Consider the following 72,089-nt stretch of genomic DNA (forward strand, 5'->3'; position numbering starts at 1 on the left):
ACACCTGATATTTATGAAGGGCATATCTTCCAGACTCTTGGACTCTCCAAATCTGTGTTTCAAGGAGCCCTGGGGTTCTGCAGAGGTGTCCCAAAGTCCGCCTCAAAGATAAAGAAAAATGTTCCCCCAACCCTGCCTTAAACAGAGCAACAACTTTAATCTAATTTATATGTTAGATTCCATATAAGAATTCTCAAAGATTCCACTGAAAGTATAAAAATTTGAACACCACTATACTGTAGTATATGATTTCTTCGTAAAATGCAATGGAATGTTACTTCTCAAAAACGACTGGAGAAGTGGAGAACAATAGTCAGCGTTACATTCCCAAACACTAGGCTCACAGTAGTAATTCAAATTCCTGCTTCAGGAAATGTGTAAATCACTCTATAATTACTTTGCAAATAGTCAAAAGCTCGAATGTAAAATCTGAGATTATCGAGGGCCTGCTGCAATAAGGAATAAAAGATTTGTGTTCTGGGATGGTCGACAGTGTTCCTTAGTACATCAGTCTGTCATAACAGGAACCAATTTCCACTCAGATGTTTCAACTAAAGAGCTTTTACTGAAGGGACTATTTATAGAAGTTAGAGCTAGGTTAAGGGTTAGGGTTGGAGGAAGGAAACAACAAAGGACATGGGCGGAGGAAATCATGTTAGCAGAGCCCAGTGAAAGCTGGAGCAGTGGAGGGAGGGCTGCCTTTGCAGGAGCATTAGAGGGACAAAGCCACTGTCCCACTGTTGGAACCCAGCTAGAAGTAGGAAAAGAGGTGGGAAGAAATTCCCCAATGTTTCTCCTTTTCCAACCTCTAATCTACTGCTGGTGTTACCCATTGGTTGAAGCCATCTGGCAAGAGAGCCCTGGGAGAATAGTTTATGAAAAGTCCACCTTCGGAGGCACAGAGGCTAGCAGAGAGGAGCAGAAGATGGATCTGCAGAGAGCAAGCGGAGACTAATGAGCATACTCATAACAGCAAAATATTGGGAACTCAGATGTCCAAGAATAGAGGAAAGTTTAACTAAATGATGTTTTTAACCATTCTACAATTAAGTAAATAATGGTGTTCTAATCAGGGAGCACAAAAGAGAGAGTTACCAATTCCATCTGGAGGAGTGGATTTAGGGAAGATTTTCTCAGATTGACAACTGAGGTGTTTTGTTGTCCCCCAAGCAGTCTCTTGTATTTTTGCTTATTATAAAACCAGTACACATTCACTATAGGAAACACCCACACATACACCAAAAAACCAAATATCTATAATCCCATCCTGCACCCCTCCCCAGACCACTATGAACATAGTGTGCTTATATTTTTCCAGATCTTTTTCCATGAATATACACACATATCATTTTGTTATACTGGGGATCATACCATAGATATTCCTTTGTAAACTGTAATTTCCACTCAATAAATCATATGTAGTATTTCATGCAATAGAAAACATTCTGCAACAATTCAAAATTTTAAAACCTTTTTAAAAATTTGTCTTCTTGTATCTGGCTGTCACTATCTATTCTCAGACATTTAGTTTGGTTTCTCCTTTGGCCATTAGCAAACATTACCAAATACACTGTGATGAACATTTTTTTTTTTTTGGCTGCTAGCCAGTATAGGGATATCGACCCTGGTGACCTTGGGGTTATAAGGCTGTACTCTAACCAACTGAGGTAACCGGCCAGCCCCTGGTGAACTTTCTCTTAATCTACTGTTTCTACACATTACTACCCTCAGGTCAATTTCAGGACATTGCCTGTTTTTCTATAGCCCTCAAGCTAACAGTTTTTACATTTTTTAGATTTTTTTTTTCTTTTAAAGAGCACTTGCAGACACACACATGGAAGAAAAGCAATAGAAACAATGTGGCCATCAAAGCCTAAAGTAGTTACAATCGGGTCTTTTATAAAAATATTTATCAACCGCTGTTACAGAGCATTTCTGTATTATAAATTCCTGGAAATGTAATTTCTCAGTCAAAGGGTGTGAATATTTTTGAGGCTTTTACTACATTCTGCCAAACTGCTCTCCAGAATCTTTGAGCCAATTTACACTCTTCTCAGTAATGTATGACCTTGGTCATTGACACACATTCTGCCCCAAGGGTCACTGGCCCAAATCACTAGTATTATCAATCAATTTGATGGTGAGTTATCATTTTAAGTTTTCACTTCTCTTAAAAATGTTTGGCCGTTTACATTTTTCTTTCATGACTTTAACATATTTTTGCCCTTTTTCTTTAAACAGAATATTTTTATTCTCTTTGTAAGACCTCTTTAATTAATAACGATGTTGCTTTCTTATCTTTCACATAAATTGCAAAATTTTAATAATTTTTACCTGTCTTTGAATTTTTTCCTATGAGTTCTTTTTTAGAGGGAAGAAGTTACAAGTTCAACAGTGAAATCTGTCGCTTTTCCTTTGTAATTTTGCTCTTTGTTCCATGCTTGCTTCAAGATTAAAATCAATTCACTTGTATTTTCTCCTTGCCCTTTTAAGGCTTTAAAAAAATTAAATCTTTAAGACTTTAAAAAAAATTAAATCTTTTAATCCTGCTCAAATTCAGTCTCTGAGAAAGGTTTTAAAAGGATACAGAGGTAATATAATGAGAGTCCTGGAATCAAATTACTGGGTTCAAATTTAGCTTCACCACATACTCCATATTTGAGTAAATTACTTAACCTCTCTAAGTCTCAGTTTTGTTTATAAAATACGGATAACAGTGATACCTACCATAGGGTTGATGTAAGAATTAACACCTATAAAACATATAAAGTACTCAGCACCGTGCCATTAGCTATTATTACAGCAGCAAGAGAATGCCCCAGGCAAAAGCAATGACATGTATAAAGGTGTAAAGGTATGAAGCCAGTCTGTGCATTTAAGAAACTAAATGAGGTGTGGTAAAATGGGGTGTAAAGTCTAAGGGGCAGGATTGCATGGGAGGGGGCGATGGGCCTTGAATGCCATGTCCAGGAACTTGCTCTTGATATTACCAAAGATTGGAGCCAGTGAAGGCTTTTAAGCAAGCCGGAAAACCATTGAGATGTGTAATGTAGGATGATCTTGGTGGCAGCAAAGTGGAAAATGAACTAGATTCTTACTGTAGCACAAACTCCGCCCTCCCCTCCCCAGAGTCCTGCTCTCTAGAGGCAAATTCTTTTACCTTCTAACTATTTCTTCTGGTATTTATCTCTCTACTTCTACATACAGTATCTTGTTTAAATTATTTCCTGATTTTGCCATCATAGACACGATTATGAGACTAACTAAACAGAAGCAATCGGGATGGATCTAAGGAGCTCTAAGAGGACGGATCTAAAAGAAACCTGAGAGAGAAGGTAGAATCAACCGACTTGCTAGTGAGTGAAAGCCGAGGAAGGGGCTGGGGGTGGGGGAGAAGTTGCTTCAAGTTAGAGACCACAGGAGCACATTGCGAACAGAAAGATGTGTTCAGTTTGAGAGATGTCAAGTTTTAAGATGTAAAGTCGAGTGTTGCCCCAGGCTCCTGTCTTGGTGGTTCCTCACTGCTCTGAGGACCAAGTTTTGACAACTCAGTGAGGCAGTCTTGGGTGGTTTGAGGAAATGTAGATAAGAAAATCTGCCAGCTAGAACTTTGTAGCAGACCATCCAAATTCCATGCCACGGGATGAGTTATAGAAATGCAGATAGTGGACTTCTCAGCCCTCCAGGTGGAAAGCCCAGTCACCCCCCCCCCCCCCCCCCCCCCACGGTAGCAGCCTCTTCTGTTTACCTGACTCTGGGCCTTGCAATACTTGTCCTTTCCTAGTTGTGCCCTGAAGTAAAAGGGTGCGCGAAGCTCTGCTGTAGAAGTCCCAACGCAGTCACAAACATGGGTGTGCTGGGCAGGCTGCTGGGACGCTTCTAAACTCAAAAGCTTTCTGTTGCCCTCTTTTGATTTCTGCGCCACCCATTCCTATTCCACCTGCCATTCAAAACCAGGTGCACTGAATACCGCAGCTCCCTACCCCTGATGCGCTCCCTGTCTAGGTGGCCCTGGCCCACACCTTCTAAGGCAAGCGCCCAGACGGCCCTGCAGCCCACCTGACATTCCCACGGCAACAGCAGCCCCCGAGGACGGCCGGCAGGAAGTCCATGCTCACAGCTGCCAACCCATCTGTCAAACCTGTCATCCCCAGAAAGAGGAGGGACGAATGCAGGAGGAAGATGTAGACAGTGAACTTGTGGGCGGCTGCAAGGAAACGACAAAAACTGTGGGTGAGGTGACCCTGGAGCCCTCCCCTCCCGGCCCTCCCCTCCGAATCGTCGCGCTCTGCTTGTGACGTCGCGGACGCCCGGCCCCGGCAGGCGCGGGTGCCCTCGCCCGCCCCGCGAGCCTCGACGCGTCACCGCGCGTCTCCACGCCGCTGTCCCCGGGGATCCCGGGGGGCGGAGGCCTGGCGGATGCTGAGCTCGGCGGCCCGGGAGCGAGCGAGGCCGCGCGTGGCCGCGGCCGCCCTCCCCTCGCGTGCCCTCCCCGTCCCCCCGCCCCTCGGCCTCGGGCTGAGGCTGCGGCCACACGCCCGGCGCCCTGGTCCCGGCCGCCGCCGCCGCCGCCCTCCCTCCTCCCCCGCCTCTTCCGTTTCTCGAGGGAAAGGCTGCAGCCTCCTGCTCGGCCCGCATCCCCGGTAGTTGGTTTTCCTCCTTACGCCACCCGCCCTGTCCCCCGCCACCACCCTCGTCCTCCTCGGATCTGAGTCCCCGGCCGGGTGAGCGGCGCGCACCCATCGCTTCTCCGGAGCGGAGGTGAGTACATCGCGGCCCGAGGCGCCTCGCTTCTGCGCCCCGGCCTGTGGCCTGGGAGGTCCTGTGTCCCCGCGGCGCGGCTGCCCCCCCGCCAGGCCCTGTCCGCCCCGGCACCGCCGCTGCCACCGGCAGGGCGGACAAGCTCGCGGGTCGCTCGGCCCCCTCGGCTCTGCAGAAACGACCCGAAAAAAAAAAAAAAAAAACGGGGTGGGAAGAAAGTAGCAAACAACTTAAATAATTATTAGCACTTGTAGGTCGAAGAAGTTGACCTGACGGTTGTCGAGAGCAGTGGCCCGGGTACAACGGGTAGAGGGCGTAGCTGTCAGGTGTCCCCTGGTGACAGCGTTTGCTTTGAGAGATGCTTGTAAGTGTCGATCGCCGCTGGCTGCCTTTAGCGACCTACTTGATGAACATAAACTAAGCAGGGTTGGACTATAGTTAGAAAAATCTTTACCTCCTTGCTTTTAGTTTTCTCTGCATTTTGAAAGGCGGTTTTGTGAGACGTGCATAGGTAGTTGTTGTGACCAGAGTAGTAGGTGGGAAAAAAAAATAGTTAACCTGGTTTGGCCGAATCATGTAGAGAGTTAAAGACAGACAGTATGGAAGAAAATCCTTAAATTATTTAGTACATCCATGAAAAACGCTTATAAACAATCACAGTACGTATTTTGGAGGTTTCCGGGTTTAAAGCTAATTTTAAGTATTGAATAAGCAGAACTTTAACCACTATGTAAATGATGCTCACTTCAAAAGAACAGTGGATTAAGGCTGTATGGATAGACCACTTGAGTGCATCCCATGTGTAGAATAAACTATTTTTTGGCTCTTTTCCTGTGATCTCTAGCTTTGAAGCCAAAGAAGTTGATAAGGATCAGCCCAGCTCAGCCTGATAATAGTCTAATGATGAATATAATCCATGAGCTACTATTGACTGATGAATTAGCTAAGAGATCTCATCCTTACCTTTTAAAATAGAAAATATAAGTAAAAAATAAAGGCAATGGAAAAGTTTTTTTTTTTTTTCAGTGCAGTAAGAAGGTAGAACCTTCTTTACTTTTTAAAATTTTTGTGGATTTTTATACTATTTTTGAAGTTAGTTTTTAGTCATGAAGAGGGTTATATAAAGTTGCACTACACTTTTTGCATATGTTGGGTCTCAGAGGCTTTCACTCTAAAATATGGTGCTTTGGCATGCTGGAATAAAGAAGCAGACTCAAAGTCTCTCTGGCTTCCTCAACCCCTGTCTCTCAATCCTCTTTCTCCAAAGCACAAGATGAAGCTGTTCTCTGGTCTGAGTTAAGTTCAAACTGGCTAAAGAAGACAACAATTACCTCTGATCCTTTCCCCGAGTTTTCAATAACTTAACTCATATCACAAGAAGGAAGCCTTAAGTCTGTCAACACACCTGGACAGACTTTTGTCACAGATCATTGTCTTCTATTTCAATCACATGCAGTATTTTGCAGACAATCATCTACCAGTCATTGTCTGCTCTGCGGGCCAAACAGACTTTGTCCCAGGCCATTGTATGTTCTTTGGGCCCCCTAAAAGCCATTTGCTCCCATACCCCCCATCTTCCCTTTCCCTATGAAGAGGGGTATATAAGCATCTGTTCCTCATTGGGTTTGGGCAGTTATTCTGTGGTTCCCCTGGGCTATGCATGTTCAAATAAAGTTTGTTATGCCTTTTCTTTCTATTAATCTGAATTTGTCAGTAATTTTTAGTGAACCTTCAGGGGTAAAGAGGAAGTTTTTCTTTGGCCTCTACACATAGAATAGCTACCATTTCTTTTCATGCTTTTGGACTAAATCACTGCTTGCTTGGAACTTGCAGCTTAGACTCATGCCCTTTTATGTGAAATGTCTTATTACAGCTTTAAATTATATTTATACTTGTAGTAGTCCTGAAAAAAACTGAAAAAATAATTTCCTATTTGATACAGAAGGCCCATGAAACAAAAATTATAAAGGTAATTCATTATACTTATTTCCCCTTTTATTTCTTTTAACCATTAGAAAATATCTTACACTATTTCATGTTAAAACAGAAATTGCTTAAAATATAATTGTCACATAAAGTGATTAATGAAAACAAATGTCTTCATTTTAAATGTGAGAATGGTATGTATGAGAACTTTTTCCAGATGTGAGTCCTTATAAATGTCCTTATAAATATAGTACTTTTGAGTCTTGCAATGACACTAATAAAATTCTTTACCTTGATGTTTTTGTTTGGCTTAGAGTTTAGAAGTAAAAGCTTTGCCTCCCATTTCCCATTATTAGGGTTGAGTAGTGTTTCCCAAACTTGCCTGATTTTTAAAATTACCTAGGGTGGTGGGCTAGTGGGGGGGATACCAGTGGTTTAAAAAGATTCCCAGGTTGCAACTTAGAATGTCTTGAATCAGAATTTCTCAGGGAAAAGAGATACTTAAAATAGGCAAAAATGATAGAATTTTAAAAGGGTTAAAAAAACAAAAAAAAATAGGCAAGTTTGGGAAACATAGGTGGGAAATGACTGTTGGAATGAACAGCTGACATAACCTATCAGGATTACTTTACATTGTTCTTAAATGGAAGCTATGATTTTATTAATATGATGATGTCACTCATTTAGGACATCTGAAACTTTTACATCTTTTTGTAGTCAAGCTTCTGTTGGTTGAATTTATCAAAAATATTATTGCACATTTAGTCTCTGTCATGTAGTATGCAATGTTAATCTAGTTCTTTATTGTTGTATGAACATTTTATTAATAGATGTTTAATGCAGATTACTGTAATTAGTAATCCACAGCAAAATATTGTGCCTGATAATTTCTCTCTCATGCAACAGATCTATTTGTTACCTCTTCTGTGTTCCTGATGAAATATAGGGAAGACAAGTATGTAAATTTGAATAAATTATTTGTAGCTTTAATTAAAATGACTCCCCAACCCCATCCAAAAAAGAAAAAGAAACTCTACCTGGCCATGAAACACTGTCAATTATATATAAAAACAAATTAACAAAATAGGGTATTACATATCTATAAAATAATTTGTCAAGATAAATGATCACAATAGAAAGTATCAGAATTTATTTTCCTTTTATTTCCTTCTCTTTACATTATTTTTCTTTCTTGGTTTTTTTTAGGGGTGAGGGAGTATTTGCTTGCTTGTTTTTATTCTTAATTCACCAAATATTTAGAATCTCCTAAATTAATTATCCAAGTTTAAGTTAATTTAAATGTTTGCTAACTTTACCAATAGATATTTAAATGTTCACTTTACATAGTGACAATGGTAGGTTTCCCTCAATGCAAATGAGTTATGATTAATATCAAAGGAGTTAAGTTCAAATGACCAAAGAAAATTGTTCTTTTAGTATTGTTTAAGGAAAACATAACTTAGTCAAAGTGATGCCTTAGTTTTTCATTGTCAGCAGCATTTTAGATGAGGATTTGATCTTCCAAGCTCTACAAAATCCTTCTAGTTAATTCCTGGGAATTTGAAAGAATCACATATAATCAAGTATAATCCCACTTTGATCTGAGCATAACGAAAGGTCTGTTTTTAAAATATGGCTGATTATAAGCCTCATGAATAGCAAAGAAGAGAAGAAGTAAAAATAAAGAATCAGATCAAGAAGACAAGTATTAACCAGCTTAGACGCTTGTCTATGGTTGCAGAATCAGCGAGAATGCAGGAGTATTTTAGTACATTTATATATTAGTGTGACTTTAATGAGCCATTTATAGCTTTTTAGTACTTTGAACTTTTCAAGTAAAAGATACTACTGTATAAATATTCTTTTATCAGTTTATGTTCCTTTAAAGATAAATGTTAGATTCAGTATTGCTTTGTTCATCGTTTTGTAAATATCTTTTAAAAATAAACATTTGCGGGCAGGCCCCGTGGCTCACTCAGGAGAGTGCAGCGCTGGTAGCGCCGAGACTGCGGGTTCCGATCCTATATAGGGATGGCCGGTGCGCTCACTGGCTGAGCGTGGTGTGGACCACACGGTGCCGGGGGTTGCGATCCCCTAACCGGTCAGAAAATAAATGAATAAATAAAATAAACATTTGCTTCTACAAAGTGGAAGAGTAAATAGAATGCAAAGGGTTATGCTGCTAAACCCAGTCTGCCAAAATGATGCACAGCATGATCTTCGACCTCTGCTTTCTTACTATGAAATTCAGGGAATGTGTTTTAGATGAAATAATTTATTTATCATTGCCAAAATAATTAATAATAACCATCTTCTAAAAAGTTCTGTAAAGAACTCCTTTGAATGATGTTTTCCCATAGCTGTAATACTAAAATCTGCATAATGAGTAATCCTTTACAGATTAATTTTGGTGCAAAAAAATCCTTTTAAACATGTTTATCTCTAATGGAATGATAATCAGTCAACTTATAGAACTCCCACTGTGCGTCATGGGGAGATGGAATGTGCATCCTGCTCTCAAGGCATTTACAGCCTCCAGAGAACCGTGGTACCCTAAGGGGTGACTAGGTGGGGAGCTTTAGGACTCATAATGTTCATTTAACTCCTTCATCCACACCCAAACCACTCTATATAAAAATAAAATCTAAGTATTGAAAACCAGTATGAGGGCCAGCCCGTGGCTCACTTGGGACAGTGTGGTGCTAACACCAAGGCCACGGTTCAGATCCCTATATAGCTATGGCCAGTTAGCTCACCTGGGAGAGCGTGGTGCTGACAACACCAAGTCAAGGGTTAAGATCCCCTTACCAGTCATCTTTAAAAAAAAAAAAAAGAAAGAAAACCAGTGTGGGGGGGAAAAAAAAAACCAGTGTGATTGCTGTGCAAAATCAACTTCAAGACAAATATCCTAGTGCCCTTCTTTAAACCTAATTTTTATACCCCTACCTCAACCTTTCTTTTTTTTCCCTTCAATCAACAAATATTTATTATGCCCTTATTAGGTAGGTGATAAGTATCAAAAGCTTTTGAAATGTGCATTTCTTTGAACCTGTATTTTTTTTCTGTGTTTTTCTTAATTTAAAAACAATGTGGCCAAAAATAGATATAAAACATCAAATTTACCATTTCAACCATTTTCAAGTACACAGTGCAGTGGCATTAAGAACATTCACGCTGTCATGCAACCATCACCACTATTCATCTACAGAACTTTTTCATCATGCCAATCTAAAACTCCGTGCCCATTGAACAGCAACTCCCCATACCCCTCTCGCCCCAGCCCCTGGTAACCACCATTCTACTTTCTGTCTCTGTGAATTTGACTATTCTAGATACCTCATGTAAGTGGGATCATACAATATTTGTCCTTTTGAGTCTGACTTATTTTACTTAGCATAACGTCCTCAAGGTTCATCCATATTGTAGCATATGTCAGAATTTCATTCCTTTTTAAGGCTGAATACCATTCCCCAACCTCTTTTATATGGAAAACAGGGAAGTTTTGAACTGGAACAGACCATAGAAATCATCCCATCCAATCTCTCTGCCCCTTCTTTTCCTTTCCTTTTTTACGCTTACAAAAATAAAGAAAACAAGTCACTGAGAGCTTGAGTTAGGCAGCCAAGATTATGCACCTGGTTGGTTAATGGCAAAGCAGAGCCTAAGAACCAGCCTTTCTGTAGCCTAAACAAGGGTTCATTGTACCACACACCCTCAATGCCCATATAGGCAATAAAAGGCAGTTGGTACCTCCAGTAAGTGTTGCAAGAGTTCAGAAGGAAATAACCTAGGGATCTTCCTTAATGACTGAAAAATGTTACATTCAAAAGGAAATGTTCAAAACCTGAGGATAAAGAACACTCTAGATTCTGATTAACAGTTATGAGAACTATAAATAACATTCTAGTGGAAAAGATTATTTCTACAAGCCACAACATTTTGTCTTTTTTTTCCTGCCCTGAATTGTGCTTTACATTTATATTTTTTTAAAAATTAATTCTTTCCTGTAGTTAAGATAATTACACCGAATGTGCTTCTATTTTTTATGTCCTATCTGATTTCAGATTTTATTTGTGACACTATGGTTGTTCTAAAAATATCTCTTAGCATACAAAAGTTTAGGCATATAATTGGAACACAGCAGATAGAAAAATATCTAAATGAATAAAGTTTTTATTTAATGAAAATGTTTCCAGCTATGGGAAAGAGAGTAAAAAAAAAAAGGCCACTATCAAATTTTAAAGTATTTCTAATGGAATTTTGGTTTCTGTTGGTTATAACAATATCTGAAAGTAGGTAATTTATCAGGAAACAAAATTTATTTCTTACAGTTTGGAGGCTGGTAAGCCCAAGGTAAGTCCAGGGGACACATTTGGTGAGGGCCTTCTTCTTGGTGGGAACTCTGCAGAGTCCCCTGGTATTCAGGGTGTCACATGGTGAGAATGGGCTGAACAAGAGAGCTCACCTGCTCACTCACTCTCCTTGGAAAGCCATCAGAACCACGTCCATGACCACCCATTCAACCATCAACCCATACTCCATGAATGGGTCAATCCATTCACAAGGGCAGTGTCCTCACAATCTAATCACCTTAAAGATCCCACCTTTCAGAAACTATAATAGGACTCCCCACCCTTTTTACACTGTTAATGGAAATCAAGTTTCCAAGACATGAATTTTTGGGGGGACACACTTAACCCACAGCAACTACTTTTTTGTAATTTTCAAATGAGTTCTGGGAAGTCTTTGAAGTGCATCTTTACCCAAGTGCTGTGCTAACATAGTACACTTATTATGTAGATCACCTTGCGTGTGTTTTTTTTTCTTCCCAGCATTTAATCTTTGTTACAAAAAGGCAATGTAAGTTGGCACAATGTAAGACTGTCCTTTGTTGCAGTAGCCGTGAGACTCACTGCTGTGCTCCTAGGTGACCAGTAAAGGACAGAACTAATTGTTGCACTTGGTGTTTCCTTAAGTTGCAGGACAGAAATCAGCTAAGGGTCCCTCCCTTTTCTCACCCCAGATCTACTGAATCAGTATCTACAGGGGAAAAGTCCAAAAATCTATAAAATATAAGTGTCCCAATTAATTCTTGATCTTACTAATTTGGAAAATGCTGCTTTAGCACAAGCTCCTATTTACAAGCCACCAGAACAATATCTGAGAACAGGGGACAACTTTGTAGCCTATTGCTTTGAGCAGCATCAGTGAGCAAAAACGTAGGCTAGAGTTCATTAGCAGCCTCCACAGAGCTAGTACAGGGAGCTGAGATAGACTGACCAGTTTAGAAATAGTGTGAACGTCAACATTATCTGAAGATTAGGGAGGACGGAGAGGGAAATGTTAGGGTTAAACAGGTGGGTTTACATATCCCGTATTTAATATCTTTTCTCACAAAACCAAATTAAACTTGCTATTTTGGGTGATTCAATCAATTAAATTAATCTTGTCAAAGATAGGTCACCTCTAGATTAGAGAGTATGATTTTAGATTCTGATTTGGAGCTCAGAAAACGTGGTTCAGTTGCTAGTCATTCGGCTACAGCTTTGGTTTGTTTTTGTAAATGAATACAAAACATATGTAGACTTTTATATAAATAAATATGGGCCCATGTGCCTAATGGCACCTGGATAATGCTGATAACATCCAAGTACAGTAAACAGTATGTCAAGGATTTATTCTGTATTTACAAAACTAAGAGGAAATTCATCAGCCAACATTTATTGAACACCTCTAAAGTATGTGCTAAGAGCCATAAGAAACCGCAGGCATCTAAATATCTTGCCAGACAGAGCATAGACGAGTAAACCGATGTACAGTGTGTTGGAGGGCTGGGATAGAGCTGTGGCCCGTCTGCCTTCTCCCATGGCCCCCGTGCCTGAGATGAAGGAGGGGTCGGGAATGGCTCCTGGAGGAGCCAAGAGTTGAAGTGATTCTCCTTCTACAGATACATTTAAAAACAAAACAAAACAAAACAAAACTTTATTGACATACATACGTTAAAGTATGGAATTTCTCAGCTTAATGAGTTTCCATGAAGTCAACACACATTTGTAACTATCACTCAGTAACTATCACATTGCCAGTACCTAAAAGCCCCCTTCACATTCCCCATCAATAATCCCTCCTCTTCCCCAAAGATAACGACCATTGTGACTTTTAACACTATAAGCTGTTTTTGCCTGGTTTTGAACTTCAGATAAATTAAATTGCACAACATTTGTCTTTTGTGTCTGACTCCATTCACTTGACAGTATGTTTTTGTGAGATGTATCCATGTTGTTGTCTATTGCGATAGTTCATTCATTTTCACTGCTGTATAGTATTTTGTTATGTGAATATGCCACAGTTTATTCTCTTTTATCATTGATGGTTATTTGGGTTATTACCAGTGTGATATTATTACAAATAATGCTGCTCACGAATAATCTTGTATATGTCTTTTAAAACATATATGCATGAATTTCTGTTAGGTATATGTCTACAAAAGAAATTGCTGGGTTTTATGTTATGCTTATATTCAACAAATTATAAATTGTTTTCCGAAATGGTTGTACTAATTTCATTCATGCCAGCAGACTATAAGTGTTCCCATTGCTCCATATCCTCACCAAAACTTGAAATTTTCAGTCTTTTGAATTTTAGCTATTCCACTGATATATAGAGGTATCTTGTTGAAATTTTTAAAATTTTATTTATTTATTTATTTTGTGGAGCAGCTGGCGAATAAGGGAAATCAAATCCTTGACCTTGGTGTTACAAGGCCACGCTGTAACCAACTGAGCTAACCAGACAGCCATTGTTGAAATTTTAAGTTGCATTTTCTTGATTACTGATAAGTTAGACTGTCCTTCCATATGTTTATTGGCCATTTAGATATCCTCTTTTGTGAAGTGCCCTTTCAAGTTTCTTGCTATTGAACTGATTCTGAGAGTGTGAGTGGGGCATTAGGTAGAGAAAGCAGGAAGAAAGGCACGTCAGCCAGAGGGAGCAGCATGTGCAAATTTATCGTCTTCCCAGAACATGAGAGTAAAAGGATAGAAAGTGGAATATCTATCACCTATTAAAAGGCTAAACCTTATCAGAACTTATGAAGTCATGAGAGCAATATCACACAGATCAAAGTAAAATAACACCAAAAACGTACCAGCAGTCCCATATTGGAACATTTGACAGTCAAATAGCTTCAAATTGCTATTCCTCAGAGGAGGAGTGAAGGACTGAATTCAGGATATGTGTGACGGGGCTGGGGTGGAGTCAGTGTGTATAGCAGGTGAAAATGTGTGGGCTCTGTAGAAGTACTGGATTATCTGCAGGAAGAAAGGAATGTCTACGGACATATTTTGTATCACTTGCCTCTTCATTAGAGAGCAGCTCTGTTTTGTTGGGAGCCCTTATCTATGTCATCACACTTCTGTCATGGTACACAACAAAAGCCCTGGTACAACCAGGCTCTTCACACAAGAACGAACTCCCTTGGCCCTAGAATCCTGACAAAATATCCCCTTTGACAGAAAGATGGCTCTCTCAAGCAATTCACGGAAGGTCTGCCATGGTACCAGAGTAGTCTCACAGCCTTTACGAGCCAAAGTTTCCACCTGGCTGCCCAGAAACGGAAGCAATCAGATTTGGCCTACATAAAGGAACTTTATTCTGGGTTGTTCAGAGAATTACAAGTAGTTCCCAGGCTTTTGGATTTAATAGACTAGTAAATTTTCAGGAAACGTTCCAGTGACCCATGTAAACTTGCCAACCACTTATTTTCTCAAGTGAGGACATGTAACCATGGTTTCTATGAGGTTGTATTTAATAGCCATAACAGTTACTTATTATCTATTATATGCAAGGCTCTGTACTGGGTACTTTTGCAGAAATATCTCATTTGATCTTCATGACATCACTGCAAGGTAAGTATTATCTTCATATTACAGATGAGGAGAAAGGCTCAGAGAGGGTAAGTAAATTACCTGATGCCACACAGTTAGTGGCAGAGCTAGGTTTTGAACCCAGGTGATTCCAAAGCCTGGCTCTTTCCCACTGTACTGTTCATCACATCTGAAATATGTATAAATTATTTAGATATGATTTTTAAACCTCTAGTGTTCTGATGAGATGATAGAATGGCTAGAAATTAGAATTTTGTCTTTGTAGAGAGGTTTGGGTTTCCAAGAAAAGTCTTAAGAACCTTTTCCTTTTCTGATCTACTTCAATTTTTTCAATATTTCTCCAACTGGACTTGGAAATCCCACAAAAGCTAAAGAGACTCTAACTCTATCTGACATTGTGACACAACTTTATGTTAACATATAGATATACATTTGCTTTGAGATGGTGAGAAATGAAACCTCTTTAAGCCCATTTTGCTGAAATGTTACTTGTAATGGGTTGTTACAAAACGAGGCTTAGGAGGGGTTATTTCAGTGCTCACTGCATCATTAATGATTTGGTTGTTAACGAGAGCAGCCCCTAGTGGGAAACATTGCTGTATAGTATTCAACTTATTGGGAAAGAAATATGGAAGAAAACCCTATCCTATTTTTACTGTTTGGCCAGAAAACAAAAGACAAAGGAATAAATTGTGTTGGTGTTTGCTAAGATTACCAAGATCTCTCTCTTTTAGGAGAGGTGTTATGGGCTGAGCTGTGTTCCCACAAAATTCATGTGTTCAAGCTGCAGCCCCCAATACTTCAGAATGTGACTGTATTTGGAAATAAAACCTTTAAAGGTTACATGAAGTCATATGGGTGGGTCTTAATCCGATGTGACTGGTGTCTCTATAAGAAGAGGGAGAGACACCAGAGGTTCATGCCCACAGAGGAAAGGCCAGGTAAGGACACAGTTAGGAAGGGCCGTATGCAAGCCACAGAGCAAAACCTCAGGAGAAACCAAACTTGCTGACACCCTGATCTTGGACTTCCAGCCTTCAGAACTGTGAGAAAGTAAATTTCCCAGTTTAAGCTAACCAGTCTTAAACAACAAACTAATATGAAAATAATTAGATGTTAGGCCTGAGTGGAGCCCCTGTAGCCCTGCACCACCGATGCCATGACAACCAATTAAGAGTGACATCAATGGAATGTGATGGATAAGCTTTTACTACCCACGGGATACTTTACAGTGAGGCTGAGGATCAGCTGAGGAAAAGGTTTTTCTGAGAGAAAAAGGGAAGTCAAGTGTCAACTAAATAATGATTTATAATGATCAAACTAGTGATAGATATTAGCTAGGTATGTGTTTACTTTTTGCTGTACCGTACTCCCCGCTTATCCTCAGGGGGTACATTCCAAGACCCCGGGTAGATGCCTGAGACCTTGAATAAACCAAACCCTATACTATGTTTTCTCCTATACATACATACCTATGATAAAGTTTAAGTTATAACTTAGGCATAAGAGATTAACGATAATAAAATAGAGCAATTATAACAATATCTGTAATAAAATTTATGTCAATGTGGTGGTCCCTTTCTCTCTCTCAAAATATCTTATTGTAGTGTTCTCACCCTCCTTTCTCTTGTGATGAAGAAGGGATGAAGGGGGAAAGTGGGACGGTGTGAGATTTCATCACACTACTGAGAACAGCATGCAATTTAAAACTTATGAATTGTTTATTTCTGGAATTTTCCATTTAATATTTTTGGACCTCAGTTGGCCATGGGTAACTGAAACCACAGAAAGTGAAACTGCAGAAAAGGGGGGGATTACTGTATGATAATAGTTTTCTTTATGATTATTACCCAATAATTACTAATTTCCCTTATTTTAACAGCTAACAATGTATGAAAAAAATTTTATTAGCTAGAGTACTGGTTAACAGTGTGGTCTTTTGCCAGCTCGCCTAGGCTTGAATCTTGCCCTGCCACGTCCTAGCTGTGTGATTTTAGGCACATTACTTAACCGCCTTATGCAGCAATTTCTTCATCTGTAAAATGGAGATAATAGTACCTACTTCCTAGAGTTGCGCAAGAATTAAATGAGTTAATATATGTAATGTGCTTAGAAGGATGCCTGCCATATAGTGTCTAGTAAATTTAGCTGTTATTATTTCAACTTTGGCCTATCTCTGCATATGAATAACTGATAGCAGAACCATTGTACCTACGTAGTTCCACAAAAATACCTGCCACCAAGTGCCAGCTACCCCTAAAATGGCCAGCATAGTGGTAAAGAAGAATAAACAGCCTGGAGAAGAGGAGCTATTAAATCTCAGTGTTTAGAGTCATCCAGGATGCTGACAAAAAGGCAGATTCTTAAGCCCTTCCTGTCCCTAGAGATTCCGATTCACTAACTTTTGGGGGTAGAGCCAGGAATCTGTCTTTTTAGCAGGTATGTTGTATAATTCTGATACAGGAAGATCTCAGAACACCCATTGAGAAATACTAATCAAAAGTAATTTCTTCTATAGTGAAGGCTATTAAATTATGGTAAATGTCACAACTTACTAGTCATAAGTCTATAATAATTTTTATTTAAAGCATAATGTTTAAATAAAACTAACTTAGGTGAGTAATGGGTATGTAAATTTACTTTTAAAAATCACCTGAAAGATCATTTCCATGAGTGTTAATAAGAGGTACTGATCAAACTGAAGAAATTCTGTATTGGATGTATTCTGTCAATTTTTCTATAGACAGATGATCTCAAGTTGAGCCATTCAAGGTTAGCATGAATTGTCTGTTGCTCCCCTCAGGGTTGTGGCCTGTCAACGTGAACTGGGTTAAGGATAGATGAAGAGATATATAAGGAAGCAACTTAGTGAGTAGCACAGAGAATGGCGATTTGACTTGTTTGGAGGAAATGGTCTGTTCAGCCAGAGAGTAGTAGGTTAGCTGTGCAAATTAACTAGAAAGTCTTGCATGTAGGCTGTGGGAGATTCATTTTTAGAGAGCTAGGGCCCTGGAGAAAGGGAAATAGCTGAAGAAGTGCTGGATTCATTAGGATGGCTGGAGAAAGTGTAGTCTCAACCTGAAACTGGGAGACTTAACCTGGAGCTCGACAAATTACAACAGTGATGCCTAGTGTAAAGCTACATGACTACACCAGTTATCCAGTAAGGCAAACCGTAACCAAAGCCAAAATGTTTCATTAGTTTAGTTATACTAAGTTTCTGTTTATATTTTCAGGGCTAAGGCTCAGACCCTCAAACCCATTGTACAGACTGGGTCACCAGACCCCTCACACGCAGGTCCATGCTAGGTAATTGGGAAAGATCCTGGGAGCCGTTGGCAGACGACAGAAGCTCAGTCTTCAGCAGTAGCAGTAGCAGCAGCAACAGCAGCAGCAATAGCCTCCAGCAGCAGTAATGGCCTCCTCGTGGCCCCCCCCCAGGCATCCCTGGGGGGGCCGGGGCATGGATCAGAGCCACTCATCCTTTATACTTAAGTCATAAGCCAGGACACCTGGGTGCACATGTACAATTACATTAGACAATAACCAAGGAACTCCTGGGCACATGATGGAGTTTGGATGTGTTGTCCGCTCCAAAACTCATGTGGAAATCCGATCCCCAATGTGGTAGTGTTGGAAACTGATTGAGTCATGGGGGCAGATCCCTCATGAATGGATTAATGCTCTCCCCAGGGTATGGGGGATTAATGAGTGAGTTCTCCCTCTATTAGTTCCTGCAAGAGCTGGTTGTTTAAAAAGACCCTGGCACCTCCTCTCATCATGTGATCTGCTTGTACCTGCCACTTTCCGCCATGAGTAGAAGCAGCCTGAGGCCCATGCCGGAAGCAACTGTCCCAGAATCATAAGCCAAATAAACCTCTTTTCCTTATAAATTACCCAGTCTCAGGTAGTTCTGTTATAGCAACACAAAACAGACTAAAACAGTGCATGTGCTTATTTACATCAAATGCTCGGCAAGATTCTGAACATCTGAGGGGCCCTGACCGTTTTTCTATATTTTCCTAACACCTAGGATCAGAACAAAGAGTGATTAAAGTGGAACTCTGGGATAACTTTGGAACTGAAAATCCTGATTATTGTGTTAGAAAGAATACCTAAAATCTGCATACCTTTTAATTACAAGGCTGTAGTTTATAGCTGATAGTTTTTTTCCCATTGGTCAAGTTGCTGTGTTCACTAAGCAGCAACTGCTCAGGTGAGGTGAGAATGATCATTACTGAAGAAATAAAGATCAGGTCCAAAGAGGAGAAACTTCACATACCTGGAGCAGCTGTGCAGAAGCACATTGGTGTAAGGTGACAAGCTTCTTGTATAAGGGGAGGGAGTGGTGGTGGTTCCTGGAACTTGTAGACTATGTGAGTATTTCCTTTGAGTGTTCTTAGGGCATTATAAAGAAATTGTCTTGGTTCTCAAATAGTGTAGTGGGTAATTTCAGAAAAAGAAATTAATTGGTTTTTAAAAAGTTGAGTAAAATAGACAATACTGACATTCTTTATCTTGAGAGCTTTCAAATTGGACTTAAAATCTTCATGCTACTTTTAAGATAAAAAGCTTAGATTCCGTTGGTTCATTGATTCTTTTCCCTTCATTTATAATAAGTGCAGAACATTTACTAAGAATTCAAAATTATGGTTACTGAATTTATACTCTTGGGGCTTGTGTATCATACTGATATATGTATGTATCTCTGTGTGTGTATATTTTATTTATGGAATATATGCCATAAATTATTTCTAAGTCAAAGTGTCTCAGCTTTATTAATGCAACTGTTTTTCTTAATGTTTAAGTTCAAGTCAACTAAAGTAAATCTTCCAACATATCATTCACCCCTGAAAGAAAAGGCATTTGAGTAGGCAGGTGTTTTGTTTAAATTTTAACTACATCCTCTCTACCACCTGGAAGCTTTTTGTGTTATTACCATAGTCCTGTTTCATTTGGACAATTGTCTTGAGGAGTTGAAGAATTCTTGTAACTTCATGTTTAATTGCCCAAAGGTATTTTAAAATGTCATTTCTTATTATAGAAACACCATATATTTACTATAGAATATTTGAAAATTATAGGGAAGCATAATGAAATAAAGTCATCCACAATTCTACTATCCAGCAATAACTATACCATGAAAACATCACCTATTAGCCTCCCCCGGCCACTACACAAATCGGTAACATATTGTCACACTATACATGGTCATAGGTTGTTTTCTTCCATTTAACAGTGTAGTGTTAATATATTTCCATATTATTAAATATTATTTGAAAACATGTTAATGATCACATAGTATTTTCTTACGTTTTACTAATGTTTAAGATTACTTTAAACTTTTTGCTACTGTAAATAATATTAATCCTCCTTGTGCAGAAATATTTAACTCAACTTTGATTTTCTTAATGCAAATTAAGGAGATTGGAGTTACTAACTAAAAAGGCAGTGACATCTATAGGTATCTTGATACATTTTTGTCGAATTGCCCTCTGGAAACCTACTTGTTTGCACACACCTTAGCAAAGTATCAGCTCCTGTTTCACCATACCTCCTCCACTGTTAACTTTAAAACATGTATGATGTGTTAAATAATAGTGAAAGAGAATGTCTCATTTTTATTCCCGTTTTTTTTATTACATTTGAGGTTGGACATACATTATCATGGTGGTTGATCCATAATCTTGAGAACTTTTTTTTTTTGCAGCTGGCCAGTACAGGGATCGAACCCTGGACCTTGGCATTATCAGCACCATGCTCTAACCAACTGAACTAACCAGCCAGCCCCAAGAATAAATATATATTTTTTTGTTGAAACATAATTGATTGTACCTATTTGTGGAGTACCAAATTGAATATCAATACCTGTGTGCAGTGTGATGCTCAAATCAGAATAATTAGTATATTCATCATTACACAATTTAATCAATTTTGTGACCCTTTACCAATTTCTTGCTACTCCCTCTACCCCTTTCCCACCTCTGTTGACCTCAGAAGAACATATTTTTTTTTAGCAAACTTGCTTAAGACAAACTACCCTGTGACAGTTCACATGGACTCCATTGCATTGGCATCTTTATAGTTGTATTAATTCTCAGCCTCCTAGAATTCACTAAGGGAGCTTCTTATAATGAAGGAAACTGTTTATTATGATAATAAAGAGCCCAGGCTTCTTCATAAGACCAATTCCAAGCCCTGCCGTTTAGTCTTATGTAACCCTAAAGAGGTTACTTAACCTAAGTTTCAGTTTCCTTGACTGTAAAACAGAGCTGATACTCCTTGCAATAATTCTCACAATAATGAGAAGGGAATTATTCAAGCTTTCAATAGAAAGTAGCCACTATTAATAAGCGAAAAATGTTTCTCTCCTAATTGCAAGATAGACCCAATAGATATATTAAGGTACAACACTCAGAAGCCAGAACTTTGCAAGTCCCAACAAGTTGCATGTTTCACTTTGTTTTATTATTTAAACTTTTACCCAGTAGAGGAGCAGCAGCACAGATAGAGACACTTTTTTTTTTTTTTTTTTTTTTAATGAGGTGGTGGGAGGAGGAGGGCGGTGGGTGGGAGATGGCCTGGGCTCCTAGCCCAAGAATTGCCTCAGAGTATTGCAGGACACAACAGTGCTTGCTGGTCTGGTATTTAGTACTTTAGAAAGTTGCCTCAAAACCAAAAGCATAAATCCTCTCCCATTTCTCCCTTCTTCCCATAGGGTGAAAGGAAAAGCACTGTTTCAGTACTGTCACTAAGCCTATGTGATCATTCTAAGGTCATTACAAGAATTTGGCTTTCCTTTAACATGTGCTTGTATCTCCACCTAACTACCTAACGATTTATAAATATAATGTAGATTCTTTTTCAAAGAGTAGTCTTTCACTGAGAACTCAATTCTTTGTATAATGGATTTTTGAGAGTGAACATTTTTTCAAGATTTTTTTAAAGTTTCACATTTTAGCTTGTATCTATAGTCTTCCACAGTGAGAATGTGAATATGATCTATACTAGCTGTTCAGCCAAGATGACCAATTTGACTGCCAGATGGGTTGTTAGTAATGCCAGAGGCACCCTGACATCACTCTCTGAACTGCTTTCTCTTTCACATTCTTGTGCTTTCCCAGCTGACAGCCCACAGGGTGGGTGCCGATTCCACCAGCAGCTGCAACTGAAAAGCAAGGTTCAGAAATGTCAGATATCCTCCGGGAGCTGCTCCGTGTCTCTGAGAAAGCTGCCAACATTGCCCGGGCATGCAGGCAGCAGGAAACCCTCTTCCAGCTGCTGATCGAAGAAAAGAAAGAGGGAGAAAAGAATAAGAAGTTTGCAGTTGATTTCAAGACCCTGGCTGATGTTCTGGTACAGGAAGTTATAAAACAGAATATGGAAAACAAGGTAATTGCAAAATATTTGCCCCTGTGGCTTTTTACTCCTCATAGAATAACATGTCTTTTACTACTCCACCCCTCTGCCCCAGAATACTAGCACCTTTGATTCAAATAAACATCTTGGGGGGGGTTCCCCCCTTGTTTTGATTACAATATTAATAAAATGTTTATTGCAGAAGATTTTTAAAATACATAAAAGCAATTAAGAAAAAAGTTACAGTTCTAACACCTACAGATAAATATTTTGGTATATAACTTTTCATTTATTAATGAGTTTCTTTTTAATAAATAATACATGTTCTCTGAAAAATAAGCAAAAATAAGAATCTATTTAACCCCTCCAGTAGAGGAAAACCATAGGAATTGTTTGCTAAATATTGTTAGAACATTTTCCTTCTGTGTGTATGTGTGTGCATGACATAATTTATTTCAACAGAAATGAGAGCATACTGTTTCGTAATCTGGTTTTTTCTCAACTTGATCACAATATTAAGTTTAACCTTGACTTAATCATTTATCTAATGGTTGCCTTGGTTATGGGCTTGTAACTGGAGATTTAGTTTTACTTTATTCTAGTAGAAAAACCATATTTATAACAATGATTGTGATTCTAAGCATCATGAGCTGACTGGGGAAAAAACTGTATTCCTAAGTGGTAATGATAATACTAGCAAACATTTATTGATACTTACTCTGTGCCAGGCACTGTTCTAGAGGCTTTAAATATATTAATTTATTATACTCTTATTATAATTTTATGGGGTAAGAATTATTATTACAATGTAGTGGTTGGAAAAAGGGAGACACAGAGAGGTTAAGTAACTTGCCTAAGGCTACACAGCCAGTGAATGGCAGGGCCAGCTTCTGAACACAGGCAAACTGACACCAGAGTCTGTGTTCTTTGCAATACTATGTTGCCTTTTACATGATAATCTAATAATATATATTTTTTAGGTTTGGGAGCAAGAATTATAAAATATTGGAATAGTTTCTATGAAATTCTCAGAATATTGGGAATCATTCAGAATCATTTAAGTGAAATCTTGAGTACAGGCAGAAGAGAATAAATGACTTCATGAAATCTCTACAAACTATACTGTTTCATGCCCTATAATATCTGGTTGTAATAAACTAAATGAAGCAAGATTATTTTTTTGTTACTGATCAAGATGGTTGGGTGCAAGGGATGGCTGAGCAACTGGGTTAGAAATGTATCAACATTTATTTTTACAGGCTAATATTTGCCTGAAAGCATTATAACAAGTTCAGGCAATTGTTCATTCATGAAGTAAATGCCAGAACTTATGAGCAAATAAATGATACTCCATTTTGGCTATATTAAGTGTCTTTATTTCATGACTTTTTTGTCCTGTAACCTCAGAAACTGGTCTTTAAGCAAGCTTAGGAGACTGAGCTTCAGTCCCTGATGAATGGGCAGGTTGCCAGCCTTTGTTGATTTGTACTGTTCTGCAAAAGAGGGGAAAAAATAACAAGTGGTGTGGGCATTATTAAAGCTAATGGCCATCTGCAAATGACTGAGTGCATGTATTTGAAGCATTTCCTTGCTTTTGTTCCTTAAGAACATCATGCATATCATAATTCAGCACATGTTTTGAGAAGAATTACTTTTGCTACAGAAAGGATCAGAGGCAAAATATATCTGAAAGCTTCCTGATTACACAGAGATGAGAGAAGTTTCTTGACTCCATTTATTCACTCTATATTGATGTGTAAATTATTGGACAATAAGATATTTCCCTTTTCTCTATATCACCTTCCTAGCCTGAACTTATCGTTGACTGGTATAGGAAGCACACCTGGAAATGAAAACCAACTCTAATGTTATCGTCTAATCCCTTCTTTCCAGTATCAAGTAATAATTTTATGTACTGGATCAACAATACTAATTCATATAAGCGACTAGGGTGCTGTTTAAGAGTAACAGTTAAAATACCCCCTTTGCAAACATTCTAGTTCTATGGTCCTTAACTAGAAGATTGAAGTTTCTAGAGGCACTTCTGCAAACTGAACAGGACATGAGGAAAGCAGACCTCTACCATAATTTGGACTTTTTAGAGGGGCAAAAGAACAGGAAAATATTAGAAAACTAAGCACTGAACCAAACTGACTTCATTTTTTATACTTGGATTGGTTTCTACAATTGGAAACCAATTGTAGATCTGAATTTTGGATCTAATTGTGCCCTTTAATTTGAAATATAAGATAGAAATCTGTTCAGAATTGAACATGTGTGTGAGTTTTTGTTTTTGTTTTTGTCACACTCTGAATCATTCAGTTTCCAGGCTTGGGAAAAAAAATTTTCGGAGAAGAATCCAATGAGTTTACCAATGATTTGGGTAAGTGTAAGAATCTTAATGTGCTTTTGTAACTTAATTACCATATGGTATTCCAATCTCCAGTTTACACCATGAAATAAATGGATGTTCGGAAGCCTTTCAGTGTAAACAACATAATATATTTTAATGTTAAGCTTCATTCAATCTCTGCCTCAGAATATCATGCCATTTAAGTTACAGAGATAGAGAGATGTGATATCTTAGAATAATTTAGCAAGTTTATGTACCATTTTAGATATAAATCTATAGCATTTAAATGATTCTGACTTAACCTTTGGGAAAACTGCATGGCCCTTTGGGAATCTAATGGAAGTTATAGATGTTCCCAGAAAGGTGCACATCTACACAGTTGTGCAGACAATTTCAGGTCTTAGGTTTAAACCCATTCATGAACCCCTGGGGAGTCCATGGACCCTTGGCCGAGAGAGTAGAGGAGGCCTTGTCCCTGAAATACCATGTGACGTTGAGCAAATCACCTCATCATTTCTCCGGGTTTCAGAACCAAAGGGAGTTGGTTAACTAAGGGTTCCTTTCAGTACCAAGTTTTAAGTCTCACTTAGTTTCTCTACTTAGTTTCCTGTGGGCCAAATTCTCCTTTGGTGGACTTCCATGTCCCTTTGTGGTATAGAGGGAAATATCACAATCTCTGATTCTTTTCAGAGAAACAATTTTTTTTTTTAGTTTGTTTGGATTTTTTTGGTTGTTCGTTGAATGGCAGAAAACTAAAATAGTGAACTTAAAACACTGATCATGTGACAAATAGTTACGTATCTGGAAGCACATTTACAAAGGAGAAAAATGAGTTTCTGGATTAACTCTGGAATTTTTAGTCTCCTTCATTAACTGTGTATTAAGATAAAGTTAGTTCTAGGACACTCAGTAAGAAGAGAGAAATCTCATTTAAACTACTGAAGATTAAAAATAACTTGTGATTAACTCATAAGAAATCCTACATTCAAAATCCTACATTTGATTACTTCATAAACACTTATTTTCATACTTTATTATCCTAAAATTATAGGGACAAAAAGGCATTCCACTTCCATTTTCCTGTTTGTTGGAAGGACAGAGAAATGTGGAGAGGGGCAGAGGATGACGTGAGCGCAGGCAGGACCAGATCCCAGGAAGGAGTCTGGGTTTCCTTCTAAGTGTGGTGGGAATTCACTGGCAAATTGTAAGTGAAGGAGTGATAGGATTTGTTTTGTTTCCTTGAGCAAGTCCATGACTTTTACTGAGCCCAAAGTAGGTGCTCAGTAAGTGGCAGTATTTAGCATTATTATTTCCCAGCTTTAACCATCGAATTTAATTTGAATTCAACTTAACTAAATTTAATTAAATATCTCTTGATTCAGAGTCATTATTGTGATAGATTCATACTGTGCTTCCCAAACTTTACTGATCATGTAATCACCTCAGGATTTTGTTAAAATTCAGTAAAATTCAATGTGTTTTGGCTGGGATGGGGCCTGAGGTTCTGAATTTCTAACTCTACGGTGATACAGGTGCTGCTGGTCCTTGGAAAAGATTGGGTAGCTAGGAGTACTTGTCTACGCACCTAAAAAGCCCCAAAGTGCCATGCTTTCTTAATTTTTATTTATTTATTTATTTTTGTTGTTGTTGTTTGTTTTTTATTTTTATTTTTATTTTATTTTATTTTTTTAAATTTTATTTTGTCGATATACATTGTGGCTGATTACTGCTCCCCATTAATTTTTTTTTTTAAAACAGTTTTTTGTTTTCTCCATTGCCGTCACTTCTTTTTGCTACTGATTTGCCTATTTTTACCAGCCTCTTCCCTCAGTTCTATTGGGGGCTGGAAACCACATTAACCAAGGGCCTAAGAAGCATATTTAAAGTGGTGGTAAAGCACCTGAACTTGGTATCTTCTGGTTGAATTTGGAGAAGCAGCTTTGCTTATAATCCTGATTCTCAGTGGGTTTCACAGAGGAGAGCTGTATGTATGTCACTTAGAGTCATCCAATTTTACTACATTTAAAGATTAGTATACTTCATCTTATATTATTTAGCATAAGCAATTTTTAGTTAACAGTCGTATTACAGAAGGAGATAGAAGCACATCAGTGTAGAACTTCCATTCTTTTCAATAACATCTTCAGACATGAACAGAATGACCTGTGTGTGTTAAAAGGCAAAAAACAAAAATAAGATTAATTATCAAGGATTCAAAGATTTTTTTATTTTTTCCAGATTTATTGAGGTATAATTGACAAATACAATTGTATATACATACAATATGATATTTTGATATATGTATACATTGTGAAATGATTTCCACAATAAAGCTAATAAACATATCCATCACCTCACATAGTTTTTTGGGGTTTTTTTTCTTTTTTTTTGGTTTTTTTGTTTTGTTTTTTTAGTGATACTCACATCAGGATAATTACTATATTATTACACAATGTAATCATTTTTGAGGCCCTTTACCAAGGATTCAAAGACTATTAACCAGTCTATAAGCCCCCTTAAATTGGACACAAAATTGTGCCCGGGTGGACATTTTTCTGAGAAGTTCTTTTGATTCCTGGAGCCCACCTCTCACTATTCAGACTAACGGCATGAGTGGCCACTGGGCATCTGTGATTCGATGAAGCCCCCAGGTGACTCTGGCAGTCAGCCAGGTTTAGGGACCACTGGTGTATCCATACTGCCCCCGCCCCATCTAAATGCACAGCTTTTGCTGCCCCTGTCGCCCCCTCACTCTTTCTTCACTGAAACTCTTGAAGTATAATGGCTTTTAGTTTGTCTTTACTCTAGGAGAAAAGATTACTTTGAGACTGTGTTCAACAGAGGAAGAAACAGTAGAGCTTCTTAGCAAAGTCCTTAATGGTAACAAGTTGGCATCTGAAGCATTAGCCAAGGTCGTTCATCAGGATGTTGCCTTTACTGACCCAACTCTGGATTCAATAGAGATCAACATTCCACAGGACATTCTGGGAATTTGGGTGGATCCCATAGGTAAGTGTAGGGACATTATTTTTGCTTTCGTTTATTTGTTCTTGTTTGCAATCCTTTTTTTTGTTTGTTTTTGTTTTTTGGTTTGAAAAAATAAAAATTATTGAGTGTAATTTAACTCTCCTAGAAGTTTTTAAAAGTTTTAAAATGATAAAGAGTTGAGGTGTATGTGTTATGTGTTGTGTTATAGATATGTGTATATATACATATAAACATACACACATAGCTATAACATTTATATAAACATGTATACACATACCTATAACAGGTGTGTGTGTATACACACACCTATGTACATACAGGCACATATACAGAGATGAATTAGCTCACCTTTAAAAGGCTTCAGAGCCAGACTGGTAAATAAGTGAGAGAATGAAGTGATAGCAGTTATGACCAATTGAGCACACATGCCATTCAAAGAGCACCCAGCTCCAGCAGATTGTTGGCATATGGGAGTATAAGCCAAATCCTCAGATTTTTAAAGAGAAACCAAAATGAAGGGTCTTTGGGGATTTTTTGGCTGGCCAGTAAGAGGATCCATACCCTTGACCCTAGTGTTACTAAAATGAAGATCGTTAAGTGAGATCTCCCAGTTTTCAACCACTGGCTACTAATTTAATTAAACAATCAAACAATCAAAAACACCAAAACAGGTTGAGCAAAGCCAGGATGAATGTGACTCCTGAGCAGTCAGTTTGTGAGACCTGTGTAAACTTCACCATTATTATTTTTTTTTTTGTCATTATCGTGGTAGAAACATAATCTATAACTCATTGTTTTAAAAATGTAGCCCATATCTTCAATGATGCTATTAATACAAAGTCCTAGGTATTAATTCGAAGAATTCCTTGCCCCCCCCCCCTTTTTTCCTTCCCACTTTTCTGGCATATTCTTACCCAGCACAACTGGGACCGTTTATTATGCTGAGCAGGAGGATCCCGCCATCCATCTCATCCTGCACGTGCATTAACACAGCATTATAGAAATGGGTTTAATCATCAGAGAATTACACAACATTCAGCCAGTGGATTACATATAGAAACCAAGGGTCTTTCCCCAAATCTTTATCACTTAATAAATTGGCATCAGTTGTGGTTTCTGAGGGACAGGGATCTCCTGTTTCTCGGCTCTATCCTGAACTGATTCTGTTATCCAGCTCTCTGGATCTTTTGCCAGGAACATCCTTAACTGTGTGTTAACTCGCTAGATGTTGGCAGTCAGCCGCTGGTATATACATGTAAGAGGAAACTTCGTTCCTTGGCTTCTTTTTCTCAGGAGCACCATTAATTCCTTCCTTTTGTGCCACCATCATTGTCTCTTCCTTCTAACGTAAGGGACCAAATAAAGAAGTAATAATAATAATCTGACAGATTCATGGAGGGAGGCTTTTCCATCTCACATTGTACTAGTCCACTGATTAGTTACAGTTCTAAAAAAAAAAAATATCCCACCAGTTATCCTGAGTTACTAGCTTTTAAATGCTTTTGACATGTGACAAATATTTGAGTGCTTATTATACACAAGGTGCTATGCTTGATGCCATGATAACTATAGACATGTCCTCTCCTTTCAAGAGTTCTCATACAGTCAGGAAAATGAAACAGGAGCAGCTTGAAAGTGAAATACGATAGGTCAAATAACAATTCAATACAAGTGACATCCAAAGGTGAAACCTGATTGGTTGCCAAATTAGAAGAGAGACATGATATAGGACAAATTTTATAGATGTATTTTTTATCTTCTACATAATCTTTACCTGAATCCAAACACATGTGCTTCATTTTCTAGATTCAACTTACCAGTATATAAAAGGTTCTGCTGACATTAAATCCATCCAAGGAATTTTCCCTTGTGGACTTCAGTGTGTCACCATTTTAATTGGTGTCTATGACATGCAGACAGGGGTGCCTCTGATGGGAGTCATCAATCAGCCTTTTGTGTCACAAGACCTAAACACCCTCAGGTAAAAGGTGAACACTTACGGTGTGTTACGGTTTTTAGACCTTCTGACCTCAGCCTCGCTTACTGTCAGGATTATCACGCTGCATGACATTCCCATGACAGGATGAGGTATTCCCACTAAAGGCTGCATGTTTGAATTAAAGTTCCTTCTATTCTCAATCCTGGATTTGGCGTAACTGTATTTGGGGCCAAGTGCATCCTGCTAGAAACTTCAAAATAAATACTATTTTGGAGAAATTATAGTTTTACATTTAGAGCATAGCAACCCTGTTCCCTGTGTCATGAACCCTCTCAAAACTGGATTAATACAGGTGATTAACACGATCTTCCAATACATTTGGTACAAGATAGATGTCATCACTGTCTAGCCAGTTGAATTTTTGTGAAATTGTAGAAGAAACTCAAAACAAAATGTAAAAATTATCCAATGAAAAGATTGGTAAGTGTGGCCAGGAATAGAAAGTAGCCGTGGGGTCTCCCTGCTTGTAAATGCCGTCAGCATCACCTCCCTTTCTGCCTCCTCCCTCCCTGCCCTTCCCGTGGACTCTTGAACAGAGCATGGAGGACAGCCAGGACACCATCTGCCTCTGATCCATGACCTGTGCTTTGAGCGTTGACTCCCGGGCATGGCAGAGTCCAAGCGGAAGTAGCAGCTTCAGCTTTTTGCTTTGTTTTTTGGTTTTTTTGGTGGCTGGCCAGTTTGGGGATCTGAACTCTTGATGTTATAACACTACACTCTAACCAACTGAGCTAACCAGCTAACCTCTAGTTTTTTACTGAAGTAGGTCATATTTTTACAGAGGACTACATATTTTTATTAAACTTTGAGTTGCTTCAGGTAAGTATTGTTTGCTCTTTAATAGTCACAAGTTTACACCTCTGGAATTTTGAAGTTTTTCCTCTACCCCTACCTTTTTCTAAACCAAAACTATATTTGTCATCTTTAAAAGGTCATTAAGAAGTTAAAAAGAATTGGCACAGCATGCAGACAAAATCATGGCCTCGAGGTGGAGGTGGCCAAAGTCATTAGTGGCACAGATTCTGGAAACCTAGGTTTGAATGCAGTGGCCTAGGTTTGAATGCAGATTCAACTCCCTGGGTGGGCCTTAGTGATTTATTTACTTTCTCTAGGCCTCTGTTTTCTCCTTTGTAAACAGAGGACATTACCAACATCGATAGTAAGTTAAGCGTTGATAAATGAAATGTTCTATTGCCAAAAATAACATTTTAAGTCCGTCTTTCTTGGTGTTAGAAGACAAAGTGGAACTAGTGAATAAGAATGAAAAGGAGTTGCCAAATGAGGAATGTTATAAGGATTGTAAAAGAGCTGCAGATTAAAAAGAGAGATTATTTATCTGTTCCTCTTTTTCCCCATTAAACTTTAAATACCAAAAGTGACAATGAAACTTTGCAGTGTTTCTAGAAGCTGGAAATCACACAAGTATATTAGCGTTTTCCTAGATTGATGTGGTGATGTGGTAGAATTGAAAGGATTGCTAACTCTGCAACAACACAGGCAGCTGCATGCATATGAATAACTTTTAAGAATGAATTAGCTGCTTGATTTCCATTTCTAAGCTTCCAGGCATTAAGACTACGTCATGGATTGTGTATTTTTCACATCATGAAGTTTGAAAGCAATATGAATAATGAAGAACAAATATGATAGTCACCTCCACCAATGGAATTTTCCTTCTACAGGTGGAAAGGACAGTGCTACTGGGGCCTTTCCTACATGGGGACCAACATCCATTCACGTCAGCTCACCATCTCCAAAAGAACCGTCAAAGAAACACAGACTGAAAACGCCAGCTCTGAGGCGGAATTCTCTCACCCTTTGTCAGCCGTCATTAGTACAAGTGAAAAGGAGTCTATCAAAGCCGCGTTGTCACGTGTATGTGGAGACCGCATATTCGGGGCAGCTGGGGCTGGTTACAAGAGCCTCTGTGTTGTCCAAGGCCTTGTGGACATTTACATCTTTTCAGAAGACACCACATTCAAGTGGGACTCTTGTGCTGCTCATGCCATCCTGAGGGCCATGGGTGGGGGAATAGCAGACTTGAAAGAATGCTTAGAAAGAAATCCAGAAACAGGGCTTGATTTGCCACAGTTGGTGTACCACGTGGAAAACGAAGGTGCTACTGGGGTCGATCGGTGGGCCAACAAGGGAGGGCTCATTGCCTACAGATCCAGGAAGCAGCTGGAGACATTCCTGAGCCTTCTCCTCCAGAACCTTGCACCTGTGCAGACACAGTCATAGATGGACTGACCTCTGTGTACACAGAAACCAAATCGTGAAACTGTTCTCATTATCTCTATCTTTTGAAGATAGCTTTGTCCTATTGATGGTTATCATTTACCTTCCTCTTCTGAGGAGCATTTTCCCATTAGGTGTTCATAATTATGTTAATGTCAATAAATTAATGAGATTCATGCAGCAATTAATTGGGGTATGAAATCCTTTCAGCAAATACTGTGCTGTTAGTGTTTATTGGAACACTTCAATAAAATATTGAAGAAAAGGGAAAAGAATCCTGCTCAATTAGTAAAACTAAACATCTAAATAAGAGAAATGTCACTGAACTATTAGGGAGATTACAGCAGGTGTTTGCTTGGGTTTTGTTTCCTTTCTTGAAAGGAAAATCTGCAGTGTTAGCCAATGGCAGAACATTTAGAACTGTGAATGGAATATTTTAGCCAAGTTCATGTACTTTCAAAAGTGTTATAAGAAGTAAAGCCTGGAGCACTGTGGGCTCTCTGTGAAGGGAGACAGGACACACAAACACAGATTGAGAGAGACACACACAGAGGGAGACACACTCCATTTCTCTACGTGAGGCAGGAGGGGACGGGGTAAAGAGGTTTCTGCAATTTTTGCATATTTACTACACTTCACTGAAAACCAGAGGTAATCTTCAGATATATACAACCCCATGTCGACTAGCATCCCATATTGAACGTTCTCTGAGGCGGACACAGACCACTTTTTCCACTCTTTAGCAGCCCTGGTAACCAGGTGCCAACTGGAGGGATCAACTCCTCAGCTCTGATTTCTTTCCGCCCTGCGCCCTCTGGGGGCCAAAGGATGTTTCTACAGCAGCCTCTGTTTTCCTGAAATGAACAAAATGAAAATAACACCTTTTTCTTTGAATGTCCTTACACTCAAAAAGAATTTTCTTTAATTGACAAATAAGAATTGTATATATTTATGTTGCGCCACATGTTTTGAAATATGTATACATTGTGGAATGGCTAAGTCAAGCTGATTAACATATTACCTCATTTTTTTGTGGTGAGAACACTTAAAATGTACTGTTAGGAATTTTCAGGTATACGAGGGTACATCAAAGGTTTGTGGAAAATAGCATTAAATGATAATCTGAATCTTTTCATGAACTTTTTGAAGTATCCTTGTACAATACATTAACTGTAGTCACCATGTTGTACAGTAGATCACTTGAACTTACTCCTAAGTGAAATTTAGTATCCTTTGATTAGCATCTCCCCAACCACACCACCACTCGGCCCTAGTAACCACCCTTCTACTTCCTACTTCCATGAGTTTGACTTTTTTAGATTCTACTTATAAGTGAGATCATGCCGTATTTATCTTTCTATGCCTGGCTTATTTCAGTTAATGTCCTCCAGGTTCATCCATGTTGTGGCAAATGACAGGATTTCCTTCTTTAAGGCTGAATAGTATTCCATCCTAGAGAGAGAGAGAGACCACATTTTCCTTATTCATTCAATTATGGACACTTAGGTTGATTCCATATCTTGGCTATTGTGAGTAATGCTGCAGTGAACATGGGAGCGCAGATATCTATTCAATATGCTGATTTCATTTCCTTAGTCAAAATCTTTTTAATAGTATTTTGTTGCATATAGCAGATTCAGTGATTTATTTAGTGATAGATTTATAGATTTTAAAAGTCTATATTGTGTTTTTTGATTGATTGTGGGCTCTCAAGCTGTATATTCCTATCACAGTCTAATTTTAAACATTGATTTTAAGTCAAAGTGAGTTCATTCTTCACAAAACACATTAGAAATGAAAACCCAGGACCCCTGCTCCCATATGCACCAGAATGGAGAAATAGAAGATGGTTCAAGAAAAAGCATCTGTTGTCAGTATGAACTTTTTCAGAGTACGTAAATGATCAATATCATTCAATGAAAACAATCATCTGCCATGTGATGTGAACAGATAGTTTCTCAGTTAACTGGAGGGGGGAAAAGATGGATAGAAGGGGGAATCAAATATATTTTATGAACATCTATTATATGCATTCACTGTCAATCTTTACAGGAAAGTCAAGGCCCTTCCTTTAAACATGTTATCTACTGATAGATCTGCATTGCCTTCCTTGCATAAGCCACGTGCAGGTGAGTATGATTTCTAGTTTTAGCTTCTTTAGAGGAAGAACTTAAAATCATTTGTAAAACAATCTGAGGACAAAATCATTCTGGATTTTTATCATTTTCCCTCTGTTTTTACAGTTGTCTCATACTCAACAGTAATTTTTAAAGATTCACTTTTATCAACCCTTACCAAAGCCTTTAATTCTTTGTTTTTAAGATCATGTTCCATTATTTTACATTATATTTAATTAACCAATTGAATTATTAAAAGTAAAATTTCCAAATATTTGGAAAAAAGTTAACAAGTCTTGACAACTCATGGGAACAACAGTTGGGGGTGTTGATGGAGGGGTGTCCTAGAGAGGATCCTCTAGGCCAGGAAGGTCAGCTGTCTTATGCTTCAGTCAGTGTGTTTCACAGGAGAGTAGACAGGAGATTAATCTGCCATGTCACTTAGATGGAGAGGGGTAAAAAGAGAGCTTCAACTGCAGATCAGTAAGAAAAGTCTCTAGAAATCCAAGTCAAAACCAATTCCTTTCTTATTCTCACAACCCACATTCAATTGCTCAGGAAACCCTCTTGGCTCCACTTTCAAAACATATCCAGCATTCAACTGTATTAGTCTGTTTCTGTTGCTTATAAAAAAAATCTGAAACCAGGTACTTTGTAAAGAAACAATATTTATTGCTTACAGTTTCCGAGGCTGGGAAGTCCAAAGTCCCAGAAACACATCTGCTGAGGAGACTCTATTGCAATGCAGGGTGTCACATGGCAGACGGTGGAGCAAGAGAGAGGGCTAACTGCCCACTCCTTCTTTTAAAGCCCTTAGAACCACATCTCTGACCGCCATTACTAATCCATTCACTTCAGCATGGTCCTCAATCTAATTGCCCCTTCAAGGCCCCATCTTTCAATCGCCATAATAGGATTTCCCACTCTGTTAACACTGTCACAGTGGGGGTAGGTTTCTAATACATAGACTTAGGGCGACACAATTCAGTCCAAGGCACCAACCATTTGTCATCACTCTCCTACTCCTCACTCTGCTCTAGGTCTTCTTTATGCCTCACCTGGATTATTGCAATAAACTCCTAACTTTCCTTCATACTGTTTATTCTCAACGCAGAAGTCAAAGTGATCCTTTTCAAACATACTTGAAAATCAGATCATGTCTCTGATCGGTTCAAAACCTTTGAAATGGTTCCTCAGCTCTCTCAGGGTAAAAGCCAAAGCCCTTACATAGCCTACTGGGCCCACCGTTCACTCTTCCTGCTCCTCCGTAGAGCAGGAAGTCATCTGCTCTTACTCTCCACTATGGTAAAATGTTTCTAAAAGCAGGAAGCTTGTTGTCAGGGTGGTTTACCAACCTCATCCTTTCAAACAAGTCCAGTTATGCCAATGGTGATGTAAAACATTAGGACAACTAATGATGGGAACAAACTCATCATAGGGTTCAATGGTCGTATCAAAGTAGACAGATAATGAAAATGCAGAGAGTTAATGTATTCTTGTCCTCAGAATATAGGAGGGAGTTACAATAAACTGGGAAATTTGTAGCTTTGATATTCCTTTTCCACCAGGACAGATTTTTTATGAATTTATCATGCCAATATACCATATGCTAGGTCATGCATGTGGCAGGTTAGTTCTATGTTGTCCTCTTTTTTTAAAAAATAAATTCTAAGGATTTTGATCTGATTATCCAGATTATTCTGAGAATCATGATCCAATGTATAGGCAGTCTAGACTTGCACTGTCCAAATGGTAGCCACTGGCCTCATGTGGCCATTGTACTCGTGAAATGTGGCTAGTGTTAATTGAGATGTGCTGTAAGTAGAAATGCACACTGGGTTTTATGAAAAAAAATGAAATATTCATAGTTCTTTATATTGATAACAAAGTGAAATGATAATATAGTGGATTTGTAGGGTTAAATAATGTATATTGCTACAGTTAACTTTACCTATTTCTTTGTACTTTTGTTAACGTAGCTACTAGAAAATTTTAAATTACACATGCAGTCCAATTCTAATTGGACAGCACTGATTTAGACCCTTCAGTTTTGTCTGTTAATGCCCGACAAATGTCCATTTCACTTCTCTTTGGTACCTCCAATAAGCTACATAGCAAAAGAAAAGTGTAAAATGTGAATAGTTAATATTTGCTCATTTTTAAGCATCTTAAGTAATTTTTTTTACTTTAAAAAAATTGTGGTAACATATACATAACTTAAATTTTACCATTTTAACCATTTATAAGTGTACTGTTCAGTGGCATTAAGTATATTCATATTATTGTACAACCATCACCATCTTCAAAACTTTTTCTTCTTCTCAAACTTAAACTCCATACCAATTAAATAATAACTTTCCATTTCCCCTTCCCCCAGACTCCGGAAACCACCATTCTCCTTTTTTTTTCAATGAATTTGGCTACCCTAGGTACCTCTTATAACTGGAATCATACATTTGTCCTTTTTGTGACTGGCTTATTTCATTTAGTATAATATCTTCAAGGTTTATCCACATTGTAGCATGTCAGAATCTCCTTCCTTTTTAAGGCTGAGTACAATTCTGTTGCATGGATTCCCACATTTTGTTTATCTATTCATCTGTCAATGACACTTGGGTTGCTTCCACCTTTTGGCTACTGTGAATAATGCTTCTATGAACAATGAAGGTACAAAGCCATAGACTAGAAGATACGTCTCAGACCGGGCAACAAGTAATAGAAACAGGGATGAAAGAAGCTATTTCCTAGCAACAGGTCAAGGTAGTTAGTCTCAAGCTACTTAGCTATTTCATTTAAACATTGTTTGTCCAGTATCGTATCCAATGTTAGATATAACTGTAATTCAATTTTTGTAATGAAAATAATAGTTTTAAATTTTGGAATAAAATAGCTTAACTGACTTCCAGTCAAGATGGCGGAATAGATGGTCTCCAGCATCACTCTCTCCCACAAATCAACCAATTTACACCTGTAAAAGAGCAACAACAGCCAAGCTGGTGATGCTAGAGCTCAGGGGAAGAGGAGGAGAGACCTATGGAGTGCATGAAGGCAGGAGAAGCCATGATGAGAGAAAGAAAAAACTGCTCTGACCATTTTGAGCCCCAGCTGCTTCCAGGCTGGAGCTGCTGAGCACACGGAGCAGGAGCCAGCAAAAGCTGCAGCTGTGCACTTCGGATGGAGTTGCTTGGAGGCAGCAGCGGAGAAGAGGGCCTTGGTAGCCCCCAGGCCAGAAAGACCACTAGTAGGGTTCCCCTGGACCCACATAGGAGCAAGGAGCCACAACAGCTGAAAAAAAGGAGCCACTCAGAGGCTGGTGACTCATCACAAAGGACCAGTGCATGGCCTGTCCCATGGGAAGTGTTTGCAGCATGGGTGGTGAAGGAGATGGGCCCACTGGCAGAACACTGGGGCACAGCAAGGATAGCTGATCTGTACCCCAATTAGCACAGGACCACTCAGAGGAGACCAGTCAGGAATATAGAATTGCATGGGGGGCAGTTTGATGAGAACATCTGGGCCTAGAACAGAGTTTCTACACAACCTAGGTGGACTGGATCTCACAAGAGCCAGGAGTACCTATAAAGTCAACCATTAAAACATGTGCTGCACAAAAATCAGGGAATCAGCAGCAAAACAGCAATTTAGCTCAACCACAGGGCTCAAGTGCTGGTCTCCACAGGAAGTTCCCCCATTTTAGAAGTAAGCAAAGGACAACAAATTAGTTCCAGCACAGAGTTTAAGTGGTGGGAACAGCAAATAATCCAACACAGAACTGAAAGAAAAAACAAAGTACCCACAACCAGAGACAAAGTTTGATATTAACTAGTAAAGGTCTCACATCACCAAAGAACACCTATAACACCTAGAAGGACAGGAAGTTCCCTGGGCTACCAAGCCAGAAAGAGGGGAGAGCTGGGGGCCTCAACAATGCCCCCTTGATACCCACAACCAGTTCCAAGGGTGGGGGATGAGGGCCAGGGCAGTGGGAGGCCTCAGGCCTCAGCCACACACCCCCGACACCACAGCCAGCCCAGCAGCGACCACTGAGCCACCACAGGAAGCGCCCCAGTGTCCCCTCTGGGAATGAGGGGGCTGCCACAGGCCTCAATCCCACCCCCCTCCTTCATCCTTCTTCCATCCCATTCCCTTCCCCTTTCCCCTCTCCTCCGCCCTCCCAACTGCTCTGCAACAACATCCTAGAATGTAAGAAATATTAATAAAGTTACATTTTTAAAAAAGTTTAACTTACAACTTGATGAAGATTATAACAACAAAGCAATTGTTCATGAAGGTACTAAATTCACTAATAATGCAATTAGCAAATATTTAATAACAGTTGTTTTCTTTTTTAGTTCCTATCCATAAGTAAGTTATTCATTAACATTTTGCTGTTTTGTTTCTCAAATTTCTCATAACTGTATTTCTTCTTTCATGAAATCATTTACTGCTTATATTCATTACCTGACTTAAAACCTACTAAAATGCAGGACTATGGGATAATTCTTGTCCACCATTTTGCTTCAGTAGGCCAAAGTGAACCACAAATGAAATGTGATATACACCTTACTACCAAGGGAAGAGTGAGAACTGGTATAAGGGAAAGAACATGGGCTTTGGAGTTAAACAGACCTGGATTCACCACCACCTACTATGTGACTTTGCTAGATATTAAGCCATGTAACCTCTTTGAATCCCAGTTTCCTCATCTGGTAAAATGATTTATTCCATCTCTCAGGAATATTGTAAGAAGCAAATGAAATAATGTGTTAAACATCTTTAACATAGTAGATGCTCAATAAAACACAGCTACTAATACTTTTGCTATTAATGCAGTCAACCTAAAAATTATCAGAAAACAAAAACATCATGAAATAAGTAAAAGAAAGCTCTCACCCGATTTAGTCAGTAATTAATAAGACTAATTCCATAAGATAACAATATTATATTAACATTAACACATATTGAGCACTGTATTCCAAGTGCTGTGTTAGACATTTACTCACATTATATTATTTAAAATAATGAGCAAAATTTGTGTATTCCCAGCTGTCATGGCATAACACTGTCTTTTTCACCTAGATGTTTTACCTGCATTTTAAAAAATCTAAATTAATTAATTAATCAAAAATTCTTTAAGATCTTCTTTTTAAAACATTTTCTACCCATTCCTTTCACCTGTCACTCAGTACACCAGCCACTTGTTTCCACTTATATCACCCCTCCCTCAGCCCGACTGTTCTTAAGGATTGGTTCCTACATTGAGTAGGGGTCTGAAGATCATTGCCTTTTAATGCACTTTGTATGTTGCCAATCTTTTGCCCTGGCTTCTTCTAACCCCTTTGTTACAGGCTCCCTGCATGAGATTTTGAAGTGCCAAGGGATGAATATTCTGTAACGGGCTTTCTGCTGTGTTATAAAGAAGGGAGTATAAAAAACAGACCATTGTACCTATGTGTAAAGTCCATTAGACAGCCCTTCTGTCTGGAGGAAGTCCAGCCAGAATAAGTTGCAGTAATACTCTATATCAGTGAGCATTAGGTTTAACTATGAGTGGCAGAAATGCCAAAATAACAATTGCTTAAGTAAGATAGAAGCGGTTTCTCTCTCAGTTAAGAAAAGTGGAGTGGTTAGTGGTCCAGAGCTGAGAGGGGGCTCTACCCTAAAGTCCTCAGGGCCTCACTTTCTTTCCATCTCATTGCTCCCCTATCCCCACATCACATCCCTTTTTCTCATGGTTCAGGACAACAGGATCTGTATTTCAGGTAGCCAGATAGAGGAAAAGACAAAAAAGAAGAATAGCCTGGAAGATTTTTCACCCCAGGAGCCAGAACCTAGTCATATGACAACACCTTGTTATAAGGGAAGCTGGAAAATGTAGTCTCCAGTCTGGGCAGCCACGTACCCAGACAAAAATCAGGAGTTTTATCACCCTGGAAGATAGGAAAGAGGTATTGGAGGACGACTAGCCATCTTTGTCACTCATTGCAACTGAGCTGTCCCGGCTTTGGCCTTGGCCTGACCTCTGATCACACATCCCCTAGTGTTATCACTGAGGTCTCATGACATTCACAGGCCGATTACTCCAACCCGTAGCCATACTCACTTTTCTACTCATGAGTCATTTATCTGCTTCACCCCCTAAGGAATGGAAATAAATATATGAATTCATCAAGATGACGAAAAAGGGAACTTCCTGGCAACAAAAGCATAATGGCAATATAGGACAAATGCAAGTACAGTTACTCCTCTCCTGAGACCTGTGAGAAAGCTCTGAGATTCCTGACCCTGGCAATTCCCCTACTGCCAGGCTTACTGCCCCCTCTTACCAAACCACACCTTCTGTCTCTACCTGTTGAGTGCTCAGAATGCAGACAAACTTGTGTCAAGTCTCTGTTTTGTACCTTGCTTAGCCATTCCACTTAGGGAGTCTGTTCACTCAGCCCAGTCCACAGCAGCTGGTCATAACTCCTTGTCATGCATCCACAGCCCAGAGCATGTTACTGTAACCAACCTAAACAAAGCTACCGCACCACAAACAGCATCTCCCATCCCATGGTAGAAAAGGTAAAATACAGGTGTGCACATTTGCTGTTTTCCTAAAAGGGGAAAAAAGCAAACAAAAGTTTCCTATAGTTTTCTTCTTGTCCTCTAGTTCTGCTAATTCTTTTCTTTAAGTGCTAAATGTAAAAAGAAAGTAGAAACAGTAAGGTGTAACCTTTCCCATCCATAGATAATAGCTCTAATTGTATCTGGTGGTAGTTAGGTTGAAAAACATGCTCATAAGGCTAACCTAAGTAACTACAAATGTCCCCTTAGAATAGCAGGGAACTCAAAACTTGGTATGCACACAAACAGATCTTTGAAACTGGTCTAGCGCAGATATTTTAATCATTGACATCTTTCTTAAAAAGTTTTATTTGCTTATTATTTCTATCTGATACTCAGGCTACCCAAAATTCTGGCTCTAATAAAATGCCTATAATTCTTTTTGTTATTGTTGTTGTTTTGTTTTGCTTATTCTTTTAAAATGCCTATAATTCTAAATATGATTTTAATATTCTAGGCTGTATTTTCAATGTTTCTAATCCTAAAGGAGCCATCATCATGCAGGATTAAGAGTGTATTCCCTTTACTCATTTAAAAAAAAAAAAAAGAAATGCACCCCAGTCCGGGGCTGACTTCATGGGTTCGTGACCCATGCAATTGCAGAAGACCTCTGAGTGTGCCAACTCAGAAGGGCACAGTGCTTGTTTTAATGTTCTGAGATAGCCATGCTGGAATTCTTAAAAATTTTATCTTCGAACTTGTGTTTTGTAAGTTAAATCTAAGGGACAATGAAACGTGCACGAATGGAGGTGTTGTGTAGCTTTGAAATGATTCCAAACACTCACTACATGAACAACATATGTTGTGCTGTGATAAGAACATGGACTGTAATCCCCCTCTCTGCCAGAATGTTATGTCACACCTTATAGACCACATATGTGAGTTATTGGGCTCAACTACTGGACTCCAAACACATATAAACGCAAGATTTTGACAGACATCTTGAGAGCTTACTTAGGCTGTGGCAGGGCTACTGTCTGCCAGCACTGAAGCTATTCTCTGAAGCCTCCCCTGCCCACACAGCACCGCTGGCTAGCATCCGGGGACTTTGTGTGTTGTCGCAGATCTCCACTGTGTCGGTGACACCATTTCTCCTGAGAATCTCTTCTAGAAAGGTAGCTTCAAACTTTAATTAGACTTTACATCTATGGAGGCCGGCTTAGATCCTGATTGAGCAAATAGACTTTAATATGAGGAGTCTTCAAAAAGTTTATGGAAAGATTTGTATTATCATTTAATTTCATTTTTTCCATGAACTTTTTGAAGTACCTTGTAGGACTCTAAATGAAATCGGAAGTGACTCTTTATGTGGATAATGTACCTTGTCTATCCAGCGTATTTCCTGTGAGATTGGTTCCTGTTATTCTTTTGCTCTTTGAGCACTAAAAAAAAAAAAAAAAAAAAAAAAAAAAAAAAAATCTTTGTTTTTTTTTTTTTTTTTTTTAATTTTTTTTTAAATTTTATTTTGTCGATATACATTGTAGCTGATTAATGCTCCCCATCACCAAAACCTCCCTCCCTTCTCCCTCCCCCCTCCCCCCCAACCATGTCCTTTCTGTTTGTTTGTTGTATCAACTTCAAATAATTGTGGTTGTTATATCTTCTTCCCCCCCCCCCCGGGTTGTGTGTGTATGTGTGTATGTGTGTGTGAATTTATATATTAATTTTTAGCTCCCACCAATAAGTGAGAACATGTGGTATTTCTCTTTCTGTGCCTGACTTGTTTCACTTAATATAATTCTCTCGAGGTCCATCCATGTTGTTGCAAATGGCAGTATTTCATTCGTTTTTATAGCTGAGTAGTATTCCATTGTGTAGATGTACCACATTTTCCGTATCCACTCATCCGATGATGGGCATTTGGGCTGGTTCCAACTCTTGGCTATTGTAAAGAGTGCTGCGATGAACACTGGGGAACAGGTATACCTTCGACTTGATGATTTCCATTCCTCTGGGTATATTCCCAACAGTGGGATGGCTGGGTCGTATGGTAGATCTATTTGCAATTGTTTAAGGAACCTCCATACCATTTTCCATAGAGGCTGCACCATTTTGCAGTCCCACCAACAATGTATGAGAGTTCCTTTTTCTCCGCAGCCTCGCCAGCATTTATCGTTCATAGTCTTTTGGATTTTAGCCATCCTAACTGGGGTTAGATGGTATCTCAATGTGGTTTTGATTTGCATTTCCCGGATGCTGAGTGATGTTGAGCATTTTTTCATATGTCTGTTGGCCATTTGGATATCTTCCTTAGAGAAATGCCTACTTAGCTCTTTTGCCCATTTTTTAATTGGGTTGCTTGTTTTCTTCTTGTAAAGTTGTTTGAGTTCCTTATATATTCTGGATATTAATCCTTTGTCAGATGTATATTTTGCAAATATTTTCTCCCACTCTGTTGGTTGTCTTTTAACTCTTTTAATTGTTTCTTTTGCTGTGCAGAAGCTTTTTAGTTTGATATAATCCCATTTGTTTATTTTTCCTTTGGTTGCCCGTGCTTTTGGGGTCGTATTCATGAAGTCTGTGCCCAGTCCTATTTCCTGAAGTGTTTCCCCTATGTTTTCTTTAAGAAGTTTTATTGTCTCAGGGTGTATATTTAAATCCTTAACCCATTTTGAGTTGATTTTAGTATACGGTGAGAGGTATGGATCTAGTTTCATTCTCCTGCATATCGATATCCAGTTATCCCAGCACCACTTGCTGAAGAGGCAGTCCCTTCCCCAGTGAATAGGCTTGGTGCCTTTGTCAAAGATCAGATGGCAGTAAGTGTGTGGGTTGATTTCTGGATTCTCTATTCTATTCCATTGGTCAGTGTGTCTGTTTTTATGCCAGTACCATACTGTTTTGGTTATTATAGCTTTGTAGTATAGCTTAAAGTCAGGTAGTGTTATGCCTCCAGCTTTATTTTTTTTGCTGAGCATTGCTTTGGCTATCCGTGGTCTTTTATTGTTCCATATAAATGTCTGAATAGTTTTTTCCATTTCTGAGAAAAATGTCTTTGGAATTTTGATGGGGATTGCATTGAATTTGTATATCACTTTGGGTAGTATGGACATTTTCACTATGTTGATTCTTCCAATCCAAAAGCATGGAATATCTTTCCATCTTCTTGTATCCTCTCTAATTTCTCTCAGCAGTGGTTTGTAGTTCTCATTATAGAGATTTTTCACCTCCTTGGTTAACTCAATTCCTAAGTATTTTATTTTTTTGGTGGCTATTGTAAATGGGCAGGCTTTCTTGATTTCTCCTTCTGCATGTTCACTATTGGTGAAAAGAAATGCTACTGATTTTTGTGTGTTGATTTTGTATCCTGCTACTGTGCTGAAATCATTTATCAATTCCAACAGTTTTTTTGTAGAGGTTTCAGGCTGTTCGATATATAGGATCATGTCATCTGCAAACAGGGACAGTTTGACTTCATCTTTTCCAATCTGGATGCCCTTTATTTCCTTCTCTTCTCTGATTGCTCTGGCTAGTACTTCCAACACTATGTTGAATAGGAGTGGTGAGAGTGGGCATCCTTGTCTAGTGCCTGTTCTTAAAGGAAAAGCTTTCAGCTTTTCCCCATTCAGGATGATATTGGCAGTGGGTTTGGCATATATGGCTTTAATTATGTTGAGATACTTTCCCTCTATACCTAACTTATAGAGGGTCTTTGTCATGAACGAGTGCTGAACTTTATCAAATGCTTTTTCAGCATCTATAGAGATGATCATATGGTCCTTGTGTTTGAGTTTATTAATATGGTGTATCACATTTATTGATTTGCGTATGTTGAACCAACCTTGCATCCCTGGGATGAATCCCACTTGATCGTGATGAATAATTTTTCGTATGTGTTGCTGTATTCTGTTTGCTAGTATTTTAGTGAGGATTTTTGCATCTATATTCATCAAGGATATCGGCCTGTAGTTTTCTTTTTTGGTTATATCTTTACCTGGTTTTGGTATCAGGATGATGTTTGCTTCATAGAATGAGTTTGGGAGATTTGCGTCCGTTTCAATCTTTTGGAATAGTTTGTAAAGAATCGGTGTCAATTCCTGTTTGAATGTTTGGTAAAATTCTGCTGTGAATCCATCTGGTCCTGGGCTTTTCTTTGTTGGGAGCCTTCTGATAACAGCTTCAATCTCCTTTATTGTTATTGGTCTGTTCAAATTTTCTACGTCTTCACGGTTCAGTTTTGGGAGCTTGTGTGTGTCCAGAAATTTATCCATTTCCTCCAGATTTTCAAATTTGTTGGCGTATAGTTGTTTATAGTAGTCTCGAATTATTCCTTGTATTTCAGATGAATCAGTTGTAATATCGCCTTTTTCATTTCTAATTTTTGTTATTTGAGTCTTCTCTCTTCTTTTTTTTGTTAGCCATGCTAATGGTTTGTCAATTTTATTTATCTTTTCAAAAAACCAACTTTTTGATTCGTTGATCTTTTGAATTGTTTTTTGGTTTTCAATTTCATTCAGTTCTGCTCTGATCTTAATGATTTCTTTCCGTCTGCTAACTTTAGGATTGGATTGTTCTTGTTTTTCTAGTTCTTTAAGGTGAAGTGTTAGGTTGTTCACTTGCCATCTTTCCATTCTTCTGAAGTGAGCATTTAATGCAATAAATTTTCCCCTCAATACTGCTTTTGCAGTATCCCACAGGTTTTGGTATGATGTATCATTGTTTTCATTAATTTCAATAAACTTTTTGATTTCCTGCTTGATTTCTTCTTGGACCCATATGTCATTAAGTAGAATGCTGTTTAATTTCCATGTGTTTGTATAGTTTCCAGAGTTTTGTTTGTTATTAATTTCTAGTTTTAATCCATTGTGGTCTGAGAAGATACATGGGATAATTCCAATTTTTTTGAATTTATTGAGACTTGATTTGTGACCTAATATGTGATCTATCCTGGAGAATGATCCATGTGCTGATGAGAAGAATGAATATTCTGAGGTTGTTGGGTGGAATGTTCTGTAGATATCTGCCAATTCCAATTGGTCTAGAGTCTTGTTTAGATCTTGTGTTTCTCTACTGATTCTTTGCCTAGATGATCTGTCTAATATTGACAGTGGAGTGTTCAGGTCCCCTGCTATTATGGTATTAGTGTCTATTTCCTTCTTTAGGTCTAATAGAGTTTGTTTTATAAATCTGGCTGCTCCAACATTGGGTGCGTACATATTTATGATTGTTATGTCTTCTTGATGGATCAGTCCTTTTATCATTAAGTAGTGTCCCTCATTGTCTCTTTTTATGGTTTTAGTTTAAAGTCTATTTTGTCAGATATAAGAATAGCCACTCCAGCTCGTTTTTCTTTTCTGTTTGCATGGTAAATCTTTTTCCATCCTTTCACTCTTAGTCTGTGTGAATCTTTATGGGTGAGGTGGGTCTCTTGTAGGCAGCATATAGTTGGGTCCTGCTTTTTGATCCAGTCAGCCAGTCTGTGTCTTTTAATTGGGGAATTTAAGCCTTTAACATTAAGAGTTGTTATTGAAAGGTGTTGATTTATTCCTAGCATTTTATTGGTTGTTTGGTTGTCTTAGGTGTCTTTTGTTCCTTGCTTTCTGATTTACTGTTTGGTTTCTTTGTTTGTTGGTTCCTTAGGTTGTAGATAGTGTTTTTGTTAGCTTGTTTTCTCTTCATGAATGCCATTTTTATTGTACTAGCGGGTTTAGATTTTTCTTAGGTTTTTATGGCAGTGGTAGTTATTTTTCAGGAACCAAACCCAGTACTCCCTTGAGGATTTCTTGTAAGGGTGGTCTTGTGGTAGTGAACTCCCGCAGTTTTTGTTTGTCTGAGAAATATACTATTTGCCCCTCATTTCGGAAGGATAGCCTTGCAGGGTAGAGTATTCTTGGCTGGCAATCTTTGTCTTTTAGTATTTTGAAAATATCATCCCATTCCTTTCTAGCTTTTAGGGTTTGTGATGAAAAGTCTGATGTTAACCTGATTGGGGCTCCCTTATAGGTGATTTGACGCTTCTCTCTTGCAGCTTTTAAGATTCTCTCTTTGTCTCTGAGTTTTGCCAATTTGACTATGACATGTCTTGGAGAAGGCCTTTTTGGGTTGAATACGTTTGGAGATCGTTGAGCTTCCTGGATCTGAAGATCTGTGATTTTTCCTATACCTGGGAAGTTTTCTGCCACTATTTTGTTGAATATGTTTTCAATGGAATCTCCATTTTCCTCCCCTTCTGGAATACCCATGACTCGGATATTTGAGCGCTTGAGGTTGTCTGATATCTCTCTCAGATTTTCTTCCATGTCCTTGATTCTTTTTTCTTTCTTTTTGTCTGCTTGTGTTATTTCAAACAGCCCATCTTCAAGTTCAGAGGTTCTCTCTTCAACTTCGACAAGCCTGCTGGTTAAACTCTCCGTTGTGTTTTTTATTTCGCTGAATAACTTCTTCAGTTCAGCAAGTTCTGCTACATTTTTTTTCAGGACATTGATTTCCTTGTATATTTCCTCTTTCAGATCCTGTATACTTTTCCTCATTTCATCATGATGTCTAGCTGAGTTTTCTTGTATCTCATTCAGTTTCCTTAGAATTATCACTCGAAATTCCTTGTCAGTTATTTCAAGGGCTTCTTGTTCTATAGGATCTAGAGTATGAGATTTATTAACTTTTGGTGGTGTACTTTCTTGACTTTTTGTATTTCTGGTGTCTTTTTTTTGGTGTTTATTCATTGTGGCAGGGGGTTTCACAGTCCACCGGTTTAAGACTAATGACTAACTAGGGATGTTGCTGTGGTTGCCAATTTGGTATGGCTCCCGCCGTGACTGCTCAGTTGGCCTCTAGTGTCTTGTGTGTGTGGTTGCCTCGGGTCTTGGGCTTCTCCGGGGATCCACCTTTCTAGTCAGCTTGTACTCTGCTGGGCTGGTGGATCACGTACCACAGGGTGTGTGATCTCTGTTGAGCTTTCACTTTCTGTACAGGACTTCTCCCCGTTCCGTGTGCTCTGGCCCAGGCTGTTAGATCGTGCAGTGGCGACCTCACCGGGTGTGTGGTTTCTGTCGAGTCTCCGCCTCCCTGGCCGCCCGTCTCCCCCCTCTGTGCACACTGTGCTGGGCTGGGGCGTGTCTTCTGCACCCCTCGTCTATCAGCTGGGCCTTCAAGACCTTGCTCAGCACCGCCTCGCCCAGGAAGTCTACCAGGTTTCTGCTAGGCACAGACGACCGTTCTCTCTGGGTGCCTTTGTAGCACTGTGTAGATCTTTCTCAGGTCTTGTTCACCTTTGTATTCCCCCGGTATAAACCGCGTCTAGTGCCCGCCTGCAGCCTGCTCTCCGGCAGGTTCAAGTGGACCTGGGAACTCTCCTACCACACTATTCCCAACCAGAAATTCGTTAGGCTTTTTTCCAAACTGGTGGTCGCAGAGATGGTATCTGCCTCCCAGTAACAGGAAGTTTACCGGGGCCGGAGTCCAGGGTGTGGTGGAGTGACAGTCGGCCTGCCCGTACTTCCTAGCCCTCCCAAAACTGGTCGGGACGCCCCACACCCCCAGCCCTGCCAGAGAACCGCAGAGGGAGTGGGAGAGGAGGCTGGCCCGCAGGGTCCGGAAAGCCCCGCGCCAGGCCAAGCAAATGGGCTCAGTGATGGCCGCGCAGGGCGGAGCTGCCCGCACCTGGGAAAATGGAGGCAGCACCGTGGCAGTGAGTGGCCTGGTGGTGCAGGCGGGAGCCGCGTGGGCATCCACCCCCCGAACAGAGCTGTGCCAGGGATCACTCACAGTGCTGTGCCAGGTCGGGCGCTCGCTCTGTCTCTGGTTTGTTGCCTTCCGTGTTCTCGGTGCTGCCGCCTCGGGCTGTTCAGTCGCGGCGCCGCTCGGGCGCTCCCAGGAATCTTCTTTAATGCCGGCCTGAAACCTCGAATCCTGAATAGGGCAGCTGGCCGCCTTCAGTGCGGCCCCAGCCTCCGGGATCCTGGCTGCATCCACAGCAGCCCTGGCGCCGTGTTCCCTGTTTCAAGACTCGCTTTTGCAGCTAAGAATCAGTTCTTTTCCTGCTCCACACTTCAAAGCTGTTGCCTGTAAATGAGGCAGCCTCTCCTGCCGGGGGCAAAGTGGCGTTGAGCCCCCACGACCGGCCAGCAGCAGCAGTCCTCCCTTAAGAGATGGCCAGAGGAAGGTCCACAAGTTTCCCGGCTGCCTGAGGCCCAGTGGCCACCTTTTCCACCTCAGCTACTCCGCGCCAGCCGCCGCAGCCGCCGCCATCTTGAAACTCCCAAAAAAATCTCTTTGTATGGTAATAAAGCATGTGATTTGTGAAATCATACTTTGATCATCTCCTTATTGTGACCACACAAAACAGGAGGCGAGATGCACAATATGTGTGTGCCTCCTCTCCTTGCAGATCTGCTCACATACAAGTAGTGATCACAGCACCCTGTGAGCACAGAAACCCTTTGGACCTGTGGTGTATATGAGTTCAATGAGACTCAAAGCAAGTACATGGTAAGTGTATTACACTTATGACTAAGTAGGGGTGCTGACAGCTCTGAAGAACCAGAATTTGCTTCAAATGTAAAGAGAAGGCAATGGTTCTAAGAAACATGAATGACCAAGGAAACCTATCATATCCTTTATTCATGTTATCTTCCTGTATTAGCAAATCACATAGGCTGAAAATGATGACATGGAAGGAAAGGGAAAGACAAGGCCACCCATAGTTCCTTTTCTTTTCAGTCTTTCCTTGCCAGTAAGCCCCAGGTAGAGAGGGTTGGTGGAATGTGGGGGAACGAGAAGTGATATACTCATAAAGACAATTGAATTAGTTTCCTGCAGCATTTCCACTGTTCTGGTAAGAACAAAATACATATCCATGTACGTGCTATGAAAAATGAATAGTGTAATTTGGTAATTCCATATATGAGTTAAGTACTCTTATGCCCGCATTTTAAATTGGCATTGCAACAACCAGGCAAGCAACGGAGCATGCCAAACCCATAGTGCTTAGGAAAGTTCTTGAGGAGTTAGATCAATGCAGCAAAATACTTACCACCAAGCTCCACTCCCTGGAAGAGAAACCTCAAAGTAATTAATTTGAGACACAACAGAGAACATATGCCAAATCCCTTCAGAGAAGAAAAGTCATTATGCATCAGTCCTGAAAAATGAGCAAATCTAAGAAAAATGTCTGTCCTGTTGTCTTTCTGTTACGTTTTCTTTCTCAACAATCAACAGAAGTATCTCCCCACTCATCTGGAAGATGTCACAAATATGATGTCTCATTTAATTACCCGGTAGAAATATGTTGTCAATTCTTTGTATTCAATAAACCTTATTCCTTAAAATTTAAAAAAACCCCTAAAATAAATAAATAAAATTGGCATTGCATAATATAAAGTTGAATGGCAAAATTCATCCTAATAACTTAAATTTTTAGTTTTGTTTTTTTTACCTAGAATGACGTTAAATACTGAACAGACTAACTAAATGAAACCATGACCAGTTGAGAGGGAAAGACCACAGAAGAAAGGAAAAATTGGGCTGGCCCCATGGCTCGCTTGGGCGACTGCGGCACTCACTGGCTGAGCCTGGTGCAGACCACACCATGCCGAGGGTTGCGATCCCCTTACCAGTCAAAAAAAAAAAAAAAAAAGAAAGGAAAAATCTTTCTACTTTTTAGTACCTTCAATGGCACCTTTCCCCTTTCTTTTTGAAAAGGGGGCCCTACATTTAAATTTTGCACTAAGTCCCACAAATTATGTAGCCAGCACTGAATCAGTTCCATTTTTACTTCTAACCTCACTGTCTTTTGGTCTATCTAAAGTTTTGTTATATGTGCTATTCAGGCCCAAACCCAGCCTACTGGTGAGCTAGGCTTAGTCCAACAGAAGGTTCTTTTTAGTTATTTAAAAACTGAGATGATAAGAAAACCAGGGTGAGTTTTAGTACATTTTCATGTGGCAAGATGGCAGGTTCAGCACATTCTAACATTTGCTGCAAACTTACCAGCTCTCTCCACCAGATGTCTCTAGCAGATTTGGACAGGCAAGTATGGAATGTTAAAGGTAAATTGTGTAGTGACGTTCTTCTTTTGACTAACATCTTGCAATAGGTCATTTTCTAACTGCATCATCATGTTTTAAATAAACCATCTTCCTTAAACAACTCATTCCTTTTATTGTTTTAAATGTTCATTACATGATCCTCAAAAAACTGCAAAAATGAAGAAGTAAAAAGGAGGAAAATCTAATATCCAGACACAACTACGGTTTATATTTTAGTCAATTTTCCTGGAGTTTTTCTTCTACGCATAAAAGAATAAAGCCACAAAGAGGGAGAAGATATTTGTAATACATATCTGACAAAGGACTTGTATCTAGAAGAAATAAAGAATTCCTACAAAGCAACAAGAACAAGACAGAAAACTCAAATAAAAAATGGCTACAAGGCCCTTTCCAAAAGAGATTATTCAAATGGCCAATAAGCATATGGAAAAGTGCTCAACATCACTAATTATCAGAAAAATGCACTCAATATCACTAGTCATCAGAAAAAAACTACATAGAGATGCCACTACCCCCATCAGAATGGCTAACACTTAACAGTCATTATCAAGTATTGCTGAGAATTTGGAACAACTGAAATTCTTTTACATTACTGGTAGGAGTGTAAATTTGTACAACTTCTTTAGAAAAATGTTTGGCCGTATTTAATGAAGCTGAACATATGCTTATTCTATTACACTTTTCTCAGTATATACCCAACAGAAATGCATGTAAATATACATCAAAAGACATGTACAATAATATTCACAGCAGCACTATTCATACTAGCTGATACCTGAAACCTAAGCAAATGCTTAACTACAGTAGAATGAATGAATACAAGGATACTTCAAAAGGTTCATGGAAAGATTCATGTCATCTTTTAACTCTATTTTTCCACAAACTTTTTGAAGTAAATGTGTATATTATGGCATACTAAAATGGAATGAAACAATATAGATTAATCTCAAATACATAATAATGAATAAAAGAAGAAACACACAAAAGTATATACTATATGATACCATTTATACAATGTTTAAAACCAAGCAGAAATAATAGAATGCATCATCGAGATCCCCCTTCAGGAATGAAGGTCTTCTTGGGAAGTGCCTCAGCTGAAAAGAGCTGACAGGGCCAAGATTACATCCCTAATCCTAGGTCTGAATATAAAGACCCTCGCCCCAATTTAGACTAACTCTGAAGAGCCATTCCAGCTTCAGAGTTCCCTGAACAGTTAGTTGAAGACCTTGTTGAGATTGCAACTTAGTCCAACGTACACTTCTGCTTAATCATGCTTTTTGCCCTCTTCTCCCTTGTCCTACCTTCCCTTCTCTCCTCTCCCTTCCTCTTCTCTTCCCTCCCACAAGTATTACTTCCAGATGCATAGTATTCTCAGAGTTGGCTTCCCTGAGAACCCTATCTGCAAAGTCAGCGTAGTTGTTACCTTTGGGAAGGTAATGACTGGGAAAGAGCAGGAGAGGTTTCTGAGGTACCAGTGACATTCTGTACCTTGATGGCAGATATATAGGAGTGTTCATTTTATAAAACTTGATTGCAGGACACACTTAAAATTGGTATATTTTATACAAATTTGTATGTATATTTCAATTAAAAAGTTTACAATAAAAAATGAGCCAATGAATATACTTGAAACGTGCACATTTGCACTTCTTTAATTATTTTACCAAGATAAATTATTATAAGTGGAATTGCTAAATCAAAAACATACATTTTAAATTTGGGTGCCTACTTGTTACCAGACAACAGTTCTAAGATCCCGGTCTAACTGTGAAGAAAAATCTTTCACAGGACCAACAGGGATCTGCATTGCAGCAAGCACCCATACAATGAAAGGAAAGAAAGAGGGATGGTCAAAACATTCCAACAATAGGGCTTTATTGTGAAGTGAAAGTACACGCGGGAGAGTGCATGGACATCTTCATGAGAGAGGAACACACTGTGGATTCTTAAGGGGAGGGTTTATATGTTTTTCTGGGATGGAGGTGTTCCCCTATCCGAACTAAGGGGAAGAATATTCAGCTGTGGAGGAGGATTAAGGGTAGTTAAGTCCTAACGGGCTGATTCAAGGTTGCATCAGCTACCTGTCATATGTTCCTGAGTTTCTGAAGTTTTTGGTCATGTGCAGTGAGGTCACTTTTCTCTTAACTTTGCCCTTCTCGGTCTAGTCTGCACTTTGTTTTCCTCCTAGTGTGCAGATTCTGTGGTTTTTATGGTTTTAAGTTTCTGTTCAAAAACTGTAAGTTCCAGGTGTAGCGCACTGATTGGTAGGGTGGTTAAGCTGTCATCAGCTTCTTTTTTACGGGTTCATTAACCACAAAGCAAGGAGGCAGCTACTGTCGATCCCATCTGAATATTTATGAGCAGCCTCCCTGGGGCGTGTCACTATTTTGCCCTGCCTCATATAGACAAAGGGTCTTCCAGAAAATATGTACCAATTGACACGTCATGAACAGAGGATAAGAATGGTCATTCCCTACATCCTTGCCAATGCTAGACAGCATCAATCTTTCAAATTTAGTTTGAACTCAGTACAAGAAGCTTTTGAATGATTTGAAATGTCCAGCCATGGCATGAATGGCATTCTAACTGCCATTAGTTCTACAGCCAAGTAAAATCCAGATGATCCTTTTTTCTGGGATTACAGTCATGGCATCTAGTCTTCATGATGAATCAGATTACCTATGAGGGTGCTTCAAAAAATTTGTGGACAAATAGAATTAAAACATAATATGAATCTTTCCATGAACTTTTTGAAGAACCTTTGTATTTTTTTAATTGTAAAATTCTAATATACCATACTTCTTTAAAATTATTTTCCTTATTCATTTTCTACCTAAAAATCCCATCTATTTCTGTAGCTTCAACTATGACTGTATATTTAATTACCACAGTTACAAAATGAAGGAATAAAGGGAGGCATGAACTGGAATATGGAATAGCACTAATCTCTCTTTTAAACCTTAGGCCCACATTTCCAACTGCCTGTTGGTCACTTCCACCTCCATGTCTTGCCAATCCATGAAACTCAACAGGTCCCAAAGTAATTATCTTTCCTATCCTCCTCTCCACCTCCCCTTTAGAATCCTCTAGCATTCATAATTTTCTAGTTCTAGGTCTCCTATCCCATATCCTTCCCTGAGGGAAAATTCTGGGGTCCTGTTCTCATCCTTGAGCTCTTTCTCTCTGTTCTCTCACCATTTCCTGGCTTCCAACATCTTTTCTTTCTTCCAAATCCAAGTCACCACTTTTGGCCAAACCTCTCCTTGCCTCTGACCCACACTTGCACGTGCACTGCCAACAGGGTCTTGAGGCACTGCAGTCATCTGAGGAAGCCTAGACGAGGGGTCAGTGACCTTGGCTCTGCCACCGTGGATGATATGTGACTGCAGGTGGGGCACAACACCCTGTGCTGCAGTCTCATCATTGGTACGACAGTCACAAGAAGCCCTCCCAACGCCAATATTGTGTAACTGATTCTTGGTCAGGCTCTCATTTCCCTAAAATCCCTCTGGAGTTTCTACTGGCTCCCAAGCTTTAGTTTGACATTTAAGATCTTCTTCCTGCCTCCATGCCAACCCCTGACAAAACAGGAAATGAAGAAAGAAAGGTAAGACTGTCAAAATTTCTCCTTGGATTTTGGGCCTCTCAGCATCTAGCTGCATTTTGCTGGATTTCTCAGTCTTTTATTCTGCGCATGTACAGCTTAACAATTAGAAAAGCCTTAAAGATAAACTGCATGCCGAGTACCAAGCTTGTGGCTTTACATTCCTCTTTTCTCTGAGATCTTAAGCCCTCAGATATTGGCTGCACAAAGACTCTAAACTCCAGTTTCTGTCCCCCAAGGCCAGTGAGACAGCTGTAAGCAGGAGTTCTTTCTCTCTGTCCCTAGGCCCCACAATGTGTATTTGAAAATACCTTGGGCTAGACAAAGATTTCTTAAACAAAACACTAGAAGCACTAATTATAATGGAAAAACTAGAAATAACCTCAATGATGATCAATAGAAGAACAGTTGAAATAAATTGTAGCCTGTAATAATAGTATATTAAGGAACCAAAAGAAAAGAAGAGTTAGATCTAGACACATTGGTATGGAAAGATGTACATGGTATACTGTGTTGCTAAGAGAAAAAAGCATTTATACATTAAAAAATATTTTTAAAAGTCTTAAGTACATACACCAAACTATTCATGGTAATTAAGCCAAAGGATGGGATTACAAAACTATCGTCTTTTTCATATTACGGTTGTTGTTTTTTTCCAATAAGCAAGAATTATTTTTTTATGACTAGGGAAAATAGTTACATATACAAGTTGATGCAACATTTCATTAAGAAAAAAGTAACATTTGGGCTACAAGTTATACATATCCCCTGGAATGTAAACTTGAGGAGAGTAGAGACCTTGCTGTTTTATACACAGCTGTGTTTCTAGGCCCAGAACAGTGTCACAAAGCAGGCACTTGCTAAATACACAGTATTGGTTGAATAAACGGATCAATGAAAGAATGAATGAATGTGCCCTAAAATATTTGACATGCATGTTAGGACACTGGAGCTAGTTTTGTACATTTAGTTATCCCCAAAGGTGTATTGCATGTGGTATAAGGGAAAAATATTTTAAGGAGGATTACTTGAATATAGACACATCCTTTTCCCCAAAAAACATACATTCATTAAATATATTCATTTTCTCTGCTGAGACTGAAAGCTCCTTAATATCATGGTTTTTTCTTTCTGTGCTCTGTATCAATCTATTTCACTAAGAACTATTTCAGAACTTATAGTGCCTAATAAATATTAACTGAATAATTGCTCAATTATTGATATGTTATTACTTATTTATTATCAATGATAAAAAATGGTGACCTGGTATTTAAGGATAAAAACTATTTCTATTTGATTTTAGCAATATTATTACTTTAGTAGAGAGTTGATTTCAATAGAGCTAAGGGAAGACATACAGAATTATGATCCCTTTTACATTCAGTATGTGCCATATAGCATTTTTAGTATAGGATATGTAAAAGGATATTAATATTACAGTCATATATTAGCAACACAAAAACTTATGTTTACCCTTTAGGGCTTATTTATTTATTTCTTTGAAGCTGCCCTTTGGCCTTACTTGGCCTGTTTTAATGGCAGAAAGCACTGAATTTACTCTCCCATAGGGAGAGGAAGAAGTAATTTCTCACTGAAACACTGCAAGTCCAAAATCCAGTGATTCCACCCTCCATACTTTTTCATTTTTATTAGCATATGCATTATTACAAATTGTAATTATTCTTTATGCCCCTTACCTGACCAGTCACTCTCCAACCCCCCTCCATCTCCTCCCATTTCTAGTGTCCTTAGGTTTGTTCTCTCCTTCTGAAAGTTCAACGTATTATTGTGGTTTCTTTCTTTCTCCCTTTCTCCCTCCCTTCCTTCCTTCCTTTCTTCTTTTCTTTCTTTCTTTCCTTCTTTCTTAGCACCCAGTTATGAGTGAGGACATGCGCTATTTCTCTTTCTGTGTCTGGCTTATTTCACTTACCATAATTTTCTCCGGGCTCACCCATGTTGCTGCAAATGGCCGAATTTCATTCTTTGTTATGGCTGAGTAGTACTCCATTGTGTATATATACCACGTTTTTCCTTATCCAGTCATCCACTGATGGGCATTTAGGTTGGTTCCATGTTTTGGCTACTGTAAATAGAGCTGCAATGAACACAGGAGTGCAGGTATCCCACCGACATGATGATTTCTATTCCTCTGGGTATATACCCAGTACTGGGATTGCTGGATCGTATAGTAGTTCTATTTGTAGTTGTTTGAGAAACCTCCATACTGTTTTCCAAAGTGGCAGTACTAATTTACAGTCCCACCAACAGTGTAGAAGAGTTCCTCTTTCCCCACACCCTTGCCAGCATTTGTTATTCTCAGTCTTTTAATAATGGCCAGTCTAACTGGGGTACGATGATATCTCAGTGTGATTTGGGTTTGCATTTCTCTTGAAATGTGAGAATTTTTTTCACATACCTGTTGACCATTTGTATGTCTTCCTTTGAAAAATGTCTATTCAGCTTCTTTGCCTGTTTTTTAATTGGGTTATTTGTTTTTTTTGTTTGTTTTTTTTTTACTGTGAAGTTGTTTGAGTTCATTATATATTCTGGATATTAATCCCTTGTTGGATGTAGTTTGCAAATATTTTCTCCCATTCTGTAGATTGTCATTCCATTCTTTTGATTGCTTCCTTTGCTATGCAGAAGCTTTTTAGTTTGATATAATACTATTTGTTTATTTTTTTTCTTTTGTTGTTTGCGCTTTGGGGGTCTTATTGATAAAGTCTTTGTCCAGGTTTAGGGTTTTATATTTAAGTCTTTAATCCATTTTGAGTTGATTTTGGTATATGGTGAGAGGTAAAGGTCCAGTGCCGGAGACCAGCTCCGCAGGATTCGTTGGACCTGAATAGGTGGTGTGGCGTCAGCGAGGAAAGAAAGAGATGGACCACAGATGTTTAGTGCAAGAGTGGACAACAACCACAAAAATCTTGCTTTATTTATATGTTTTTACCTAATCTTTTACACATTGATTTATCTTTTAGTCATAACATTTTTTATTTTGTTTCTATTGAAAAAGAAAGGTCAAAACATTCCAAGGCACTCATGCTGTGACAAAAACATCTACTCATGTGTCAAGAGTTCACCCCAAAGCCTGTGGCTCATAGCCAGGAAACTATAAAATAGCAGCATGCTTGGCTTTAAAGAGCGTCAGACTTTTAGTTTAAACTATAATTCTTAACCTTTTTAACTTACAATTTAACCCTTTTTAAATCTTACTTATACTTACTATACTTGATTTTAATAACATTGATTAGTTATGGTTAACAATTTAATATTGCTTATGCTCTATATTGATCATTTTAATTTATAATCAAAATCACAATGTTTATACCTTTTATTTCCCTGCCAATAGACTCCGGGAACAGCACAGGGGACAAAGTGAAAAGTTAAATGATCCTACCCAAACTAACAAAAACACACCATATCATTCCTATTATTACTAAAGAAAGAACATATTCTTGGTAAATCAAGTGAAACGGTGGGAGTGGGAGAAACAAAGAAATCTGTAACTGGTTGATGATCAATTAGTTATAAACATCACTGTACCCAGACCCACCGTCTCCCTGAGAGAATGTGGATAGAAATCCAACATAATAACTTCATTCCACACGTACAAGAGCATGACCACAGCCACAATGGGTCCATGCACACGTCACTAACAAGGAAGATTAATGACAAAATTAAATGGAGCCAACCCATTCCGGGAACATGCATCAAAAACACCTTTAGTACTAACAATGCCCTTTAAATAAACCAGTTAATTTTGATGTATTTTAACATGTCCTTTGAGAAACTCCAGGGAATTTCCCAAAGCCATACTAAGCCAAAAGGTTAGGCTGTTTAATTATCAGAAGCCTTGTCAAGCAACCAAAGGTGAACAAACAAGAACTTCCATGGAGCCATACCACACAAATGGAAACGCCTTGTAGCCTGCAGAACAAGAGGTATCACTCAAGCTCCCATGCCATTCTCTATAGCAGGATGGCTCATGGCAGTCCAGTTTCATTCTTTTGCATATGGATGTCCAATTTTTCCAGCACCATTTATCAAAGAGGCAGTCTTTTCCCCAATATATGTTCTTGTTGCCTTTATCAAAGATCAGTTGGCTGTAAGTATGTGTGTTGTTTCCTGGGTTTTCTATTGTGTTCCATTGGTCTGTGTGTCTGTTTTTATACCAGTACCATGCTGTTTTGGTTACAATAGCTTTGTAATATGATTTGAAGTCAGGTAGTGTTATGCCACTACCTTTATTTATTTATTTTTGCTCAGGATTGCTTTGGTTATTCAGGGTCTTTCATTGTTCCATATGAATGTTAGGATTATTTTTTCTATTTCTGTGAAGAATGTCATTGGTATTTTGATGGGAATTGCATTGAATCTGTAGACCACTTTGGGTAGTATGCACATTTTCATGATGTTAATTCTTCCAATCCAAGAGCATGGTATGTCTTTCCACCTTTTTGTGTCCTCTTTAATGTCTTTCAGTAGTGTCTTGTAGTTCTCATTGTAGAGATCTTTCACCTCCTTGGTTAAATTGATTCTTAGGTATTTTATTCTTTTGGTGACTATTGTAAATGGGCTTGCTTTCTTGATTCCTTTCTCTGATCATTTGTTATTGGAGTATAAAAATGGTACTGATTTGGGGTGTTGATTTTGTATCCTGCAAAATTATTGAAATTGTTAATCAGCTCTAAGAGTTTTTTTGGTAGAATCTTTAGGTTTTTCTATATATAGGATCAGGTTGTCTGCAAACAGAGACAGTTTGACTTTGTCCTTTCCAATATAAATGCTGTTTATTTCTTTCTCTTGCCTGATTGCTCTGGCTAGTACTTCCAATACTATGTTAAGTAGGACTGGTGAGAGTGGGCATCCTTGTCTTGCTCCCATTCATAACTGAAAAGCTTTCAACTTTTCCCCATTCAGGATGATATTGGCAGTGGGTTTGTCATATATAGCTTTTATTGTGTTGAGATAGTTTCCTTCTATACCTAATTTGCTGAGAGTCTTTATCATGAAAGAACACTGAATTCTGTCAAATGCTTTTTCATTGTCTATTAAGATATATTTTCCACAATAGCAACACAAAAACATACGTTTACCCCTTAGAGCTTTTTTTTTTTTTTTAAAGGCAAACACTATTTACTACATAATATTTTTAGAAGATGAAAACACTTGATGTGCATGTTAGAGAGAAACTTAAAATTTTTAGCTAAAGGGACCTTACAGATAGCCAATTCTCTATTCATTCATTTTATGTAAGAGTTTCTCAGACCTAGAAATGTTCAGTAATCTGTGCACAGTGAATGAACTTACTGCTCTTAGGACTCAGGGTCCCAGAGGGAGCAGTCAAAATGTTTTTACATATAATAATAAATGCTATTTGGCTTTAAGTAATCAAAACATTTTTAATTGTTTCATATTTCTATTTTGAGATATATATTTTTTAAATACTGTGCAGCAAAAGAACTACATTCTATTGGTTATTTGTACAAGTGAGTATACAGATATTTCTTTCTTTATTGTTATTTTTTAACCTTAAATCCACAATCACAAAGATATTGTTTTACCTACACAGTTTCTTCTGAATTATACAAGTTTATAATAATATAGAAAAATATCCAGTTTGAAGAATTATTTTGGTGTAAATTAATGTTGTTTTCAACTGATCTGCTAAATGAAATAGAAACCTATTGATTCATTACACTGAATCAATAGGAAAGGATGACACTTGGATATCAAAGAAATAGGTTCTCCAGAAAGAAATAAAATTCATAAATACATTTATTTATTTATTTATTTTTATTCATTTACTGAATCAAAATTAATTATACATATTTTGGGGGATCAACATTGAGATAATTGATCAAATCAATATTACTAGCATATATATTGTTACAGATCGTAATTATTCTTTATGCCCCTTGTCCCATCTCTCCCCTTTCCCCACTTCCTCCCCCCTCCCCTCTCTAATTACCCTAGATTTCTTCTCTCCTTCTGAAAGAATAATGGTTACTCTGTTAATTTGTTGCCCAGATGATCTGTCCAATGCTGAGAGGTGTGATCAGGTCCCTCAATATTATCATAGAGCAGATGCTTCTTCTGTCACTCTGAAATGGCTTTGTGGGGAGAGACATCCTCTTCTTTATCTCTGCTGGTGACTCTCCTTGTGTCAATGCACTCCAGTGGCTGGCAGACCATCTGCATGGTGGTTGTGGCACCTAGCCACTTTCATGGCAGCCATGGTTATTGTGGTGGCTGTGGTGGGCCACACACATGGAGGTGATGTTTTTGGTATGCTCCTTTGTGCTGATGGTGTTCCTGATTGTAGGTGTGTCTGGTTCCCTTCTCCCTGCCTCTGTTTCCCAGGCAAGCCCTGAGGTGCTGGCACAGTGTGCCTGGTTGTGGGAGGGGGGTCCACTCCCCAGCTCCATGCCTCAGGTCACCAGGCAGGCCCCGAGGCACTGGTGTGGTATGCCTGGTTGTGGGAGGAGGGTCTGGTCCCTGGCTACATAACTCGGGATTCTGGGCAGGCCCCGAGGCACTGGCAGTGTGCTTGGTTGTGGGCAGGGGTGTCCAGTCCTCAGATCCATGCCCCAGGACCCTGGGTGGGGCTCCAAGGTGCTGGTGGTGTGCCTGGGCCAGAACTAATTTTTTGTCCTCTGCTTACTTCTAAAATGGGAGAACTTCCTGTAGGAACCAGTACTTGAGCTGAGCGGTTGAGCTAAATTGCTGCTTTGCTGCTGTTTCCCTAGGGAAGGCTTTTTGTGCAGCTCAAGTTTTAATGGTTGACCTTATAGGTACTTCCAGCTCTCCAGAGACCTGGTGGATCTGTGTCGTGTAGAATCTCTGATCTGGGCCTGAGTTTTTTCATCAAACTGCACCCCCTGCAATTCTGCATTCCTGACCAGTCTCCTCTGAGTGGTCCTGTGCTGATTGGGGGATGGATCGGCTGTCCTTGCTGTGTCCCAGTGTTCTCCTGGTGGGTTTGTCTCCCCCACTGCCTGTGCTCCAAACACTCCCCATGGGACAGGCCCTGCACCAGTCCCTTGCGATGACTCACCAACCTCTGAATGGCTTGCTTTTTTCAGTTGTTCTGGCTCCTCACTCCTGCATGGGTCAATGGGAACTCAATTAGTGGTCTTGCTGTCCTGCAGGCCACCAAGGCCCTCTTCTCCCTGCTGCCTTTAAGCACTTCCATCCGAAGGGCACAGCTACAGCTTCTGCCAGCTCCTGCTCCATGTCCTCAGCAGCTCCAGGCTTAATGTGGCCGCGGCCTGAAACACTCTGAGCAGTTTTTTCTTTCTCTCATCGTGGCTTCTCCTACCTTCATGAACTCCATAGGTCTGTCCTCCTCTTCCCCTAAGCTCCAGCAGCCCCAGCTTATCTGATGTTACATTTTTATAGTTGTAAATTGGTTGATATGTGGGAGAGAGAGACACTGGGAACCATCTATTCTGCCATCTTGATTGGAACTATCCATAAATAAATTTTAGTTGGTATCTTTGAGAAGGATGCAGAAGAACTAGAAAATATTCAGAGAAAGTGACAAAGATAGTTGAAATATTCTTATTTTGAATGGTTTCATTTTCTTCCCATTCTACAGTGTTTGTTTTTTAATGGTATTTGGGAAACACTGAATTCTGTATTTTTGTACCCTGCATATTACTAAAACCTATTATTAATTCTAATAATTCTTTGGTTTAATTCACCTGAATTTTCTAGGTATATAATCAAACAGTACAAATAACACAATTTTATTTCTTCCTTTTCAACATGTATAACCTGTATTTTAGTTTCTTATTGAATTGGCTAGAAGTTCTGTAAAAATGTTTCTGCAAGAGTGTGGAGGTTGAGTTTAAGTAGGTGTAATTTTCTGGTTCCTTCACATGCACAGACTATCCTTAGTCATGAGGGTTTATAATAAAAAATAAGCAGTAACTTTACATAGAAAGCAAGAGAACTTTCCTAATTTTCTGTACAATATCCCAGGTCCTTTGGTAGCATCCAATATGTGGCATTCCTACTGGGCAGAGTTTTAAGTCAAGAATCCTTTGAGGCACTGACTTCCTTTCAGTCCAGTACTACAGAGTCTTGTTTGGCTTATACAATAAGGTGTGGTCCAGTCAGTAGTGGCCAGGAGAGAAGGGGTGATTTTACTCACTAACACAGAACATGAGCCATAGCTTCTTTCCTCCACATTATTGAGTTATAATTGACATACAATAAACTGCACACAAAGTGTACATTTTGACAAGGTTTTATAAACCACCCCTGAAACCATCACCACAATCAAGATAAGGAACACATCTATGATCCTCTAAAATGTCCCCATGCCCCTTTGTAATTCTTTCCTGTCTCCCCTCCCTACCCTACCCCCACTTCCATCCCCAGGCAACCACTGATCTGCTTTCTGTTCCTAAAGATTAGTTTGCATTATTTAGAGTTTTATAAATAGAATTAAACTGGACATTTTTGGGGGGGATGGGGGGTGTCTGGCTTCTTTCACTCAAGATAATTCTTTTGATATTCACCCATATGTGTTTGTATATTTATTAATGCATGTATCAGTAGTTTGTTCTTTTTATTGCCAAGTAGAATTCCATCATATGACTATACCACAATTTGCTTATCCATTCACATGTTGATGGATATTTGGGTTGTTTCCAGTTTGGGGCTATTACAAATAAAGCTGCTTTGTACATTCATGTTTAAGTCTTTGTATAAACATATGGTTCCATTTTTCTTGGGGAAATACCCAGGAGTGGGATAGCTGGGGTAGATTTATGATTAACTTTTTGAAAAACTGACAAATTATTTTCCAAAGTGGTACAACCATTTATATTCCCACGAGATTTGTATGAGGTTCCAGTTACTCCACATTCTCTTCAACACTTGGTATATTCAGTGTTTTATTTGCCTGTGCCTTTATTTACCTACTCTACTGCACAGGTACTGGTATCTCCTTATGTTTCTGATTTTCATTTTTCTAATGCAGGTTTTTCAACCTTATCACTATTGACGTTTTGTATCAAATAATTTTTTTGGCGGGGGGGCTGTCCTTTGCATTGTAGGAAAGTTAGCAGCATACTTGGCCTCTGCTCATTACATCCCAGTATAATGGAGTTTCCTCCATCCCAGTTGTGACAATCAAAAATGTCTCCAGATATTGCCAAATGTCTCTGGAGTGTAGGGGCAAAATTGTACCCAGTTGAAAGCGTTCTAATGACTAATGATATTGAACATCTTTTCATATGCTTATCGGTCATTGATATATTCTCTTTGGTAAAGTGTCTTTTAAAATATTTTATTTTTTAAATTGGGTTGTTTGTCTTATTACTGTTTTGTTGTGAGATTTCTTAAATATTCCACATAACAAGTCATTTGGTGGATATATGTTTGAAAATAATTTCTCCCATTCTGTGCCTTGCTTTTCGGTTTTTGTAACATTGTGTTTTGAAGAGCAAACATTCTTAATTTTGATGAACTTAAATTTATTATTTCCTTTTACAGTTTGTGTTTTTAATATTCTATTTAAGAAAACTTGGCAAAATAAAGGTAACTAGAGTTTCTCCCTATGTTTTCTTGTAGAGGTTTTATAGTTTTAGCTATTATATTTAGGTCTATAACTAATTTTGAGTTAATTTTTACATATGGTATCAGTTAAGATCAAAGTTTAGTTTTTAAATATGGATATCCAGTTTTTCCAGAAATAGAAAAGATTATCTTTTCTCTATTGAATTGCCTTGGTAACTTGAAAATCAATTGACCATACATGTGTATGAGTCTATTTCTGGACTACCTGTTCTGTTCCATTGATCTCTATGACTGGTTTAAACACCAGTACTACTGTGTCTTGATTGCTGTAGGTTTAGAATAAGTTCTGAAACTGAATAATGTAAGTACTCCAACTTTGACTTTTTCAAAGTTGCTTTGGATATTCTAGACCCTTTGAATTTATATGTAAATTTTTGAATCAGTTTCTCCATTCCTACAAAAAATCTTGCTGGGATTTTTATTGGGATTGTGTTTAATCTGTAAATTAAAGAAGAAATAACATTTTAACAATATTTAAGCTTCTAATACAGTAACATGGTAGACAACATTCATTTATTTAGTGTTTCTCTAACTCTTGTCAACCATTTTGTAGTTCTTAGTGTACAGGTCAAAAATATAAATATTTTATATTTTCGATACCATGTAAATAGTAATGCTTTATAAATTTAAATTTATTGTTGTTCGTTGCCTGTACAGAGAAATATGATTGATTTTTAAATTGATTTTGTATCTTTCAAGCTTGATATTCTCACTCATTAGTTCTATTAATTCTAGCAGCTTTTCTTATAGTCTAGAATTTTCCACATAGACAAACAAGTCATCTGTGGATAAAGACAATTTTACTTCTTTTCCATCTGGATGCTTTTTATTTATTTTTCTTGCCTTATTACACTAATCAGAATCCCTAGTACAACATTAAATAGATGTTGGATTTTGTTCTATAGCTATTGAGGTGATCATGTGGTATTTCCTTTTTATCCTGTTAATATGGTGAATTACGTTGATTGATTTTTAAATGTTAAACCAATCTTGCATTCTATGGGATCAACTGAGTGGGCCATGATTGTTATGCTTTTCAATATATCGCTGGATTCAATTTGCTAAAATTTGGTTAAGAATTTTTGCATCTTTATTAGGGATATTGGCCTGATATTTTCTTTTCTTATAAGATCTTTGGTTTTGAGATCACGGTAATGGATGCTGGCCTCATAAATTAAGTTGGGAAAAATTCACTCCTCCTTAATTTTCTGGGAGTATTTGTACAGAAGAGGTATTATTTCCTAGTTAAATGTTTGGTAGAACTTATCAATGAAACCATCTGGGCCTAGAGGGTTTTTTTGTGGACAAATTTATACTAAAAATTCCATTTCTTTAATAGATATATGCCTATTTCTATTATGTTATCTACTTCTTGTTGAGGTAGCTTTGAAAGTCTGTCTTTGAAGGAATTTGTGCATTCCATTTAAGTTGACAAATTTATTGGCATAAAATTGTTCGTAATATTTTCTTTTTATCCTTTTAGTAAGATCTACAGTAATATCCTCCCTCCCATTTTTTATATTAGTAAATTTTGTCTTCTCTCTTTATCTCCTATTCGATCTGGCTAGAAGTTTATCAATTTTATTGATCTTTTCAAAGAACTAGCCTCTGATTTATTGATTTGGCAAAGATCTTTTACATATGCATAACCCATAAAGTGTAAAAATAATTGTTAAGGTGGACTTCAAAAAATTAAAACAATTTTGCTCTGCAAAAGGCACTGTTAAGAGAATGAAAGGACAAATCATAAAATTGAAGCAACATTTGCAAATCACATACCTGGTAGAGGACTTGTATCCAGAACATATAAAAAAACTCTTAAAACTCAACAATAAGAATATAAACAAGCCAATAAAAATGAGCAAAAGATGTGAATAGACACTTTACCAAAGAAGAGATACATGTCAAATAGCACATGTAAAAGTGCTCAACAGTTGTCATTAGGGAAAGGCAAAATAAAAACACAATGACATACCACTGCACACCTAAAGGGCTGAAATAAAAACACTGCAAATGGCAAGCACTGGCCAAGGTGCAGAGTACCTGAAACTTCCATATATTGCTGGTGGGAATGCAAAATGTTACAGCCACTTTGAAAACTGTTTGGCTGTTTCTTACAAAGTTAAACAAACTCTTACCATGTGCCCCAGCAATCCCACTCTTAGACATTTACTCAAGTGAACTGAAAACTTTTGTTCACACAAAACCTCTGTGCAAATGTTTATAGAAGCTTTATTAATAATAACCAATCACTGGAAACAACCCAGATGCCCTTCAACCAGTGAATGGATAAAAATTTGTGCTATGTCTAGACAATGGAATACTACTCAGCAATAAAAAGAAATGAACTATTGATTCATATGACAATATAATACAACAATACAAGTATCAATGAGTCTTAAACAGATATTGTTAAGTGAAAGAAGTCAGACACAAGAGCTACAGTTTGAATGATTCCATTTATATGACAGTCTGGAAAAGCCAAACTATAGGAGCAGAATACCACTTATGTGGTTGCCAGGGGTTGAGGGGGGTACTATAAAAGGGCACAGCACAGAGAATTTTTGAGGTGATGGAACCATTCTTAATGTGCATTTTTAAACCCACAGAACAATACACCAACACCAGTGAGTTTTATTTTTTGCAGATAAAAAAAAGGAGGTAGGAGGGGGACTCAATGCAGAACTTTAGCACTTTAGCAAATGAATGTAAGTGACACATGAGTGACCCTAATAAAGGATTGAGTGAGAAGGGAGCTGATCTAAGTAACTTTGGGAAACAGTGTTTTGACTGAATATTATTAAGTCTGGTGAGAAGTTCTGAAACTGCTTGACATGTATACTAGGTTTGAACACACATACATAAACATATTTTAGACAATTCAAGCCAGGTTTCTCACTAGTAGAGAACAGTTGTAAATGGGCAAAGGGGGAATGCTAGAATGAACTCTATGATGCTGGTTTGGAGTTGGAGATATCAATATGAACCCATGTTTTGTTTTGTTTTTAATTATATACACTGTTAGGTATAGAAATAAATATACATATGTATGAAAATGGGTTTGTATATGGTATACATTTTCTACTCTGTCCACTGACAGGGCCAAAAAGCAGTGATATCCCAGTTCTAATGAGCACAATTAGTTGATTTCTAAATACCATTCTCCTATAAAAAGAACCAGGGCTCCCTGGAGAAGTGATTAATTCCAGTGCTGGGGCAAGACATCCTGCGATGAAATGCTCCTAAAAAATATAAGTATTTATAAGTATTCATGTAAGTAAGAAAGACACAGAAATAAATAAAATGTGGAATATACGTAGAATATTATTCAGCCTTTACAAAGAATGAAATTTTGACCCATGCTACAACATGGATGAAACTTGAAGACGTTATGCTAAGTGAAATATGCCAGAGGCGAAAGGACAAATATTATATGATTCCACTTATATGAAGTACCTAGGGTAATCAAATTCATAGAGACAGAAAGTAGAATGGTTGTTGCCAGGGGCTGAGGGGAGGAGGCAATGGGAAGTTATTGTTAAGGTGCATAGAGATTCAGTTTGAGAAGAAGAGCAGTTCTAGAGATGGATGGTGCTGACTGTTGCACAACAGCATGAATGTACTGAATGCTACTGAGCTGTACACTTACAAATTGTTAAAATAATAAATTTGATGTTATGTATATTTTACCACAATAAAAGAACAGGTTTTGAAGCAACTAGAATGAAGATCAATTTTAGAAGATACTTTGATAGGGCTTTTTTCAAGATGGCGGCGGCTGCGGCGGCTGGCGCGGAGTAGCTGAGGAGGAAAAGGTGGCCACTGGGGCTCAGGCAGCCGGGAAACTTGTGGATCTTCCTCTCGCCATCTCTTAAGGGAGGACTGCTGCTGCTGGCCGGTCGTGGGGGGTGACCGCCACTTCACCCCCCGCAGGAGAGGCCGCCTCATTTACAGGCAACAGCTTTGAAGTGTGGAGCAGGAAAAGAACTGTTTCTTAGCTGCAAAAGCGAGTCTCGAAACAGGGAACACGGCGCCAGGGCTGCTGTGGATACAGACAGGACCCCGGAGGCCGGGGCCGCGCTGAAGGTGGCCAGCTGCCCTATTCAGGATTCGAAGTTTCAGGCCGGCATTAAAGAAGATTCCTGGGAGCGCCCGAGCCGCATCGCGACTGAACAGCCCGAGGCGGCAGCGGCGGAGAACTGGGAAAGGCGGCAAACCAGAGACAGAGAGTGAGCACCCGACCTGGCACAGCACTGTGAGTGATCTCTGGCACAGCTCTGTTCGGGGGGTGGATGCCCACGCGGCTCCCGCCTGCACCACCAGGCCACTCACCGCCCCGGTGCTGCCTCCATTTTCCCAGGTGCGGGCAGCTCCGCCCTGCTCGGCCATCACTGAGCCCTCCCACTTGCTTGGCCTGGCGCAGGGCTTTCCGGAGCCTGCAGACTGGCCTCCGGAGCCTGCAGACCAGCCTCCGCTCCCACTCCCTCCGCGGTTCTCTGGCGGGGCTGGTGGCAGGGGGGCGTCCCCGGCCAGTGTCGGGAGGGCAAGGAGGTACGGGCGGGCCGACTGTCACCCCACCACACCCTGGACTCCAGCCCCAGGTAAACTCCCTGTTACTGGGAGGCAGATACCATCTCTGCGGCCACCAGTTTGGAAAAAAGCCTAACGAATTTCTGGTTGGGAATAGTGTGGTAGGAGAGTTCCCAGGTCCACTTGAACCTGCCGGAGACCAGGCTGCAGGTGGGCGCTAGACTCGGTTTATACTGGGGGGATACAAAGGTGAACAAGACCCGAGAAAGATCTACATAGTGCTACAAAGGCACCCAGAGAGACCGGTCGTCTGTGCCCAGCAGAAACCTGGTAGACTTCCTGGGCGAGGCGGTGCCGAGCAGGGTCTTGAAGGCCCAGCTGATAGATGAGGGGTGCAGAAGACATGTCCCAGCCCAGCACAGTGTGCACAGAGTGGGGAGACGTGCGGCCAGGGAGGCGGAGACTCGACAGAAACCACACACCCGGTGGGGTCGCCACTGCATGATCTAACGGATCTGGGCCAGAGCACACGGAACGGGGAGAAGTCCTTCACAGGAAGTGAAAGCTCAACAGAGATCACACACCCTGTGGTACGTGATCCACCAGCCCAGCAGAGTCCAAGCTGACCAGAAAGGTGGCTCCCCGGAGAAGCCCAAGACCCGAGGCAACCACACACACAAGGCACTAGAGGCCAACTGAGCAGTCACGGAGGGAGCCATACGAAATTGGCAACCACAGCAACATCCTAGTTAGTCATTAGTCTCAAACCGGTGGTCTGTGAAACCCCCTGCCACAATGAATAAACACCAAAAAAAAGATACCAGAAATACAAAAAATCAAGAAACTACACCACCAAAAGTTAATAAATCTCAAAATCTAGATCCTATAGAACAAGAAGCCCTTGAAATAACTGATAAGGAATTTCGAGTGATAATTCTAAGGAAACTAAATGAGATACAAGAAAACTCAGCTAGACATCATGATGAAATGAGGAAAAGTATACAGGATCTGAAAGAGGAAATGTACAAGGAAATCAATGTCCTGAAAAAAAATGTAGCAGAACTTGCTGAACTGAAGAAGTTATTCAACGAAATAAAAAACACAACGGAGAGTTTAACCAGCAGGCTTGTCGAAGTTGAAGAGAGAACCTCTGAACTTGAAGATGGGCTGTTTGAAATAACACAAGCAGACAAAAAGAAAGAAAAAAGAATCAAGGACATTGAAGAAAATCTGAGAGAGATATCAGACAAACATAAGCGATCAAATATCCGAGTCATGGGTATTCCAGAAGGGGACGAAAATGGAAATTCCATTGAAAACATATTCAACAAAATAGTGGCAGAAAACTTCCCAGGTATAGGAAAAATCACAGATCTTCAGATCCAGGAAGCTCAACGATCTCCAAATGTATTCAACCCAAAAAGACCTTCTCCAAGACATGTCATAGTCAAATTGGCAAAACTCAGAGACAAAGAGAGAATCTTAAAAGCTGCAAGAGAGAAGCGTCAAATCACCTATAAGGGAGCCCCAATCAGGTTAACATCAGACTTTTCATCACAAGCCCTAAAAGCTAGAAAGGAATGGGATGATATTTTCAAAATACTAAAAGACAAAGATTGCCAGCCAAGAATACTCTACCCTGCAAGGCTATCCTTCCGAAATGAGGGGCAAATAGTATATTTCTCAGACAAACAAAAACTGCGGGAGTTCACTACCACACGACCACCCTTACAAGAAATCCTCAAGGGAGTACTGGGTTTGGGTCCTGAAAAATAACTACCACTGCAATAAAAAGCCAAGAAAAATCTAAACCCGCTAGTATAATAAAAATGGCATTCATGAAGAGAAAACAAGCTAACAAAAACACTATCTACAACCTAAGGAACCAACAAACACAGAAAACAAACAGTAAATCAGAAAGCAAGGAACAAAAGACACCTAAGACAACCAAACAACCAATAAAATGCTAGGAATAAATCAACACCTTTCAATAACAACTCTTAATGTAAAAGGCTTAAATTCCCCAATTAAAAGACACAGACTGGCTGACTGGATCAAAAAGCAGGACCCAACTATATGCTGCCTACAAGAGACCCACCTCACCCATAAAGATTCACACAGACTAAGAGTGAAAGGATGGAAAAAGATTTACCATGCAAACAGAAAAGAAAAACGAGCTGGAGTAGCTATTCTTATATCGGACAAAATAGACTTTAAACTAAAAACCATAAAAAGAGACAATGAGGGACACTACTTAATGATAAAAGGACTGATCCATCAAGAAGACATAACAATCATAAATATGTATGCACCCAATGTTGGAGCAGCCAGATTTATAAAACAAACTCTATTAGACCTAAAGAAGGAAATAGACACGAATACCATAATAGCAGGGGACCTGAACACCCCACTGTCAATATTAGACAGATCATCTAGGCAAAGAATCAGTAGAGAAACACAAGATCTAAACAAGACTCTAGACCAATTGGAATTGGCAGATATCTACAGAACATTCCACCCAACAACCTCAGAATATTCATTTTTCTCATCAGCACATGGATCATTCTCCAGGATAGATCACATATTAGGTCACAAATCAAGTCTCAATAAATTCAAAAAAATTGGAATTATCCCATGTATTTTCTCAGACCACAATGGATTAAAACTAGAAATTAATAACAAACAAAACTCTGGAAACTATACAAATACATGGAAATTAAACAGCATTCTACTTAATGACATATGGGTCCAAGAAGAAATCAAGCAGGAAATCAAAAAATTTATTGAAACTAATGAAAACAATGATACATCATACCAAAACCTGTGGGATACTGCAAAAGCAGTATTGAGGGGGAAATTTATTGCATTAAATGCTCACTTCAGGAGAATGGAAAGATGGCAAGTGAACAACCTAACACTTCACCTTAAAGAACTAGAAAAACAAGAACAATCCAAATCTAAAGTTAGCAGACGGAAAGAAATCATTAAGATCAGAGCAGAACTGAATGAAATTGAAAACCGAAAAACAATTCAAAAGATCAACGAATCAAAAAGTTGGTTTTTTGAAAAGATAAATAAAATTGACAAACCATTAGCATGGCTAACAAAAAAAAGAAGAGAGAAGACTCAAATAACAAAAATTAGAAATGAAAAAGGCGATATTACAACTGATTCATCTGAAATACAAGGAATCATTCGAGACTACTATAAACAACTATACGCCAACAAATTTGAAAATCTGGAGGAAATGGATAAATTTCTGGACACACACAAGCTCCCAAAACTGAACCGTGAAGACGTAGAAAATTTGAACAGACCAATAACAATAAAGGAGATTGAAGCTGTTATCAGAAGGCTCCCAATAAAGAAAAGCCCAGGACCAGATGGATTCACAGCAGAATTTTACCAAACATTCAAACAGGAATTGACACCGATTCTTTACAAACTATTCCAAAAGATTGAAATGGACGCAAATCTCCCAAACTCATTCTAGGAAGCAAACATCATCCTGATACCAAAACCAGGTAAAGATATAACCAAAAAAGAAAACTACAGGCCAATATCCTTGATGAATATAGATGCAAAAATCCTCACTAAATTACTAGCAAATAGAATACAGCAACACATACGTAAAATTATTCATCACGATCAAGTGGGATTCATCCCAGGGATGCAAGGTTGGTTCAACATACGCAAATCAATAAATGTGATACACCATATTAATAAACTCAAACACAAGGACCATATGATCATCTCTATAGATGCTGAAAAGCATTTGATAAAGTTCAGCACTCATTCATGACAAAGACCCTCTATAAGTTAGGTATAGAGGGAAAGTATCTCAACATAATTAAAGCCATATATGCCAAACCCACAGCCAATATCATCCTGAATGGGGAAAAGCTGAAAGCTTTTCCTTTAAGAACAGGAACTAGACAAGGATGCCCACTCTCACCACTCCTATTCAACATAGTGTTGGAAGTACTAGCCAGAGCAATCAGAGAAGAGAAGGAAATAAAGGGCATCCAGATTGGAAAAGATGAAGTCAAACTGTCCCTGTTTGCAGATGACATGATCCTATATATCGAACAGCCTAAAACCTCTACAAAAAAACTGCTGGAATTGATAAATGATTTCAG

The 72,089-nt window shown here is 39.0% G+C and overlaps 1 protein-coding gene across 1 annotated transcript; it reads left to right on the forward strand.

The window, feature by feature from the left end:
- Positions 1 to 4,422: 4,422 nt before the first annotated feature.
- On the forward strand, positions 4,423 to 31,697 carry INPP1 (inositol polyphosphate-1-phosphatase). The gene is made up of 6 exons (XM_063112934.1): positions 4,423 to 4,761; positions 21,698 to 21,965; positions 24,255 to 24,315; positions 27,094 to 27,294; positions 29,080 to 29,254; positions 30,955 to 31,697. Exons 2-6 carry the CDS (start codon positions 21,762 to 21,764, stop codon positions 31,511 to 31,513), a joined length of 1,200 nt encoding a protein of 399 aa, XP_062969004.1. The 5' UTR covers positions 4,423 to 4,761; positions 21,698 to 21,761; the 3' UTR covers positions 31,514 to 31,697.
- Positions 31,698 to 72,089: the final 40,392 nt, after the last annotated feature.

Source organism: Cynocephalus volans, chromosome 1 (assembly GCF_027409185.1).
Source record: "Cynocephalus volans isolate mCynVol1 chromosome 1, mCynVol1.pri, whole genome shotgun sequence".
NCBI classification, from domain to species: Eukaryota; Metazoa; Chordata; class Mammalia; order Dermoptera; family Cynocephalidae; genus Cynocephalus; species Cynocephalus volans.

Excerpts from the sequence above, each read along its gene's own strand:
- INPP1 (XM_063112934.1), top strand. The coding sequence starts at position 21,762 with ATGTCAGATATCCTCCGGGAGCTGCTCCGTGTCTCTGAGAAAGCTGCC. Across the intron at positions 21,966-24,254 it reads AACAGAATATGGAAAACAAG|TTTCCAGGCTTGGGAAAAAA; the intron begins GTAATTGCAAAA and ends TGAATCATTCAG. Across the intron at positions 24,316-27,093 it reads TGAGTTTACCAATGATTTGG|GAGAAAAGATTACTTTGAGA; the intron begins GTAAGTGTAAGA and ends TCTTTACTCTAG.